Genomic DNA, 58539 nt, shown 5'->3' on the forward strand with positions numbered 1-58539 from the left:
ATTTGGGCTCGCCTTGACCTCTCAGTGGCTCTTGTCATAGTTGGTCACTTTCCTTCTCTTTGAAACACTTTGTTCACTTGGATGGGGGCCCTCACTCTTTGCAATCTTCTTTCCCACTGTGGGCTCTGCTCTTCCCTCCATGGCCACATCTCCCTGACCTCTCTTGACCGCTGAAGGGTGTCAGGCCCAGGCTCAGACTCCTTTCCCCTTCCTTTCCCTTCCCTCCCCTCCCCTGCTCTCCCCTCCCCTTCCCTCCCCTCCCCTGACCTCCACTCCCCCTCCCTCCCCTCCCCTGCCCTCCACTCCCTTGCCTCCCAGTCTTCTTCCTGGATGGCAAGCCACTGTTACCCCAGGCCCTCCAGTCTAATTTCTAGTCACAGCCAGAGGGAGTGCAGCCATTACATTTTATACCATTTCCTCGCTGTCCTGTGATCACCTAAAGTTACTAAACCTCTATTAAAAAGTGGCCAGTTGTGTGTAGTAGCGAAATCTCAGAACTTGATTTAGAATGAAATAGTCTTGGGTGGGGCGTGGTGGTACACACCTGTAGTCCCAGCTGCTCGTGAGGCTGAGGCTGCAGGGATTGCTTGAGTTTGAGGCTGCAGGGACCTGAGATGGCACCACTGCACTCCAGCCTGGGCAACAGAGCAAGACCCTATCTCAAAAAAAGAATGAAGTATTTCCCACTTCTGGCCACTGCAGCCCCCACAGATAAGGAGTGGGGAAAGTCACCTCTCCCTGGCCCCACTCCCAGGCTTGAGAAGACCCTGCCTTTGGGGTACAGGGAGGAAGGGAGGGCAGTGGGTGCAGAGAATGTGTGCTGGATTGGCAGTGGTGTAAGATGGCATCTCACTCCCTAGATGGCCGCTGTCTAAAGCTGGCTCCTGCCCTCCGAGGGGTTTGATGGGCTCCTGGAGTCTCCCTTATGCACTGTCCCCTCGACTGGAACTCCTGGGAAATGGGCAGGGGCTGGCTTTCTTTCAAGTGGTATGCACTAGCCCACTCTGTTGCATACCCTGTGCCAGAGAATACAAGCCTGCTGGGCCAGACCCCTTTTTCCATTCCCACTGGCCAGTGCCCACCACAGTTCACCACCTTTCTAGAGGCCTCACCTACCAATACCCACTGGGCCACCATGACTGTAGTGAGCCCACCTCAGCTCTCTGGGGGGCTTCCTTGAGGCGCTTCTCACCAGATTTGGGGTTAGAAGGCAGCTCCCCAGTTCCACCCCCTGCAGACTCAGTGCTACAGCAGCTCTTTCCAAATCTAATCACTGCAAACTGCCCCTTTCAAATCCACCCTTGATTGCTTTATACTCTTGAGATGGATGAGGGGCTTCAACAGTGGCAATGTGGGTTTCTGCTTTCTTTAAAATTTTGCATTTTGTCCAGGAGCAAGCAATTCACCATGGCATTTCATGTCTATTCCACTCTGGAGCCTCAGTCGAATGTTCTTTCATGCTGTTTATCATGCTTAGGACAAACCCAGAATTCCTTCCTACCAGGCCCCACGTGATCTGACTCTTGAGTCCCCTATGGAGACATATATAAATATATATATGTATATATATATAAATATATATGTATATATATAAATATGTATATATATAAATATATATGTATATATATAAATGTATATATATGTGTGTATATATAAGTATATATGTATATATACGTACATATATATGTATATATATACACATGTATATATTTATATATATACATATTTATATATATACATATATATTTATATATACATGTGTATATATATACATATATATTTATATTTATATATATACATATATATTTATATATACATATATGTACGTATATATACATATATATGTGTATATATATACAGGTATATATACATGCATATATATACATGTATATATACATACATATATATGCATGTATATATACATACATGTATATATATATATATATATATATATATTTTTTTTTTTTTTTTTGAGGCAGAGTTTCACTCTCGTTGCCCAGTCTGGAGTGCAATGGTGTGATCTTGGCTCACTGCAACCTCCACCTCCCAGGTTCAAGTGATTCTCCTGCCTCAGCCTCCCAAGTATCTGGGATTACAGGCATGTGCCACCATACCTGGCTTATTTTTGTATTTTTAGTAGAGACAGGGTTTCTCCGTGTTAGTCAGGCTGATCTCAAAACTCCTGACCTCAGGTGATCTGGCCGCCTTGGCCTCCCAAAGTGCTGGGATTACAGGCATTGGCCACTGTACTCAGCCTATTTATTTACATTTTTGAGACAGAGTCTCACTCTGTCACCCAGGCTGGAGTGCAGTGGCACAATCTCGGCTCCCTGCAACCTCTGCCTCCCAGTTTCAAACAATTGTCCTGCGTCAGCCTTCCAAGTAGCTGGGATTACAGGTGCCTGCCACCATGTCTGCATACATTTTTTGTATTTTTAGTAGAGATGGGGTTTCACCATATTAGCCAGGTTGGTTTCAAACTCCTCACCTCAGGTGATCCCCCACCCACCCTTCCTGGCCTGCCAAAGTGTAGGGATTACAGGTGTGAGCCACCGTGCCCAGCCTAACCTCAGTGCTTTGGGAGGCTAAGGCAGAAGGATCCTTTAAGGATAGGAGTATAAGATCAGCCTGGGAAACATAGCGAGACTCTGTCTCTTGGAAAAAAAACAAAACTAAACTAAAACTAAAATAGGCCAAGTGCAGTGGCTCACACCTGTAATCTCAGCACTTCAGGAGGCCAAGGGGGGTAGATCACCTGAGGCCAGGAGTTCGAGACCAGCCTGGCCAACATGATGAAACCCCTCTCTACTAAAAAATACAAAAATGACCCGTGTGTGGTGGCACACACCTGTAATCCCAGCTACTTGGGAGGGTGAGGTACAAGAATCACTTGAACCCGGGAGGTGGAGTTTGCAGTGAATTGAGATCACACTACTGCACTCCAGCCTGGGTGACAGCAAGACTCAAACACACACACACACACACACACACACACACACAAGCCTAAAAGAAAAAGAAAATTGTAATCAGAGACTCCAGTGTGAAAGAGCCCATTGGAAATGTTTTTATAGGGCAGTTCTACCAGCCTTTCAAGGAACAGATGGTCGTTATCTCATCCCAGTTGTTTTTATGACCACCGCCCCCTCCACCAAACGAGATTAGGACACTATCAGAAACGGAAAGTCTGTACAGAGCATTGTATTATGGACACAGATGTTAAGCATAAAGTAATATAATAGAACATAGGAAAATACCCCACCTAGGGGTAGGAAAATAACTTTTTTTTTTTTTTTGAGTACCAATAAGTCTTTATTTATTCATTGTTTTTTTCCCAGGGAAAGGAGAAGGGAAGGGAAGAGTCAGCATGTGTTAATAAATGATTAGAAAATTGGAAAGGAAATACCCAGTACAGCAAAATCAACCATCAAATAAACACACCCCAGTGATGGGGTCATCAAAGCCCAAAGGGGCTCAATCTCCTGCAATTTAGGAATGAGGGAAACGGATCAGGAAAAGAACAGACAGGTACAGGCTTTCCTATCCTCCCTCCCATACCTTCAAGATTTTACACAAAGCTTTGGTTTCTAGCAGTAAACATGGAGTTACATTTGTTCGTCTCCTATTAAACAATCTTGTGGCCACTTTGACGTAAGTTTTTAGCACCTGCATAAAAGTTCCTGCGTGACGTGGATATCCATTCATATTCCCTTTCTTGGCCTCCTGACCCCACTTTCTACATGGAAGGCCCCCAATTGCATCTCTCTACTTTAGGATTAAAAATTAAGTAGGTTTGATCCATCTAAAATACAGCAGTGTCTTTTTTTTTTTTTTTTTTTGAGACGGAGTCTTGCTCTGTCACCCAGGCTGGAGTGCAGTGGCGCGATCTCAACTTACTGCAACCTCTACCTCCCAATTTCAAGTGATTCCTCTGCCTCCGCCTCCCGAGTAGCTGGGATTACAGGCACACACCACCATGCCCGGCTAATTTTTTGTATTTTAGTAGAGATGAGGTTTCACTGTGTTGGCCAGGATGGTCTTGAACTCCTGACCTCGTGATCCACCTATCTCGGCCGCCCAAAGTCCCGGGATTACAGATGTGAGGCACCACGCCTGGCCTACGGCAGTGTCTTAAGTGTTTGTCATGAATACATCAAGAAATGTTTGGCTGGACATGGTGGCTCACCAAAACAAATGTACTGGTCTTGATTCAGGAGGCTGGAACAAGGAATGGAGGGTTTCTAGCTTCTTTCAGATTTTTGCATACATTGTTTAAAAGTTGTGGAGACACGCCAAGCATTAAATGCGTATGAGTGTGGGTGTGTAGGTTTTCTTTTGGGGATGAACAGAAAAGAAGGCACGGTGGAAGAAACATTTTTAGGACAGAAGATCTGGTCTGATAGGTAAAGAGGAATATAAAAGAAAGGATGGTTCGAGATCCCCACTTTAAGAAGAGGCCCCCCCCAAACTAATGTTTCAGATCTTTTTGCCTGGCAGAACCTTCTGTCAAAGATGCTTTGGCTATTTTTCTCTCAATACAAAAGGAAGTTTGTAAACAAAACCCCAAAGAACATTGAGAAAGACCAATACATTATTTACACAAACTAGGCCACCTAGCAATCACCAAATTAGTGAAGCCCTACAAAGCCCAGACAAATACAATAACTAGAGGGGGGCGGTATTTAGGGGAGACAAGAGCCCAGGATCAGACACACACCACCCAATGTGTTCTATTGCATTTGTCCCGTTTCAACACGGTGAGGTAGGTTTGCGGTGATCTCACGGCATGGAAACAAAACCCCCTTTTCTCCTTTAGCTACTGTGACACTACTAATCACTACTGCAGCAGGGCAGGACACGGGCCCCAGGCACCACAAAGCCCTGCTCGTGTGTCTTCCTGGAACCCAAGAATTTGGACAGCTGAAGGATTTTAGACCTTTCTTCATGCAGCCGTCCCTTGACAGCACAGGATTCAGTACGGGGTACAGGTCTTACCAACCCCGGTTTTATGAACATACACACCCTGTTGTGCACGGTAGGTCTCGTCTAATCTGGTGAAGAATGGATCTGGGATGTAAAGCACGTCCTGTGCCCTCGGATCAGACAACGCTCACCTAATCTTGGCTTCGTCTCTGGGCCTTTCACCTGGCCCAGCCTCTCCTAGCCTCTCTGCACCACCATTTCCCGTTTAGAGTAATTTCCAATCTTCCAGTAGGAGGCAATCAAGTCATGGGGCAACCCAGTTAAAACCTAGTCTCCCATAAAACATTTTCAAGGCAGAGGGGGTTTCAAGAGGACACGATGGCAGAAAAGCCAGCTCTCATCGGCAAAAATGAGGTAGTTCAACAGGCTGTGCACTCCAAACAGTTGCTCTCCACGGTGGCAAAAACAACAAAAAGTATTCCCGCTGTGCAGACCTGGAGCTGCTGCCGACTTATCCCTGAGATTGCTCATGTACCTGAGAATACAGTACAGGAAATGAGGGCCTTAGATTAAAATATACAAAAATACCAAACCAGAATATTTATATTAAGATAAAAAAGTCAAAATGCACAAGATACGTCATTCGCGCACAGCTAGTGCCGTTGGCATCCTGGAGAAAGTGGGACCCAAGGTGCAGTATCCAAGGGAGCAAATAAATAAAATCGCATTGACCCAGAATGGGGCGGAGTGAGTGTAGGCGCAGCGGGTCTGCAGCTATTCCCCCAAACAGCCTTTTTGCCATCATCAGTACCCATTGCTTGGAACAGTTGCCAACACCCTATCCCAAAAGTGGGTACGAGGATATAAGCTGTGGAAAAAAACCCTGCCTTATTCCTGAGAGATTCCCTTCCACAGAATGTAGTGGCTTGGCTCTGTGAATCTGGTCTTATACTTAATCATTTCACTCTGGCATGGGAATTACTGTTATTATACATCCTTTTTTTTTTTTTTTTTTTTTTTTTTTTGAGACGGAGTTTTGCTCTTGTTACCCAGGCTGGAGTGCAATGGCGCGATCTCGGCTCACCGCAACCTCCGCCTCCTGGGTTCAGGCAATTCTCCTGCCTCAGCCTCCTGAGTAGCTGGGACTACAGGCACGCGCCACCATGCCCAGCTAATTTTTTGTATTTTTAGTAGAGACGGGGTTTCACCATGTTGACCAGGTTGGTCTCGATCTCTCGACCTCGTGATCCACCCGCCTCGGCCTCCCAAAGTGCTGGGATTACAGGCTTGAGCCACCGCGCCCGGCTTATACATCCTTCTTTAAAAGGAAAACAACTTTCCTAACCAGGCCACTTTCAAAAGTCGGAAATTCTGGGGATGGAGCCTCAGATAAAGTGTGCGGGTTGTAGGGTGATTCCCTCCTCAAATGCAAGAGAACTCTCACTTGCATTTGCACAGAGCATGGATGGAGTTCCTTTGACTCACCCTTTCCCCCAACCTAGAGGGAAGAAAGGGTTGCGAACCCCAGCCTGAGATATATGGCAGTGCCAACTAGCCCCGATGCACCCTATTCCCACTTTCTCCACTCTGCCTGCTCCTCGAAACTTCCTGATAGCAAAAGAATAGCCCCCACCCACTGGGGCTCAATTCTAGGCCTCCGGGAGCAGGGCAGGGCTGTGGATTTCTTCTTCCTCCCAGAAGTATGTTGGCTTTCCCTGTGTGCTAGGGGCCTGCTGGGCCTTCAGTGAACATGAGGCTACCATATGGCTGATGCTCTGGCAGAAGTGGCACTTCCTGGGCTGGGGTGGCAGCTGCATTCCTTGGCACGATGGTCTAGACCCCCACAGTTGCAGCACCTGTCTCCTTTCGATCTAGGCTTCTGCATGTTCTTCCCCTTTGGCCGCCTCTCACTCCCAATACAGGACACCCCACCAGGTCCAGTGACACGGATGGATTCCAGACCCTTGGCTGACTTCTTTTTTTTTTTTTTTTTTGAGACGGAGTCTCGCTCTTGTTACTCAGGCTGGAGTGCAATGGCGCGATCTCGGCTCACCGCAACCTCCGCCTCCTGGGTTCAGGCAATTCTCCTGCCTCAGCCTCCTGAGTAGCTGGGATTACAGGCACGAGCCACCATGCCCAGCTAATTTTTTGTATTTTTAGTAGAGATGGGGTTTCACCATGTTGACCAGGATGGTCTCGATCTCTCGACCTCGTGATCCACCCGCCTCGGCCTCCCAAAGTGCTGGGATTACAGGCGGCTGACTTCTTAAAGGTGAACTCCACTGCCTCACCCTCCTTCAAGCTCCGGAAGCCCTCCATGTGCAGCTTACTCTGGTGCACAAAGACGTCCACTGGGGGGTCAAGCGTGACCCCAGCGCGGGCAGTCATGGACAGGAAGCTGAATCCCATGCACACGTTGAACCACTTACAGATGCCTGCACCGTGCAGCAGCTGAGGCTCGTCCGCCGCCGGGGCCGCATCCTCCGGCACCTCCTCGGGCGCCTCGCCTGGGCGCAGCCACCTGCAAACTGTTGGTTGGACACGGAGCCCATGGTAGTCGGCTGAGCCCATGGCCCCGGGCCCCTGGTCGGGCGGCTGCCGGCCCCAGAGAAGTCCGAAGGCCAAAAATAACTTCTTAAGACTCTCCAAATACAAAGCTCTATTCAAAACATTCATGAATTTAACTCCATCAAAATTAAAGATTTTTTGACTAGCCTTAAAAAAAATTAAGGATTTCTGGTCGGGTACAGTGGCTCATGCCTGTAATCCCAGCACTTTGGGAGGCCAAGGCGGGAGGATCACTTGAGGCCAGGAGTTCAAGAGCAGCATGGCCAACATGGTGAAATCCCATCTCTACTACGAAAGTTAGCCAGTTGTGGTGGCACATGCTTGTAATTCTAGCTACTCAGGAGGCTGCAGCAGGAGAATTGCTTGAACCCAGGAGGCAGAAGTTTCAGTGAGCCAAGATTGCACCACTGTACTCCAGCCAGGGTGAAAAAATAAGGATTTCTGTTGCATAAGAGCCCTCAGAGACAATGTTGACAGGTGACTGAAATAACTCCTTCGGCCAGGCACGGTGGCTCAAGCCTGTAATCCCAACACTTTGGGAGGCCAAGGTGGGTGGATCATTTCAGGTCAGGAGTTCCAGACCAGCCTGGCCAACATGGCAAAACCCCATTTCTACTAAAAATACAAAAAATTAGCTGAGCATGGGTCATGTGTCTGTAATCCCAGCTACTCTGGGGGTTGAGGCAGTAGAATCACTGGAACCTGGGAGGTAGAGGTTGCAGTGAGCTGCGATCGCACCACTGCACTCCAGCCCAGGAAGCAGAGCAAGATTCCATCTTAAACAAACAAACAAACAAAAAATTACGAGATATCATTCTATGGCCACAGGGTTAGTCAAAATTCATAAGCTGAATAATGCCAACATTTGGTGAGAATGTGGGCAGACAGAAATTCTTGGTCCTCTGTAGGCACATCAACTGGCACAGCCCTTCTCTCAAGCAATCTGAAGTTGGGTGTATGTTTATACCAAGACTTTACACTCTCAGTCCTTGTTAAGTAGGCCAGAGAGATTCTCATGCAGGTGGACAAAGAGGCGTGTGCAGGGGTGTTGTGTCCCTTGTGAGAAGAGGAGTTGGGAGCTACTTTGGCATCCATCATCAGAAGGATGGATTAAGTAAAGGGTACATAGGAAACTACAGACACTATGCAACAGTCAGGATCGACAAGGCTTTTAAAACACAGCTTTTTTTTTTTTTTTTTTTTTTTAGACGGAGTTTCGCTCGTTACCCAGGCTGGAGTACAATGGCGCAATCTCGGCTCACGGCAACCTCCGCCTCCTGGGTTCAGGCAATTCTCCTGCCTCAGCCTCCGGAGTAGCTGGGATTACAGGCACGCGCCACCATGCCCAGCTAATGTTTTGTATTTTTAGTAGAGACAGGGTTTCACCATGTTGACCAGGATGGTCTCGATCTCTTGACCTCGTGATCCCCACCCACCTCGGCCTCCCAAAGTGCTGGGATTACAGGCTTAAGCCACCGCGCCCGGCCTAAAACACAGCTTTTAAAAACACAGTGTTGATCGGGTGCAGTGGCTCACACCTGTAATAGCAGCACTGTGGGAGGCCGACATGGGTAAATAGGTCAGGAGTTCAAATTAGCCTGGCCAACATGGCGAAACCTGGTCTCTACTAAAAAATATACAAAAATTAGCCAAGCATGGTGACACATGCCTGCAGTCCCAGCTACTTGGGAGGCTGAGGCAGGAGAATTGCTTGAGCCCGGGAGGCAGGGTTGCAGTGAGCTGAGATTGCCCCACTGCACTCCAGCCTGGGCAAAGAGCCAGACTCTGTTTCAAAAGCAAAACAAAACAAAAAACCACAGTGCTAGCAGGGGAGGGTGGCGTGTGCTCATAATCCAGATACTCGGGAGGCTGGAACGGGAGGATCTCTTGACCTCAGGAGTTTGAGGCCAGCATGGGCAATATGAGACCTTGTCTCTCAAAACAAAACACATGGTGCTTCATGCCTGTAATTTCAGCATTTTTTTGAGACAAAGTATTGCTGTGTCGCCCAGGGTGGAGTGCAGTGGCACGATCTCAGCTCACTGCAACTTCTGCCTCCCGGGTTCAAGCAATTCTCCTGCCTCAGCCTCCTGAGGAGCTGGGATTACAGGTGAGCGCTACTACGCCCAGCTGATTTTTGTATTTTTAATAGATACAGGGTTTCCTCACATTGGCCAGGCTGGTTTTGAACTCCTCACCTTAAGTGATCCACCTGCCTCGGCCTCCCAAAGTGCTAGGAGTACAGGCATGGAGCCACCGTGCTCAGCCCAGACTAGACATTTCAATTTCTGAGGCTGTTCTTAGTGATCGAAGGACTTTTTATCACCTAAGATGACTTGAGGAGTCATAATGCCTGCTCATGTTTTATCCAGGCCTGGGAACAGCTTGGCCCAAGGGGGAGTGGGTGGGTGGAGAAGGATGCAGCTGTCTCTGCCCGAATGCTGGGTCCTCTTTGCTCAGGGTGTCAGTGCCACGTTTGTTTGTGTTCACAGGGGAAAAACACGGTCCAAATACACATTCAATAGTTAACAGTAGTTCTACTGCACATATTTAAATTTTTGACAACATACATATATAACTTGTATTATCTGAAGAATCAATAAAGATATGTTTTCTATCTGTACATGTATTTATTATTTTATTTTATTTTATTTTATTTTATTTTTTGAGACAGAGTCTCCTTCTGTTGCCCAGGCTGGAGTGCAGTGTTGCAGTTTCAGCTCACTGCAACCTCCACCTCCTGGGTTCAAGCACTTCTCCCACCTCGGCTTCCCGAGTAGCTGAGACTACAGGCACACACCATCATGCCTGGCTAATTTTTTGTATTTTTAGTAGAGACAGGGTTTCCCCATGTTGCTCAGGCTGGTCTCAAACTCCTAGGCTCAAGCCATCGTCCTGGCTTGGACTCCCAAAGTGCTGGGATTACAGGCGTGAGCCACTATGCCAGGCTCCCATTGCAGGTTTTAAGTAGAATCTTTAAAAATGGCTCAGGCTGCTGGGTTGGAAATTGACCATGAAGAAGCAGAAAGTCTATGTAGGAGACAACTGATGTTAAGAATGGTCCAAATGGGTGGTGGTGGGAGTTCAGATTCTGAATACACTTTGAAATCAGGAACAACTGCTGGATAGGACATCGCATGTCTGAGAAAGAGAAGAGCCTAGGTTTTTGGCTGGAGAAACAAGGATAGCATAATCACTAGGCCTAGATGGAGGGAGCTGTGGGGAGGGTCAGGGGGTCAGTTTCAGATTTGTTAAATGTGAATTGCCTGTTAGACACCTAGTGGAGTGAGCCATTGGAGTTTGCGGGGCAGGACTCACCTATGTTTGAGGGAGAGTACTGAACTACAGATAAAAGTGGGGTTCATTGGCTGATCGATTTTTTTAAAACATGAGCCTGTCATACCTGTAATCCCAGCACTTTGGGAGTCTGAAGTGAGAAAATCTCTCAAGTCTAGGGATTTGAGACCAGCCTGGGCAACTTGGCAAAACCTCATCTCTACAAAAAAAAATACAAAAAATTAGCCAGGCATGGTGGTGCATGCCTTTAGTTCCAGCTACTTGGGAGGCTGAGGTAGGAGGAGCTCAGGAGGTCGAGACTGCAGTGAGCCACGATCATGCCACTGCACTCCAGTCTAGGCAACAGAGTGAGACCCTGTCTCAAAAAACAGAACCCCAAGACTCAAAACACAGAAACATGAGCCTGGTGAGTCCAGTAGGAGAGTAGAGGTGGACAAAGAAGAGAGAACGTACAGCTGTCCCTCTCCTGGAAGGGGAGGAGGAACTGGCAGAGGAGCTGGGGAGGAGCTGACCAGTGACCTTAGCTTAGTGGGAGGGAAGGCACCAGTGATCTTGGCAGGTGCGGGCTCACAGGGTGGTGGAGGTGACAGCCTGCCTGGAGTGGGTTCAAGAAAGAAAGGCAAGGGGGAGATTAACGTCTAGTGAAAACTCTTTCAGGAGATTTTGCTGCAAAGGCAACAGAGAAACGAGGCAGTATTGAAGAAGGGGAAGTGGGTCAAGAGAGAAGCAACAGTACCTTTATGCTGATGGAAATGATCCCAGAGAGAGACGGGGAGGACAGCTGGAGGCATGTCACTGAGCCGGCAATCAGCAAGTGAATGAACGTGTGCCAAGTGTGATAAATGAAGCAGAGTAGGGGGTGGGGCCTTTTAGGGACTTAGGAAATCTGGGCAGGGAGGGTTTCTTTGGCAAGTGTCATTTTACAGAACCCTGGAGGTCCTGAGAGAGTGAGCCATGTGGATTCTGGGGAGAGAGCCTTTCAGGAAGAAGAGACAGCCAGTGCAAAGGCCCTGAGGTGGGACTGGCTGATGTACTGAAGAGACAGTGTGGTTGGATCAGAGCAAGAAGGGGTCGTAGTGGCACTTGCAGGTAGACATGTGTGAAATGTGCCAGACCTAGTGGGCCAGTAAGGACTTTGACTTTTAGCCAGTGAGAGCCAGGACCCATGAGCAGGTTGTGAACACAGATGTGATGGACTCTGTTCTTTTTTGTGATGGATTCTGGTTTTTTTTTTTTTTTTTTTTTTTTTTTTTTTTTTAGTTAAGGTCTTGCTCTGTCACCCAAGCTGAAGTGCAGTCATGAAAATATCAACCTGAGAAATCCAGACCTGCCCTCTGCCAAGGAAGAAAGTGGCCCAGGGTTCTAGACTGTCCAGGAGATCAGCTGGGTTGAGGTCTGGAGGGGGCTCCATTTCTGAAAGTGGAGCTGCCTACCCCTGTGACTTCCGCTGGGCTCCAGGGGTGGGAGAAGGATGGCAGCCCCCAGAAAGAACAGAGTTTGCATATTTTGGATGGCAAAAGAGCTTCACCTGTAGGAGCAGCACTATGTAGGATATTTACACTGGACGTGCTCACTGTGAGGTGCTACTGGGATGGAGCCTGAGAGCAGAAGACGGGCCACAGGGCCACTGGTAGGTCTGAGAAAAATTCTGCCTCTAGGGCAACTTCCAGGATAACCTGCCGCACTGGGGGTGCATCATTGATGAATTAATAACAGCAATGTGGCCAGATGCGGTGGCTCATGTCTGTAATCCCAGCACTTTCAGAGGCCAAGGTGGGTGGATCACCTGAGGTCAGGAGTTCAAGATGAGCCTGGCCAACATAGTGAAAACACTTCTCTACAAAAATTCAAAAAATTAGTCAAGTATGGTGGCACACACTTGTAATCCCAATTATTCAGGAGGCTGAGGTGGGAGAATTGCTTGAACCCCAGGAGGCAGAGATTGCAGTGAGCCTAGATTGCATCACCGCACTCCAGCCTGGGAGACAGAGCGAGATTCCATCTCCAAAAAATGATGATAATAATAGCAACACTAACATAACAGTTCCCGTGAGTCATGAGGATGTTTTGTTTGTATCTGCATAGTGATTTAATCCTTACTACTACCCTGGGTGTAGATATGACTATAACCAGGCCCCCACTTCCCATGAGAAAACAGGCACTGAGAGGGCACAGGACACGTGGAGGAGCCGGGATTTACACCCAAGCGCTTCCTCTGCGCTCTTAGCCACTACGCTCTGCTGCCTCAAAAGAATGGTCAGTTAGTGTTAGTAATAATAACATTAACCAGTTTCATTGTTTGGGGTTTCATGTAGTCCTTGCACAAACCTGACCTAGGGCCATGATTCCAGTTTTGCAGAGTGGTGAATCCGTCACAGAGCTAGTGAGAGGCCACACCAGGCCTCCAGTCCAGCTGGTCCATCTCTCGGGCCTCAGCTCAGCACCATGTCCTCGTACTGCAGGCCTCAGTAGTCAGTACCAGGCGTCCATGGGGACTTAAGATTCCAAGGCTTTTGAGCACTGCTTAGAAGTTTGGGGTAAGATCTTTTAATCCTTTTAAAATTTTATTTTATTTTTGGGATGGAGTCTCACTGTTTTGTCCAGGCTGGAGTGCAGTGGTACAGTCTCAGCTCATTGCAACCTCCACCTCCTGGGTTTAAGTGATTCTTGTGCCTTAGCCTCCCGAGTAGCTGGGATTACAGACACCTGCTACTAATGGCAGCTAGTTTTTTTGTATTTTTAGTAGAGACGGTGTTTCCATGTTGGCCAGGCTGGTCTTGAACTCCTGACCTCAGGTGATCCCCTGCCTCAGCCTCCCAAAGTGCTGGGATTACAGGCATGAGCCACCACGCCTGGCCTCGGGTGAGATTTAAATGTTATAACTCCTTCTGGAACCTCATGGCCTATGAAGATGCCCTGTCTCCTGGACACAACATTCAACTTCCTGACTGGGGCTGGGAGTGCAAGGATTTGTTTATTTTTTCTTGAAACAGAGTCTTACTCTTTTGCCGTGGCTGGAGTGCAATGGCACGATCTGGGCTTGCTGCAGCGTCTGCCTCCCGGGTTCAAGCGATTCTCGTGCCTCAGCCTTCCAAGTAGCTGAGGTGACTGGCCTGAGCCACTGGGCATGGCTAATTTGTTTTGCATTTATGGCAAAGAGGGTATTTCGCCATTTTGGCCAGGCTGGTCTTGAACTCCTGGCCTCAGGTGATCCACCAGCCTCAACCTCCCAAAGTGCTGAGATTACAGCCCTCAGACACCGCCCCCCGCCCCCCGGGAGTGCAAGGATTTATTTATTTATTTATTTATTATTATTTTTTTTGACGGAGTTTCACTGTTGTTACCCAGGCTGGAGTGCAATGGCGCGATCTCAGCTCATCGCAACCTCTGCCTCCTGGGTTCAGGTAATTCTCCTGCCTCAATCTCCTGAGTAGCTGGGATTACAGGCACGAGCCACCATACCCAGCTAATGTTTTACATTTTTAGTAGAGACAGGGTTTCACCATGTTGACGAGGTTGGTCTCGATCTCTTGACCTTGTGATCCACCTGCCTTGGCCTCCTAAAGTGCTGGGATTACAGGCTTGAGCCACCGCGCCCGGCTTGAGTGCAAGGATTTAAATAAAATCTTGTGAAAGTCCAGTTTGGCTCCTTCGGGGCCTCAGCTGGGCCTGCGGGGGCAGTGCAGGAGACAGGCTGATGGAGAGGGCCTGCCTCAGGCACTGCCTGGACATCTTCACGGGTGTGAGGACTGCGAGATGGCCAAGTCCTGAGGTCCCCTGTACAGACAGATGGGGAAACACAGGTGAAGTGGGGCCAGGGACTTACATCAGGTCACATGGGGAGCCAGTGGCTGAGGCAGGAGCAGAGGCAGGACCTGGCCCGGGGTCTCTGCGCTGAACCATTCCTGGGCATCCTGCTGAATTTGCCCCCAGAAAGAAATGGGCCTCACATATCCCACTGCCGCCTCCTAGCATGCTTTTGTCCAGACCCCTTGAGACTGGCTGAGGACTGGTTGCCATAGAGATGGCCTGTTGGGCAGTTCCACAGTGGGGGTGGGGGATGGGGCAGGATGGGGAGGACACCGATATGCTAAATACCTACCAACAGTTGGTTAGGGCCCCGTTGGCGCGACCAGGGCAGGACACACGGCTTCAGGCTCCGGGGAGCAGCTCTAGGCTGCTCAAGCTGCTGTCGACGATCTCTCGGGACAAGCAGGTGAGGGAGGCCCAGTGGGGGCATTTCCAGGTGAGCCGCCTTGGGTCAGGGAGGCCTGGGCTGGGGAGGCTCTTGAGAAGCCATGATACCTGAGCTGAGGTCCAGGTGAAAGTCAGGGGGCAGGAGCAGGACAGGGACCACAGGGAGCCCTAAAGGCCTTGGGGGAAGCTGAGGGATGACGCCCAGGGGTGACTCCCAGGGATGATAGGGCAGTTTAGGGAACGCTGCGGGAGAAGGGTTTCAAGAAAGACGAAGACCACCTTGGTTTCCGCCTTGGCTGTAGCAGGTCCAGGGCCCAATGGGACATTTGGGAGTGCAGTCCAGGGCCCAGAGGCGGCCTAGTGCAAAGGTGACGAATCTGGGCTCCACCGCTTTCCAGCTGTGTGACCTCAGTTACTCAGCCTCTCTGAGGCTCAGCTTTCTCCTCCGCATGAGAGGGGTGATCTCCTCCGCATGATGGGGCCTCCTAGGGTCCTTGGGAAGGTAATGTGTGTTCATGCATGAAAGTCCTGAGCACATAGTAGGTGCTCAGCAGATGGCGGCTGTTGCTATTTTAATATGCAGAATGGAGGTGTTCAGTCGAGTTTATTTGTTTTGTTTTGTTTTGTTTTGTTTGAAATGGAGTTTTGCCCTTGTTGCTCAGGCTGGAGTGCAATGATGCAATCTTGGCTCACTGCAGCCTCTGCCTCCCAGGGTTCAAGCGATTCTCCTGCCTCAGCCTCCCAAGTAGCTGGGATTACAGGCACAGGCCACCACATCTGGCTATTTTTTTTTTTCTTTTTTTTTTTTGTATTTTTAGTAGAGACGGGGTTTCACCATGTTGGCCAGGCTGCTCTCAAACTCCTGGCCTCAGATGATCTGCCCACCTCGGCCTTTCAAAGTGCTGGGATTACAGGCATGAGCACCGCGCCCGGCTGTGTTGCATGGGTTTTAATGGTAACGAGGGCCCAGAGGGGCCCAGTCGGGCCCAGCCAGGTGCACAAGAGGAGGGCACCCAGGCAAGGTGCAACACAGTCCAGGAGGCTGCTTCGAGCTGGCCTCCCCCACTGTCTGTGCCCAGGGCCGCCTGGGGAGTGGTGACGGTGTGCCAAATCAGGACCTGCAGCAGAGGTCTCAGAGCTCAAGGCAGACAGCAAAGAAGGAGCGCAAGCCCAGGGGTCAGAGCAAGAAAGGACAGGGCTCTGAAGAGGCTGAGTAAGGAGCAGTGGGATGGGTCAGGTGGGTGCTGGGGGTCAGGCCCCTCTGGGGGCTGGTGCGGAACCTGACCCCCACCCTCTCCTTCTTCAGTCTCTTCACCCCTCCTGCTCGGAAGCCCTCCTTCCCCTTCCAGTGGGCCTGGGAGAGCATTGCCACAGACGTCCGGGCTGTGCTTCAGCCAAGCTCCCCAGCCTCTAGCCACCAAGCCCTGCCCCTGACCTCTTCACTTTCCCAGCGCCAGTTCAGGCGCAAGTCCACGGGCAGCCTCCCAGAGACCCTTGGCTGCTGCCAGAAGACAGAGACACAAAACCTAAAGGTGAGACAGCGGCTGAGAGCCTGGGGTGGTGTCTCCATCCTTCCTGACAAAGGAGGGCAAGGACCAGAGCCCCGCTGTGAGTGTGGCCTCCAGCTGCCTGGGAGGAGGCCAGGATCAGGATCGGTGTCCGAAGAGCATGTCCAGCTGCCAGGCCCAGGTGCTGAGAAGGCCGAGAGGGGTCTGAGTTCTGCGGAGCTGCTCCAGTGCCCCAGGAAGGGGCCGATCTCAGAGGAGGAGCAATTCTCAGCAGCCACAGAAGAGGCTGAGGAGGGGGAGCACAGGGCTACCCGCAGAAGGAGGGCTGGTTCTCAGAAAAAGGGGCAGTTTTCTGGAGAGGAGGCCTCAGATGAGGGGGAACAGGGCCAGAGCCAGGAGAGCATCCCCAACTTCAACAACCTCCAAAGGCCACGGAGGAGGAAGACAAGGGCCAAGGAGCTACAGGAGCCGTGGGACCTGGAGAAGCTACACAGGCAGCTGCAAAGAGACCTGGATTGTGGTGAGCATGTGGCTCAGAGCCTGGGTTCCCCAAAGCAACACCACTGGGAGAGCACTCAGGGAGGCAGGAGCTCAGGCAGGCTAGGCTGTGCTCTGGGGGGATTGCCTGGCGGGCTGGGAGAGAGAGGGCAGTCCCTGACTTGATCTCACTGTGGACAGGTCCCCAAAAGCAGCCCTGGATGGCTTTGAGAGATGCCTTCCAGGCATCCAAACGGAGTGGAAAGGCCTATGCCTTGGGAGGCGATGAAACCTTCCTATCTGCCAACCTGCCTAACCGCACCTTCCGCAAACGACAGGAAGCCACCAGGTAAGAGAGTAGAGAAGGGAGTGGGAGGCAAGGGTGAGAAGTAGAGATGGAACCATTTCTCCAAGAGATGCTGAGGCATTTGAACTCTCATTCATTTCTTTGTTTATTTATTCACCAAACTTTTGGATCCTCCATCCATTCATCCACCCATCCATCCATCCATCACCCATCCACATATCCGTCCATCCATCACCCATCCATCCAAACATCCATCCATCCAAACATCCATCCATCTATCCATCCACCCACCCACCCATCCACCCACCCATTTATCCATCCATCCATCCATCCACCCACCCATCCACCCCGCCATTTGTCCATCCATCCATCCATCTAAACATCATCCATCCAAACATCCATCCATCCAAACATCATCCATCCAAACATCCACCCATCCATCCATCCATCCACCCACCCATCCACCCACCCATTTATCCATCCATCCATCCACCCACCCATCCACCCACCCACCCATTTATCCATCCACCCACCCACCTATCCATCCATTCATCCATCCATCCATCCATCCATCCATCCATCCAACTACTGATAACATCCACTCAACCATTTATCCATCTCTCTGAATACCTGGCCAATTATTTATTGACACAGCCATTTTTATTACCCATCTTTTCTTCTATCCATCCATTAATCTATTAACTAAGTGATTAATGCAACATTTATTACCTACTCATGGGCCCTTAGGATATAACTATTACAAGACTTGGGGCTAGCTGGGCATGGTAACATGTGCTTGTAGTCCCAGCTACTCATGAGGCTGAGGTAGGAGGATCTCTTGAGCTCAGGAGATTGAGACTGCAGTGAGCTATGATCCTGCCACTGCACTCAGCATGGGCAACAGAGTGAGACACTGCCTCTAAAAAAGAAGTTAAGGGGACAGGCACATTGGCTCATACCTATAATCCCAGCACTTTGGGAGGCTGAGGTGTGCGGACTGCCTGAGTTCAGGAGTTCGAGACCAGCCTGGGCAACTAAAAATATAAAAAATTAGCCAGATGTGGTGATGTGTGCCTATCGTCTGATCTACTCAGGAGGCTGAGGCAGAAGAATTGCTTGAACCCGGGAGGTGGAGGTTGCAGTGAACCGAGATCGCACCACGGCACTCCATCCAGCCTTGGTGACAGAGCAAGCCTCTGTCTCAACCAACCAACCAACCAACACAGCCTGGTCAGCATAAAGAGACCGCTGTCTCTAAAAAAGGAAAGAAGATTAACCTGGCTTGGTGGAAAGCGCCTGTAGGCCCAGCTTCTCTAGAGGCTGAGTCAGGAGGATCTAGAGGCTGAGCCAGAAGTTTGAGGCTGCAGTGAGTCATGATCATACCACTGCATTCCACTCTGTGCAACAGAGAGAGACTCTGTTTCTAAAGCAAAGGAGACAGTGGGAGCTGAAGGGGAGACTATTGGCAACACCGGGATGAGGGACCATGAGGCCCTCAACTGGGAGGCCCTGTGGATGGAGGGAGGAGATCCATTTAGGAGACATTTAGAGACCGGTTCAGTATGCCTTGGTGACTGGTGACAGGTGGCATGTGAGAGCAGGGGAGAGTTCATTCACTCTGTTGCCAGGCTGGAGTGCAGTGGCTCACTGCAACCTCCGCCTCCCAGATTCAAACAGTTCTCCTGCCTCAGCCTCCTCAGTAGATGGGACTACAGGCACACGCCACCATGCCGGGCTAATTTTTGTATTTTTAGTAGCGATGGGGTTTTACCATGTTGGCCAGGATAGTCTTGATCTCTTGGCCTCGTGATCTGCCCTCCTCAGCCTCCCAAACTGCTAGGATTACAGGTGTTAGCCACCGTGCCCAGCTCATTGAGCATTCTTATAACACTCCACATTTTTTTTTTTTTTTTTTTTTTTTTGGAAACAGAGTCTCTCTGTGTCGCCCAGGCTGAAGTGCAGTGGTGTGATCTCGGCTCACTGCAACCTCTGACTTCCAGGTTCAAGCGATTCTCCTGCTTCGGCCTCCCAAGTAGTTGGGACTACAGGCTCCTGCCACCATGCCTGGATAAGTTTTGAATTTTTAGTAGAGGCAGGATTTCACTATGTTGGCCAGGCAGGTCTTGAACTCCTGACCTCATGATCTGCCTGCCTTGGTCTCCCAAAGTACTGGGATTACAGGCATGAGGCACCATGCCTGGCCATAATTCCTTTTTTTAAAAAATTATTTTATTTAATTGCTAAATAAAAATTGTATTCATGAACAACATGAGGTTTAGAAATATGTATATATTATGGAATATCTAAATCAAACTAATTAATATATGCATTACCTCACTTTTTGAGACGGAATCTTGCTCTGTCCCCAGGCTGGAGTACAGTGGTGCGATCTCGGCTCACTGCAACCTCTGCCTCCTGGGTTCAAACAATTCTTTCTCAGCCTCCCGAGTAGCTGGGATTACAGGCACACGCCACCAGACCCAGCTAATTTTTGTATTTTTAGTAGAGATGGGGTTTCACCATGTTGGCTAGGCTGGTCTCAAACTCCAGACCTTGAGATCCTCCCGCCTCAGCCTCCCAAAGTGCTGGGATTACAGGTGTGAGCCACTGTGTCCAGCCTTACTCTTTGTGTGTGTGTGTGTGTGTGTGTGTGTGTGTGTGTGTGTGTGTGTGGTGAGGACACTTAAAATCTACTCTTTTAGTGATTTTCAAGTATACAATACATTGTTTTTAACTACAGGCACCAGATCATACAATAGATCTCTCGAATTTATTTCTCCTCTCTAACTGAAATGTTTTATCCTTTGACCAACCTCTCCCTTCTTCTCCCCACAAACCCATTGAGACCCTGATAACCACCCTTCAACTCTCTGCTTCTGTGAGTTTGACTTTTTATTTATTTATTTAGAGACAGAGTCTTGCTGTGTTGCTCAGGCTGGAGTGCAGTGGCGCAATCACGGCTCGCTTCAGCCTTGACCTCCAGGGCTCAAGTAATCCTCCCACCTCAGCCTCCTGAGTATCTGGGACTACACACATATGAGCCACCATGCCTGGCTAATTTTTAAAGTTTTTGTAGAGATGGGGTCCCATTATGCTGAGTTTTACTTTTTTTAGATTTGACACATGAGCTTATATGGCATTTGTCTTCCTGTGCCTGGCTTATTTCCCGTAACATAGTGTCCTCCAGGTTTATTCATGTGGTTGCAAATTGTCTTCTTTTTAAGGCTGAAGAATGCCATTGTTTATATACACCACCTTTTCTTTATCCATTCATCTGTTGAGGGGAACTTAGGTTGATTTCAGATCTTTGCTACTGTGAATATTTCTGGAATGAACATAGGATTACAGCTACCTCTTCAACGCTGATTTCATTTCCTTTGAATATGTACCCAGAAGAGAGTTGAGAGATCACATGGTAGTTCTATTTGTAATTTTTTGAGGAACCTTGATTTTACCACATGATTGATGATTAGTGATGAAAATGACTGTCTTTTTTGAGAAATGTCTATTTGGAGTCCTCTTTTTTTTTTTGGTCTAGAGTCAGGATCTTATTCTGTCTCCCAGGCTGGAGTGCAGTGGCATGATCATGGCTCACTCTAGCCTTGGATTCCTGGGTACAAGCAACCCTCCTGCCTCAGCCTCCTGAGTAGCTGGAATTACAGGTGCACACCACCACTTCCAGCTGATTTATTTTTTTAACTTTTTATTTATAGAGATCCGGTCTTGCTATGTTGCCCAGGCTGGTCTCCAACCCCTGGCTTCAAGCAATCCTGTTGCCTCTGCCTCCCAAGGTGCTGAGATTACAGGTGTGAGCCACCATGCCCTGCCTCTTTGCCTATTTATTTTATTTTTTTATTTTTTTGAGTTGGAGCCTTACTTCATCACCCAGGCTGGAGTGCAGCAGCGTAATCTTGGCTCACTGCAACCTCCGCCTCCCAGGTTCAAGCAATTCTCATGCCTCGGCCTCCCGAGTAGCTGGGATTACAGACATACACCACCGTGTCCAGCTATTTTTTTGTATTTTTTAGTAGAGACGGGGTTTCACCATGTTGGCCAGGCTAGTCTTGAACTCCAAACGTCAAATGATCCACCTGCCTCAGGCTCCCAAAGTGCTGGGATTACAGTCATGAGCCACCATGCCCAGCCTTTGCCCATTTTTTAATTGAGTTATTTGCTTTCTTGTTACTGAGTTATTTGAGTTCACATGTTTTGGAATATTAACTCCTTTTCTGATGTATGGCTTACAAATATTTTCTCCTGTTCTGTATGTCATCTCTGTTGACTGTTGCTGTTGCTGTGCAGAAGGTTTTTGGTTTGATGCAACCTCATTTGTCCATTTTTGCTTTTGTTGCCTGTGCTTTCTGGGTCATATCCAAAAAACTAAAGCCCAGACCAGTGTCACTAAGCCTCTTTTTCTTTTTTTTTTTTCGTGGCAGAGTCTCAATCTGTCGCCCAGGCTGGAGTGCAGTGGCTCGATCTTGGCTCACAGCAGCCTTGACCTCCTGGGCTCAGGTGATTCTCCCACCTTACCCTCCTGAGTAGCTAGGACTACAGATGTGGGCCACCACACTTGGCTAATTTTTTGTATGTTTAGTTCAGAAGAGGTTTCATCATGTTGTTCAAGGTGGTCTGAAACTCTGGGCTCAAGCGATCCACCTGCCTCCACCTCCCAAAGTGCTGGGATTACAGGTGTGAGCCACTATGCCTGGCCTTTTTTTTTTTTTTTTTTTTTTTTTTTGGTTCAAGATTGCTTTGGCTGTTTGAGGCCTTTTGTGGTTCTATATTAAAATTGTTTTTTCTATTTCTGAGAAAAATGTCATTGGAATTTTAATAGGATTGCACTGAATCTGTAAATTGCTTTGGATAAAATGGACATTTTAATAATATTAATTCTTCCAAAGTACCCTTCTTTTTTTTTTTTTTTTTTTTTTTTTTTTTTTTTGAGACGGAGTTTCGCTCTTGTTACCCAGGCTGGAGTGCAATGGCGCGATCTCGGCTCACCGCAACCTCCGCCTCCTGGGTTCAGGCAATTCTCCGGCCTCAGCCTCCTGAGTAGCTGGGATTACAGGCACGCGCCACCATGCCCAGCTAATTTTTTGTATTTTTAGTAGAGACGGGGTTTCACCATGTTGACCAGGTTGGTCTCGATGTCTCGACCTTGTGATCCACCTGCCTCGGCCTCCCAAAGTGCTGGGATTACAGGCTTGAGCCACCGTTTTTTTTTTGAGATAGAATTTTGCTCTTGTCGTTCAGGCTGGAGTGCAATGGCATGGTCTCAGCTCACCACAACCTCTGCTTCCTAGGTTCAAACAATTCTCCTGCCTCAGCCTCCCAAGTAGCTGGGATTATAGGCCTGTGCCACCATGCCTGCCAATTTTTGCATTTTTAGTAGAAACTAGGTTTCACCATGTTGACCCGCTGGTCTTGAACTCCTGACCTCAGGTGGTCCACATGCTTCCGCCTCCCAAAGTGCTGGGATTACAGGCATGAGCCACTATGCCTGGCCTGGAAGCAGGAGAGTTCTGCAAAGAGTAGGGAAAGGCCCTGACCTGGGCCTGAGGGCTCAGCCTCTGTAGCAGCCTTGGTCATGGACTTCCATGACAAACTCTATTCCCAGAACACTGGCTCTGGACTCTGCAATCCCTTTCCACAGGCTCCCATACTGCCCTGATATTCAGCCCCTGGCCCTCCGTGAGGCTTCTGCTTCCCATAAACGTCTCATCCCCTTCCCTTCCCTCTCTCACCCAAGGAGCCTGCTGCAGGCCTGGGAGCGGCAGCGGCAGGAGGAGCGGCAGCGGGCCGAGCTGCGGCGGGCCCGCACACAGCACGTACAGCGGCAGGTGGCCCGCTGCCTGGCAGCCTACGCACCCAGAGGGAGCCGGGGGCCCGGTACGGCCCAGCGCAAGCTGGAGGAGCTGAGGTAGAGAGCCCGGGCTTTGGGGGGCCTGGTGGGGAGAGGGCAGGTAGGCCATGCCAGGTCTCAGTCTACAGGACCGAGGAGCACGAGCCCTCGCCTTCCCAGGGGCTGGCCAGGCCACTTCGCCGTGTTTACAGATGAGGATACTGAGGCATGGGGAGAAGGGGCCCATCGAAGGCCACCAGTTAATATAATGACAATCTCTGCTGCTGTTGAATGCTGGAGGTTAAAATATTCTACATCTACGATCATACCTTCAAATCTTCATTTCCTGATTTCCAATGCCAGACGTACTTGCTATAAAATGTCACAAAAATATTGACTGGAGAAGGTGAACAGCCCCGTGACCCCACTCTGGGAGATAACCATTGTTCACAGTTGGCTGAAGAGTCATGTTTTATTCTCTTCCTATATTGTGACCATTTTCCTAAGAAGCAAATTTGTGGGCAAACCTTTTTTGGACTCCTAACAGGCCCGTGAAGCAGGCAGCCCTGCTGGTGGGCCAGGTCAGATTCTTCCCTTGGTTGCACGAAAGAGTTTGAGAGCAAGTCCAAAGGAAGGACAGGAAAAGAAGGTTATTGCAAAGCAAAGGCTACCGTGACCAACATGGTGAAAGCCCATCTCTATGAAAAATACAAAAATTAGCTGGGCACGGTGGTACATACCTGTAATCCCAGCTACTCGGTAGGCTGAGACAGGAGAATCACTTGAACCCAGGTGGAGGTTACAGTGAGCCAAGATTGCGCCACTACACTCCAGCCTGGGCAACAGAGCAAAAACTTCATCTCAAAAAAAAAAAAAAAAAAAGAAAAAAGGGAAAAAAGTTCATAGGAGGCTGAGATGGGCAGATTACATGAGGTCAGGCATTCAAGACCAGCCTGACCATAATGGAGAAACCCCGTCTCTATTAAAAATACAAAAAAAAAAGGCCAGGCGTGGTGGCTCAAGCCTGTAATCCCAGCACTTTGGGAGGCCGAGGCGGGTGGATCACGAGGTCAAGAGATCGAGACCATCCTGATCAACATGGTGAAACCCTGTCTCTACTAAAAATACAAAACATTAGCTGGGCATGGTGGCGCGTGCCTGTAATCCCAGCTACTCAGGAGGCTGAGGAAGGAGAATTGCCTGAACCCAGGAGGCGGAGGTTGCGGTGAGCCGAGATCACGCCATTGCACTCCAGCCTGGGTAACAAGAGCGAAACTCTATCTCAAGAAAAAAAAAAAAAAAAAACCACCAGGTGTGGTGGCGCATGCGTGTAATCCCAGCTACTTGAGAGGCTAAGGCAGGAGAATTGCTTGAACCCAGGAGCAGAAGTTGCGGTGAGTGTCATTGCACTCTAGCCTGGGCAACAAGAGCGAAACTCCGTCTCAAAACAAACAAAACAAAAAACAAAAAAAACGAAGCCCACCCTGAGGACTGCTCAGAAGGAAAGACAGCAGCTTGTGCCTTAAAAGGAATTCCTTTCATGGGAGTTGTACATACATATTCACAAAATACTGGTGAGGTCAGGTATGCAGAGGCGGACCTGTGACTGCACATGCGCTCAGCATCTGCATGCCCTACGCACATCACATGTATCATTAGCATATAAAATCTCCACCTAGGGGTGTGTTTTTACTATTAAAATGAGGGAAATGTTGCTATAAGCTAAACCTTGAGCCTAACTGTGTATGCAGGACACCGAGAAGTCCTTAGCTCCCTCAAAGGCAGGACTTTGTAGCTAATAGCTTCCAGGGCTTTTGCTGATTGACTGGAGATTGGGGAAGCTACATTATGAATAAGGGGATTTTGTTTTCTTTCCTGGGCTGTTCTAGGTATCAGGGAACTTGTAGCCATCTGGTATCCCCCAGGACTGCTATCCTGAAAAAGAGTTAGGTACTCAGCCGGGTAGAGTGTTTCATGCCTGTAATGTAATCCCAGCACCTGGGGAAACCAAGGCTGGTGGATTACCTGAGGCCAGGAGAGACCAGCCTGGCCAACATGGCGAAACTCCACCTCTACTAAAAAAAAAAATACAAAAATTAAACATTAGCCAGGTGTGGTGGCTGTAGTCCCAGCTACTTGGGAGGCTGAGGCAGGAGAATCACTGAACCTGGGAGGCGGAGGTTGCAGTGGGCTGAGATCATGCCATTGCACTCCAGCCTGAGTGACAGAGCAAGACTCTGTCTCAAAATAAATAAATAAAAATAAAGAGTTAGGTGCTGATGCATGAGAGCACAAGTGATGCACAGCTACTGTGAAAGGAGCCCCGGGGCTTCACACAAGGGGACAAGTCAGTATGGCCTGCTCACCTGCATATCTCCACCTGCATAACCCCGCCGGTGAGGAAACTGAGGTTCAGAGAGCTTAAATAATTTGCCAAAGGTCACGGGTGGGTAGCAGAACTGAGTTCCAGCTGCCTTGCCTGCCTGAGTGCTCAAATTCTCCCTTTAGATGAAAGATACCAGGACCTTCCCACAAGAGCTCAACCTAGTGAAACAGGTAACACGAATAAATGTGACCAAAACTAGTGCCATTGATTTGAGCACCTCCTGGGTGCAGTGAGCACAGGGCATCTTTTTCTGCACCGTCTCCTCTGGTCCATGGCAAGTGGGGTGAGGATCCACAGAGGTTTCAGCGGGGTTCTGATCATCTATTCTTTGAGGCTCAATCTTAGTTGCCCCAATTTAACAGATTTGGAAAGAGCGGCTCTGAGAGGTCTGGTGTGTTTTTAAGGGACTGCTTGGGCCACTCCCTTCTTCTTCCCAATCTCGCTCTGTCGCCCGGCTGGAGTGCAGTGGTGTGATCTCAGTTCACTGAAACCTTTGTCTCCCAGGCTCAAGCAATTCTCCTGCCTCAGCCTCCCAGGTGTGGTGTGCACCACCACACCTGGCTAATTTTTTGTATTTTTGGTAGAGCCAGGGTTTCACCATATTGCCCAGGCTGTCTCGAACTCCTGACCTCAAGTGATCCACCTGCCTCAGCCCCACAAGTTTCTGGGATTACAGGCGTGAGCCACTGCACCCAGCCAAATGTTTTGTTTTGATAGCAAGGCAGAAAGTGGCAGGTGCGGCAAAATAGTGATTCAACCTCACTCCTTTCACTTTCTACTTGAGACTGTTAAGGCATAAGTAGATGTCTCTCACGTGGTCTCTCAGCCCTTACAGCCTGTGAACTTCACTGTCTGACTAGAATAGGAGACTCTCTCCTGCCTAGGAAGGACAGGCACAAAAGAGGTTGTCCTGTGGCAGGGAGGATGTGTCTTCTTTCCATTCTGAGATGATGGACGGGGCTGACACCCACAGGCACCATTTCCCTTTCTGCTCAGGACTCCTCTCATTTTTAACAGATACAGCATAAAGTGGCTGGGTGCAATGGCCTGTAATCCCAGCACTTTGAGAGGCCAAGGCAGGCGGATCACCTCAGGTCAAGACCAGCCTGACCAACATGGAGAAACCCTGTCTCTACTAAAAATATAAAATTAGCCAGGCATGGTGGCACATGCCTGTAATCCTACCTACTCGGAAGGCTGAGGCAGGAGAATTGCTTGAACCTGGGTGGCGGAGGTTGCGGTGAGCCGAGATCGTGCCATTGCACTCCAGCCTGGGCAACAAGAGCAAAACTCTGTCTCAAAAAAAAAAAAAAAGAAAGAAAGAAAAAGAAAAAGAAGGGCCGGGTGCGGTGGCTCACGCCTCTAATCCTAGCACTTTGGGAGGCCGAGGTGGGTGAATCACCTGAGGTCAGGAGTTTAAGACCAGCCTGGCCGTCATGGTGAAAACCCATCTTAAAAAAAAAAAAAAGGAAAAGAAAAAAAAAAGAAAAAGAAATAGCATAAAGTATCCAGTGCACATGATGTCACAAAAAGATAGAGACTGCCAGCTCATTTTCCACATCCCCTTGTAACTGCTGTGAATTCCTTCCTAAATGGTGAAAACCCTTTTCACGGCAACTTATGTTCCTGGCCAAGGGTTTTCAAGTCCGTCTTTTTCTCAAGGGAGGATGCTTCCTTCCTGCCACAGGGCCAAGGGCGCATGACCCAGCAAGGTGGCGTTTTTCCACGGGGCCCAGCATACTTCCTGAGGTCCCAGCACAGGTCCTGAGGTCTTGTCCGCTTCTCCCCTCCCCTCCAGTCCACGAGTGCTGCCTCCACACCTCAAGGTCTCTCTTATGTGCTTCACAGAAGGATGTCTGGTCCCATTTTGGGTGTGGCCCGAAGGCCCCTCTTGCTGACAGGGTACTCTTTTCAGGAGGGAGAGTGACACTCAAGTTTGTCAAGCAGACACATTCTGACAAGTGCACAAACTGGGTTTTGGGTTTTTTTTGAGACAGGGTCTCTCTCTGTTGCCCAGGCTGGAGTGCAGTGGCACAATCTCAGCTCACCGTAGCCTAGACCTCCCAGGCTCAAGGGATCCTTCCACCTCAGCCTCCCAGCTAGCCGGGACTACAGGTGCATACCACCACGCTCAGCTAATTTTTGCATTTTTTTGTAGAAACAGGATTTCACCATGTTGTCTAGCCTGGTCTCAATCTCTTGGGCTCAAGGATCCGCCCTCTTTGGCCTTCCAAATTGCTCAGATTACAGGTGCTAGCCACCGCACCTGGCCAAACTGGGTTTTTGTAAATGAAAACTGTGCTTCTCCAGTGGAACCCTGATCTCTCCGGGATGCGTTTTTTTTTTTTTTTTTTTTTTTTTTTAGACGGAGTTTCGCCCTTGTTACCCAGGCTGGAGTGCAATGGCGCGATCTCGGCTCTCCGCAACCTCCGCCTCCTGGGTTCAGGCAATTCTCCTGCCTCAGCCTCCGGAGTAGCTGGGATTACAGGCACGCGCCACCATGCTCAGCTAATTTTTTGCACCATTAGTAGAGACGGGGTTTCACCATGTTGACCAGGATGGTCTCGATCTCTTGACCTCGTGATCCACCCGCCTCGGCCTCCCAAAGTGCTGGGATTACAGGCTTGAGCCACCGCGCCCCGCCCCGGGATGTGTTTTTTAAATTTGAAACACTATTTTTTTTTTTTTTTTTTTTTAGTTTCTCTGTCCCATTTTCCAAGCTGTCTGCTTATATGAACCACAGAGAATGCTGGAAAGCTTGTCCGATCCCTGCTACAGCACAGTGAAATAAACTAAGCCCAAAGCCCAGAGAGAGGCCTTGTCCAAAGTCACACAACTAACAACCACAGCTTCCCCTCAAGGGGAAGAGGACGGGGAAAGGGAAGCTATGGAAGCAGGTGTCTAGAAGCTCAGAAGCCAGCACTGGCTCCTTTCCCACGGGGATGGCACAGGAGGATGGGAAGGCCCTGGCTGCATTAGGGCTCAGTCTCACACTTCCCAGCTTCACAGCTTTGAACAAGTCCCTCAACCCTCCTGAGCCATCAGTAAATTGGTGAATAATGTCCACACTGGCTGACCTCACAAGGAATCCAGGGCCAGAATGGGCATGAAATCGCTTTGTAAAGGTGAGGGTGAGGACATGAATATTAAGTCCTTAGTAAAGATGAGCAGGCTCAAGTGTGGGGATGAACAGTTGTGTCCATGGTTAGCTGCCCAAAAGCCTGTCTCCCCTGCAGGCGTCAGGAGCGACAGCGCTTTGCCGAGTACCAGGCAGAGCTGCAGGGCATCCAGCACAGGGTGCAGGCCCGGCCCTTCCTGTTCCAGCAGGCCATGCAGGTGAGGCTGGCACCTGAGCAAGCACACAGCTGCCCACTGCGAAGAGCTTGCTGAGTGGGTAGGGAAGCAGCATGGGCATAGGTCCTTGCAGATAGGATCCCGGGCTGGGGAATCCCTGGGACCCACTCAGTAACCAGAGCCCCAGCTTGCTCTCGGCAGCCCTGGTGTAGAGCGGGAAGCCCTCTTCTCTCTCCTCAGGCCAATGCCCGTCTCACTGTCACCCGGCGCTTCTCCCAGGTGCTGTCAGCACTGGGGCTAGATGAGGAGCAGCTGCTGGCTGAGGCAGGAAAGGGGGACACAGTGGGCACCCCCAGAAAATCCAGGTGAGTCCCCCGGCAGGTCAAGAACTGGCTCTGCCACGCTGCTGCGGGATGGGGCACCCACACCAGCACTCTGGGCTCTGGAGGGCCTCCCCTAAGCCCCGTCCTCCATGTCACCCAAGGAAGTCTAGGCCAGGGTTGTCACTCCTCCTTCTCAATGAGGAAATTAAGGACCTGACGGGTGGGGCCTTGCTTAGGACACAGGAACCAACAAGCAGCAGAGTCAGTCTGGGAATTTGCAACCATCTGAGCTGCCGCACACCAAGCCCTCATTAGGGGCTGGCACCACCACACTGGTTACTCCTTGGATATCTCTCTTATGCCTTAGAATAACCTGGTACAGAGCAGGGACCATGAAGCCCACTTGACAATCAGGAAAGTGAGACTTGAGAAGGGAGAGTCACTTGCCCAGGATCACACAGCAAGCCAGGATAGGAGCAGGGTTTGAAGCCACATTGTCAGTGGTTTCCTTGGGCATGGGGGTGGCAGCTGAAGAGCCAGGGGCCTCTATCTGTGTCTTGAAGGAGCCACAGGCCAATGGGGGTGAGAATGGAGCACTCTCTTCCAAGCCCTCCAAGGAAAGAACCCACCGGCAGCCAGCCTGACAGGCACCACACCCCCAGCCTGGACCCGGAGTGCAGTCCCTGAGATAAAAATTAAAGGCTTTTTGGCAAACACAGCGTGGAATTTCTGGTGCTGGTGGTGGTGGAGGCTCCAGGTTGGAAGTGAGAGGTGGCAGGTGGGTGGGCAGCCGGCTTAGCTCTGTCCCCACATCCCCTCCTCTCCAGGAGCTCTGGCTCTTTTGGTTCCCCCTACCCAGCACACACAGCCCCTTCTCTCCTCCTGAGGAGTGGGGACATCTCAAAGAGCAAGAACTGTGACTTCCCCACCCCATCCTCAACGTATATGCTGGGTCCTAGAAATCCAAGCGTGAATAAGGTGGAACGACTCCCGCCTCTGAGGACGCCCAGTCAGTGGGAGAGGGGGTGGACCCTCAGAGGGGTGCCTACAACATACCCTAACACAGGCTGACTTGTGCCACACAGGGAGCCACACACTGAGCAACCATTGGGTGGGGGGAGGGGTTTCAGGAAGGAATGTGTGCATGGGGCTTTTTAAGTTCCAGTAGTTTTAAGTTAGGGATCCTCTCCTCAAGAAAAAAATCATACACGCAGAGGTGCCATATTTTGCATTCAATTTCAGGGGTTCCACGGACACACTGACGCCCATGTGGAGCTCCTTAACAGTTCACAGGTTTAAAAAATCCAATCCAGGGCCAGGCAGAGTGGCACACACCTGTAATCTCAGCACTTTCGGAGGCCAAGGCGGGTGGATTGCTTGAGCTCAGGACCAGCCTGGACAACATAGCGAGATCCCCGCCCCCGTATCTACCAAAAAATACACAAATTAGAGGGGCGTGGTAGCGTGCGCTTGTAGTCCCAGCTACTGGGAAGGCTGAGGTGGGAGGATCACTTGAGCCCGGGAGGTCGAGGCCGCCGTGCACTGTGATTGCGCCACTGCACTCCAGCCTGAGGAACAGAGTGAGGTCCTGTCTTAAGAGAAAAACGACCAAGGGGACGTGGGAAGGCAGCGTTCCGAGGATACTGGTTATAGGGAGTCGGAGGCTGGGCTATGTAATTGGGGATCACGGGAAAACAACACCCGTTGGAGCCACGACCCCAGGAGTCTAGGAAGCGAGCGCCCATTGAAGGACGGAGGTGTCCACGGAAAGGCCAAGAGGTAGTGAACACCCGGTTGCCGGGGAAGTACAAGCGCAGGGAAGTCAAGGAGGAACTTCCAGCCTCGAAGACACTGGCTTAAGGTGTCCGAACACATTTGATGGCGTTCAGTAAAGTTATTTGCTGTTTGTGAGGTGGGTGGAGCAGGTCTAAATCCTTCCGGTTTTGGGATCCCATCTCCGGGATTCATTCCGCGTCCCTTGAGGAGCGCATGCGCAACGGGACCACCGGCTCGGAGAACACACAGGACCGGAGACCGCGCGAATGCGCACTGGAGCCCTGATCCCCAGCCTTCCCATGAGCCTCCGGGGCAGGCTCCAAGGCAAGCGGCGGAAGCAGCCGCTCTTAGTTTCCCGCAACACGACAGCGGCTGCCGAGCGACCCGGAAGTGTTCCCATTTTGCGTTGTCTGGGCTCGGCGGCGGCCGGGCTCGGGGTGGACGTGCCACTATGGGGTCGTCCAAGAAGCACCGCGGGGAGAAAGAGGCGGCCGGGACGACGGCGGCGGCCGGCACCGGGGGCGCCACCGAGCAGCCGCCGCGGCACCGGGAGCACAAAAAACACAAGCACCGGAGTAGCGGCAGTGGCGGTAGCGGCGGCGAACGACGGAAGCGGAGCCGGGAACGTGGAGGCGAGCGCGGGAGCGGGCGGCGCGGGGCCGAAGCTGAGGCCCGGAGCAGCACGCACGGGCGGGAGCGCAGCCAGGCAGAGCCCTCAGAGCGGCGCGTGAAACGGGAGAAGCGCGATGACGGCTATGAGGCCGGTGAGGAGGCGGGGCCTGCGCAGGGGGCGGGGCGGGCAGGGGTCCCGGAGCGGGCGGGTCTGGGTGTGCGCGCAGTGTCTGCGAAGCTCTCCAGGCCGGGAAACCCCCACCTGTCTACGTCAACTCTTATTAAATAGTCTTTCTACGGCATCTCTCGAGCCCAAGAGTTAGAGGCTGCAGTGAGCTGCGATCGCGCCAGAAGCACTCCAGTCTGGTCAAGAAAGCGAGACTCTGTCTCAAAAAAAAGTATTTTCTATGGTTGTTTAGGATTAGAGATTGACTTTCTCCACCTAGTTCCTTGAGGACAGAGGGCTTCTGTCTTCCTCAGTTGTCTGGTACAATTACAGATCCTCAAAAAATGTGTTGAATGAATGAATGACGTAGTATCAGCGTATGCAGAGGCAAGAGAAACCTGGTATTGGACGAATCGTGTAGGGCTCATGGTAGCGAAGTGAGGGAGTAAGATAGAGATAGTTAGGGATGTGAACACAAAGGACCGTGTACTGTAGCCTCCGTTAAGAAATATAGATTATATTGAGGGTGGTAGGGAGCCATGGATGTGAGTTGAGGAGTGAGTTGCTCAGATCCATATTTTGTAAACATCACTGGATTGAGAACTTAGTCAAAGGTAGTCAGGATTGGAGACTAGGAAATCAGGATGGCTGTAGACCACGTGAGGGCTGGTGGTAGCCTGCACCAAGGCAGCAGCAGTGGGATGGAGAGAAGTGGACAGGTTGGAGAGGTGTTCTGGAGGAGGAATGAACAGAACTCAGTACTTGTATGAGGCTGGGAGGGAAAAGGCATTGAGAATGACTCCTTGAATTTTGGCTTGAGCAGCCAGATAGGTTGTGGGTGTCATCTCTACTGAAACTGAGGAGTAGAGAAGAGAAGCAGATTTGGAGGGAGATGGCTAATTCACTTTTGGGGTTGTCACGGTTGATGTGCGTGTGAAAAGCCAGAGTTTGGACTGTATAAAGCCATTGGGAGTCAGTATCTGGGTGGCCAGTGAAGCTTGTAGGGCTGATGGCTCACAGGGTTGTGGGGTGTGCCTTATGCTGTGCTGAGGCACAGGATCCAAGGAATAAAGAGACGGGACGCAGAAGTACAGGGAAAACGCAGCTGGGCTCGAGGGGCATGCCCCTATGAGCGGAGTCAGGTGAGGCCCCGAATGTCCAGAAGCGTGAGTATTTATTGTGTATAGGTTAGGGGGCAGGGCAGTGAGTGAAGTCATCTTTAAGGGTAGTGAAAGGGTTGTGAGCAATAAAACAAGGGGTCCACCCCCATTAGGTCACCTAGGCTGGGAGGTGGACAGTGCGCAGCAAGGAGTCCATTCCCATTAGGTCGTCCAGGCAAGGGCCGTGTGCAGTAAGGGGTCCACTCCCATTAGGTCACTGAGGCATGGAGGTGGGCCATGTGCAGTGAAGAGGGTGCCGTGTGCAATACCTCTATCTATAGGCAAGCTACTAAGAAGATTTATAGGAGGATGCTTTAAGTCACATAGCAGTGACAGAGCTGCCAGGGTCTATGCCACCTGCTGGCAGCTTTCAATGAATTATATAGAGGAATGCTTTTTGAGCAGCACAGTAATAAGAGCTGATAAAGTTCACCGTCATTAAGGTGTGATTGCCGGTCTAAGGGCAGCCTTCCACAAGAACTGGAGCAAGGTCCTACAACTCCTTTATCAGGAGGAGTGGCTCTCGCCCCAAGCCTGCCATACAGCGGGTATCTTTATAATACTGAATGCTGCCGCCTAGGCCATGGATGCTTGTCCTGGTATAACTCTTTTTCCCCTTAAACCATACTGTGCAGTGTCTGTTCTAGGCATTCCTCCGATTATAAGCTGCTTATTCCTTAATTCATGCTCTGTACTGTATATACTCTAGGCATTCCTCTGATTATAAACTTAGATATAGTTATGTATGTATGTATATGGAAATAACTGAGTGGTAAGATATTCTTTAGGCACTCATTCTGTGAACTAATGTGTGATCATGTAGAGAGGATTGTATAAAGGGAAGTAACTGAGTAGTAACACTATAAACAGATACTCTCTAAGCCCTAATTCTATAAACTAATATACGACTATATAAAAGGAAATAACTGAGTAGTAATACTATAAACTGAGATATTCTCTAGGTCTTAATTGTGCCAGGATTCTGCTTAGCTTTTCTTCCTCGGTACCTATATGGGGGGTTACCCACGAGGCTCCCAAAATAATGTGTCATGAAAAGCCAGGGTCAGGAATAGCACCTGAGAAATGCCCTTATTTTAGTAGTAGGCAGAGAAAGATGTTACCAAAAAAAGGAGATAGGAACCAAAAAGGCAGGAAAACCTTTGTGTCATGGGATCTTTAGAAAGAGGCTATTGTTAGAAGGAGGGAGTGATCAACCGTCCCACACACTACGGGACATCAAGCAAAACCAGACCTGAAAAGAGCCCATTAGATTTAGAAATAAGGAGGCTGGTGACTTTGGAGAGCACCTGGAGAGATTGGGATCCAGGGCCCAGGTGGAGAGAGGAGCCTTTGAGATAAAGGAAAAGGTAAGATGCAGGATAGGAATGCAGGAAAGGAAGAGCTCATGGTGGCAGCTGGTTGAAGGAGTTCATCTGAGGGTGTTCAGTAAGTGATTTGCTGTTTGTGAGGTGAGTGGAGCAGGCCTGTAGTGCTTATTTATCTGTGTCCTCAGCGTCCAGCACAGAACAGGCACCAATAAGTGTTTCTTGACTCCCTGAGTCCCACAAAGGACAAGGTCATGCAGCTGCCATATTTCCTGTCCTGTTGGGAGAAACATACACAGAAATGACTTGATTGTGAATTCGGGGGAGAGCAGTTAATTCTGATCAGTCATTGAACAGGACTTCATGAAAAAGGTGGTGTTTGATTTTTGCATTTGGATAGGATTTTGCCAATGAGAACAAGACCAGAGAGGACAGTTTAGGTTGAAGACACAGAATATATAAAAATGGAGAGGTCCAGGGGCAGTGGCTCACACCTGGTACAATCCAAACACTTTGGGTGGCCCAGGTGGAGGATCAGTTTAGTCCAGGAGTTTGAGACCAGGCTGGTCAACATAGTGAGACCCCATCTCTAAAAACAAAACAAACAAAATTAGCCAATTTTGGTAGCAGGCACCTGTAGTTTCAGCTACTCAGGAGGCTGAAGCAGGAGGATTGCTTGAGCCTGGGAGGTCAAAGCTGCACTGAGCCAAGATCATGCCACTGCACTCCAGCTTGGGCAACAAAGTGAGACCTTGTCTCTTTCAAAAAAAGAAAAAAAGAAAAAAAGGAGAGGGCAGAGTGGGGGCTGCAGTAGTTTGGATCTCTTGGGTTAGGAAAGGAAGATGTGAGAAGAGGCAGGAGTCTGAGGCTAGACTTGGGCAGAGGAGCTGCTGGGGAGCTTGGGTGGAAGAAGCTGCTGTTTTCTGGTGTTTCAGCAGGCCCAGGTGCTGGTGAGGGGCCCTCATCTTTGATCCTGCAGCTGGAGCCAACGATGCTGGCTTCTTGGCCCTATGTTCAGCTCCTGAACCATGCTTCTTCTTATTCCAGCTGCCAGCTCCAAAACTAGCTCAGGCGATGCCTCCTCACTCAGCATCGAGGAGACCAAGTGAGTACTGTCTTCCTTGTTTCTACTTTGTGTTTCTAAGAGAGGTGGCTCTGGGGCCAGCACCGGGGTGGCTTTGTCACACGAAAATATGCTAATTGGAGTTGGAAAGGTCCTATAAATCATCTTAGCCAAGGTTTGAGTTATAGAAGAAAAAACTAAAACTCAGAGGAAGGTGGCATTCGCTGGTTAGATGCAGGCCAGGCTGGCGCCCATGTTTCCTGCTTTGGAAGCCAGGGCCCTTCCCAGTGTCCCAGGCTGTGGGTCAGACCATGTGTTTGGGATCCATGGGACCACTCACTCCCACCCTGTTTGGCCTCCTGTCTGTCTAGAAATGCACATGATGCCCTGTGTCTTTGATAGCCCCTAACCCTTGTGTCTCTTATTCTCAGTAAACTCCGGGCAAAGTTGGGGCTGAAACCCTTGGAGGTCAATGCCGTCAAGAAGGGTGAGTATAGGGCTGAGGTTGGGGTTTGGGTGGGGAAAGAGGCCATCTGAAGGAAGGAGGGGTTAGAGGCAGATTCAGCACCATTTAGTGGTCTTACTCATGCATATTTGCCGGGAGGTATGAGGGCCTTCCTTGCTGTTATAATGGGGATCTGGGGCTCTGCTTGGTCTCCGAGTTGGAGCCGTGGCCATTGCATACTCACTGTGGCTGTGTGGTGTTGTTAGATGGACTGAGAGACGTGCACACTTGCTGCAGACTGGGCTGGGGAGAGGTGGGTTTGTTGTTTTTCTTCAAAGCACAATTTGAGGGGCTTTGGAAGGCACAGAGGGTCCTGTCGTGCTGCGTGGGTTGGCCAGGAGTGTGGGGGTGAAGTGGGAGCAGGGAGGTAAAGGATTCTTCCTTCCTGTCCTGACCCCTTCTGGCCCCCTGAGCTGGAAGGGGGCAGGGTGAGTGGCTCCCTCCTCTCCCCACCAGCCATGGGCGGGCATAGCCTCACGTCTGGGCCCCCATTCCAGAGGCGGGCACCAAGGAGGAGCCCGTGACAGCTGATGTCATCAACCCTATGGCCTTGCGACAGCGAGAGGAGCTGCGGGAGAAGCTGGCGGCTGCCAAGGAAAAGCGCCTGCTGAACCAAAAGCTGGGGTGAGGGGTCCTGGCCAGAGCAGGAAAGGGAAGGGCTAGGGAGGCCACCATCCTTGGCTGCCTCTTGGGTGGGGAGCAGGAGCCGGGCTCCTCAAGCATCACTGTCTCCCCTCCTCAGGAAGATAAAGACCCTAGGAGAGGATGACCCCTGGCTGGACGACACTGCAGCCTGGATCGAGAGGAGCCGGCAGCTGCAGAAGGAGAAGGACCTGGCAGAGAAGAGGGTGAGCGCCGGACAGCATGGGGTGGTTGCCTGGTGCCTCTGGTGGCCTGACTGGGCACTGAGGCAGGAGCCGACCCCGGAGCGGTGAGACGAGGCCTGGAGAGGGAAAAGGCCACGGCCGCTAGCGTCCGCTTTGGGTTCTCCGCAGCTTGCCTGCAAGGCCGGCCCTTTTTACACTCCCGCTTGGTAGAGCCCTGCGTGTTTTCTGGTGATGCTGAGCGGCCTGAGGTCCTAGGTCACCCCTCCCTGTTTCATAGGCCAAGCTACTGGAGGAGATGGACCAAGAGTTTGGTGTCAGCACTCTGGTGGAGGAGGAGTTTGGGCAGAGGCGGCAGGTGAGGCTGCAACGACCGGGACACAGGGGCACAGGGGCACTGGCAGCCTTGCTACAGGGATCCCAGTGTTGGGTGGGTGGAGGGAGGTTCCTAACTCACCGTTTCTTCCCTTAGGACCTGTACAGTGCCCGGGACCTGCAGGGCCTCACCGTGGAGCATGCCATTGCTTCCTTCAGAGAAGGGGAGACCATGATCCTCACCCTCAAGGACAAAGGTGACATGAGCTGGGCGACTGGCGGGGGGGCACAGCCTCTGCTGAGTTGCGGGCAAGTGTGAACGGCCACTGCCCTGTGCTGCCCCCAGGCGTGCTGCAGGAGGAGGAAGATGTGCTGGTGAACGTGAACCTGGTGGATAAGGAGCGGGCAGAGAAAAACGTGGAGCTGCGGAAGAAGAAGCCCGACTACCTGCCCTATGTGGAGGATGAGAGCGTGGATGACCTGGCACAGGCACGCGGCAGGCAGGCTGGGCGGTGGGGGATGGGGCGGAGAATGTCGGGAGTCGGGGCTCTGAGGAGGTGGTGGCTCAGTGGCTTTTCAGGGGCCAGCCTGGGTTCCAACCTGTACCTCTTGCCTTGCAGCAAAAACCTCGCTCTATCCTGTCTAAGTACGACGAAGAGCTTGAGGGGGAGCGGCCGCACTCCTTCCGCCTGGAGCAGGGCGGCACAGCTGATGGCCTGCGGGAGCGGGAGCTGGAGGAGATCCGGGCCAAGCTGCGGCTGCAGGCTCAGTCCCTGAGCACGGTGGGGCCCCGGCTGGCCTCCGAGTACCTCACGCCTGAGGAGATGGTGAGCCCTCTCGCGCCTCGTACTCGGTATCACAATTCTCCCTCCCTCTCCGCTCGAGCACTGCCCGTAGGCACTCAGGAGAGAGGGCGAGTGTTCATGTTCACAGAGTGCTTGGCCTTGTGGGCGAGCAGTAAATGGCATCCGGGGGAGTACCGGGTGGGGACGGATCAGGGCTGCCACATGGTTCTCAGTCTGTGTTCAGGCTCTGCCATGTTGCCAGCCCGTGCCCTGGCTGAGCCATTTAACTGTGAGCCTGGGGCACCCCATCTGGAGTGGCAGTGACAAGAGTCGCCTCCTGAGGTTGCTGTGAGGATGAGTGACAGCATGGGTGAGGGGTGACTGGAAAGATGTGTGTGGCTCTTGCCTGTGGAGTGACTGTGTAACATGAGGTAGACGGCCAATGCAGGGGGTAAGGTCTTGCTAAGTGGGTAAGAGCAGGACTTGAGCCAGACTGCCCCACCTCCCTCACTTAGGAGTGGGCAACCTTGGCAAAGTCCTTAACCTCTCTGTGCCCCAGTTTCCCCATCTCACGAGTGGATTGGAGATAGTAAGCACCCCACGTGTTGCTCATGTGTGGGAATCGCTCAGCAGACTGGCTAGCACAGAGGAACACCAAAGAGGTTCGCCCTTGAGGGCCGTGGTGGCCCGCCTCTCCCCCGCCCCTGCTCTATGTCTCTCCTCTCTTCCTCTCAGGTGACCTTTAAAAAGACCAAGCGGAGGGTGAAGAAAATCCGAAAGAAGGAGAAGGAGGTAGTAGTGCGGGCGGATGACTTGCTGCCTCTCGGGGACCAGACTCAGGATGGGGACTTTGGTTCCAGGTGGGCTTAGACACGATGGTAGGAGGAGAGGGCTGGGCTGGGGTGGCCTGGGGGCTGGCGCTCACCAGAGAGGCCTTCTTCCCTCAGACTGCGGGGCCGGGGTCGCCGCCGAGTGTCCGAGGTGGAGGAGGAGAAGGAGCCCGTGCCTCAGCCCCTGCCATCAGACGACACCCGGGTGGAGAACATGGAAATCAGTGATGAGGGTGAGGGCCCGGCACGGGGTGGAAGGGGGGCAGGGACAGGGTTGGGGAAGATGGTCTGAGCAGGCATCCCCTGTGTATCTCCCAGAGGAGTATGGAGCTCCGCCGCCACCGGGGTCCCCACAGGTACTGGAGGAGGACGAGGCAGAGCTGGAGCTGCAGAAGCAGCTGGAGAAGGGCCGTCGGCTACGACAGCTGCAGCAGCTGCGAGACAGTGGTGAGAAGGTGAGGCTGGGTGCGGGCAGGCCTGGGGCTCCCGGTGCATTGGCACTCACCTGTCCTCACGAGCACATGCCCCTGTGTCGTGGCAGGCAGCCACATTCCCATCTGAAGCCTCTTTTCTGTTTGTTTTTTGGGTGGGTTTTTTTTTTTTTTTTTTTTTTTTGAGACAGTTTCACTCTGTCACCCCAGCTGAAGTGCAGTGGTACGATCTCTGCTCACTGCAACCTCCGCCTCCTGGGTTCAAGCGATTCTCATGCCTCAGTCTCCCAAGTAGCTGAGATTACAGGCACCCACCACCGAATCTGGCTAATTTTTGTATTTTTAGTAGTGACGGGGTTTCACCAGGCTGGTCTTGAACTCCTGACCTCAGGTGATCTGTCCACCTCAGCCTCCCAAAGTGCTGGGATTACAGGTGTGAGCCACTGTGCCCGACCCTGTTTTCTGTTCATGTTTTGTGCAGGTTTTGAGACGTCTGCAGTGTTTTCACCACCAGATGCCTGCTTTAGTGGGGGATCCTTTCCTCTCCTTTCTCTTCCTGTGTGTGTTTGGTTTTTTTTATTTTTTTATTTTTTTATTTTTTTTTATTTTTTGGAGACAGAGTGTCGCTCTTGTTACCCAGGCTGGAGTGCAATGGCACGATCTCGGCTCACCGCAACCTCCGCCTCCTGGGTTCAAGCAATTCTCCTGCCTCAGCCTCCTGAGTAGCTGGGATTACAGGCACGCGCCACCATGCCCAGCTAATTTTTCGTATTTTTAGTAGAGACGGGGTTTCACCACGTTGACCAGGATGGTCTCGATCTCTCGACCTCGTGATCCACCCGCCTCGGCCTCCCAAAGTGCTGGGATTACAGGCTTGAGCCACTGCGCCCGGCGTTTTTTTTTTTTTTGAGACGGAGTTTCGCTCTTGTTACCCAGGCTGGAGTGCAATGGTGCGATCTCGGCTCACCGCAACCTCCGCCTCCTGGGCTCAGGCAATTCTCCTGCCTCAGCCTCCTGAGTAGCTGGGATTACAGGCACGCGCCACCACGCCCAGCTAGTTTTTTGTATTTTTAGTAGAGATGGGGTTTCACCATGTTGACCAGGATGGTCTCGATCTCTCGACCTCGTGATCCACCCGCCTCGGTCTCCCAAAGTGCTGGGATTACAGGCTTGAGCCACCGCGCCCGGCGTGTGTTTGTTGAATGCGTACTGTGAATAGTGCATTATTCTTGGTCTGGGAGGGTCATTGGTGAACAGGACAGCCATAGGGCCCTGGGTTCATGGAGCTGGCTTTCTAGAGTGTGTGGGGGAGAGGGGTGGCAGCAGGTGGACAGGCTGGCATTTAGGCCATAGACCAACCAGGAGGTATCTCAGAGTGAGAGGGTGGCATGAGCTGAGATGGAGAGGCCGGGGCCAGTGCAGGGGGAGCCTGGAGCCCATGGCCGTCACTGCCTCACTGGCACAGTGTGCTGGGCCCTGCTCTCGGGTTCTGTGTTTGTTCCTATGAGGAAGGTTCTGTCACCTCCATCGTTGCTGAGGCCACATTTTTAGCCCTGCCCCACACTTTTTACCTAGGAAAAAGCCAAGAAAGGGTATCCAGGAGAGGGAGTGAGGGAGGGAGGCTTCTGATACGACTGGGAGGTAAACTGGAGACTGTTCAAGCGGATTCAGGCCTGGGAGGATGAGAGTTGAGAAGGTGAAAGTTGCGCCTGGGATGGAGGGCAGGCTTGGTGTTGAAGGGCTGCAGAGGACAGATTTGAGGTTTAAGGGTGTGTGGTCTCTGTCAGGCCCCTTGTGTGCTCTGCTATTGTAGGAAAAACAGCCAAGACAATCTGTGAGTGGGGCGTGGCTGGTTTCCAGTGACACTTTATTTCTAGGTAGTGGGACGTAGTTTGCCTGGCCTGTCTGTAAAAAAGAACAGAGAAGGCCGGGCGAGGTAGCTCGCGCCTATAATCCCAGCACTTTGGGAGGTTGAGGTGGACGGATCACGAGGTCAAGAGATCGAGACCATCCTGGCCAACATGGTGAAACCCCATCTCTACTAAAAATACAAAAATTAGCTGGGCATTGTGGCACACGCCTGTAGTCCCAGCTACTCGGGAGGATGAGACAGGAGAATTGCTTGAACCTGGGAGGCGGATGTTGCAGTGAGCTGAGATCATGCCACTGTACTCCAGCCTGGTGCCTGGCGATGGAGCAAGACTCTGTCTCAAAAAAAAAAAAAAAAAAAAAAACAAAACCCAAAAAATATGAGAAATGGGGTGATAGACTGATAGGGCTGTGCGTTTTATGACTGAAATGAACATAAGGGTTATTAGTCCCGAGGTTCATAGCCTGCTTGCACATTAGACACCTAGGAGGTTGTTTTTGTTGTTGTTTTAAGAAACAAGGTCTCACTCTGTTGCTCGGGCTGGAGTGCAGTGGTGCGGTCATAGCTCACTGCAGCCTTGAAATGCCAGGCTCAAGGGATCCTTCTGTCCCAGCCTTCCAAGTAGCTGAGACCACAGGCATGCACCACCACACCTGGCAAATTAAAAAAAATTTTTTAGCAACAAGGTCTCATGTTGTTGCCCAGGCTGTTCTCAAACTCCTGGGCTCAAACGATCCTCTCGCCTCTACCTCCCGAAGTGCTGTGGTTACAGGCATGAGCCACCTGGCCTGGCCTAGCCTAGAAAGTTTTTAAAATATATGAGCCACACCCCACACACCATACCAGCAGAAAAGTGAGTGTATCACGGTGAACACCTGTGTCTTCTAGAGTCAGTAATTATAAACATTGTTAAACTTCTTTTCTTTTTTTTCCTGAACCACTGCAAGTTGCAGATATGGTGACACTGTACCCTTAACTACTTCGGCGGGCATTTCACGAAATAAGGGACTTCTGCATAGCCATGCTGCCCCAACGAGTCCATTAATGCTGTAAAACAGCAGCTCGCATGCCCCCATTTTCCAGTGAGCTCCCAAAATGTCTTTTTAATTTTTTGTTTTAACCAGTATCCAATCAAGTTTCATACCCACAAAGGAGTCTTTTTCTGACTAATGGAGATTCTGGAGTATGTGGGAGAAACAAATTAATGATGAAAGAAGAAAAGGAGATTTTTGCAGGCATTGGTGGGGCCTAGAGTACAAGTGGAGGGTGGCCTTGAGCGAAGCCAGGTCATGTCATTTATTTCAGGAGGGAAGGTGGGGAGGTTACAGCAGCTACAACCAAGGTGACCTTGGTTGGGGGATGTCAGAGCAGCCCATGTCCGATTGTTCCGGCGTTTTCCAGTGACGAGGTGGCAGGGGTGGCAGTTCAAGGAGACGTGAGATGCTATTTTGGAGGGTGGAGGGCAGGTACACCATGGAAGAGGAACAGACCTGCTGGGCAGTGCGGGCTGCCTGGCCGCTCCCGATGGCCTTGGACGTGATGGGTTTTCTGTCCAGCTGCTCCATGCGATCAGCTGAAGAGGAGGATGGTGGGATTAATGGGGAGCTGAGGAGGAGGATGGTGGGATTAATGGGGAGCTGAGGAGGAGGATGGTGGGATTAATGGGGAGCTGAGGAGGAGGATGGTGGGATTGAGGATTGGGTTTTCTAGGGAGGAGAGGCAGGACAGTTAAGGTTTTCATAAAGGGGAGGTTCTGTTGATGTACCCCAACTCTAAACTGGGTAATGGGGGACATAACAGAGTGATGGGTGTGAGGACTGGCCTGGAGTCATGATGTTGTTGAAGAATTACTGGATTGTGGTTAATACAGTCAGTGAACTAGAAAGAAAGGATGTAGAGGACAGAGAGGATCCTTGGAATTGAGGGTTTTTTTTTGTTTTAGTTTTGAGACAGCGTCTCACTCTCTCCCAGGCTAGGGTGCAGTGGTGCTATCTCGGCTCACTGTAATCTCCATTTCCCAGGTTCAAGTGATTCCTGCCTTAGCCTCCTGAGTAGCTGGGACTACAGGCGCATGCGACCATGCCCAGCTAATTTTTCTGTATTTTTAGTAGAGATGGGGTTTCATCATGTGGGCCAGGCTGGTCTCGAACTCCTGACCTCAGGTGATCTGCCCCACCCTCGGTCTTCCAAAGTGCTGGGATTACTGGTGTGAGCTTCCTTGTGGCCTGGGTCCCAACCCTGATGACCTCATTTAAACTTAATTACCTCCTTAAAGGTGCTCTGTCCAAATACAGTCATTGGGGAGTTAGGGCTTCTCTGTATGAATTTGGGGGGTACACAGTTCCTGGAGAGGACAATATTGTAAAGATGTCGTCTTGTCTAATTCATTTCTAGGTTAAATGCAATCCCAGTAAAAATCCCAATGGGGGACTTTTTTGGAACCTGGCAAACTGATTCTGAAATTGGATAAAGTAGGGTAATTGTGGCAGTGTGGGATTGTGGAAGGACAGACTAATAGGGCAGAGAGACCAGACGGGCCCCAAGACAGAATCGCATCCCAGTGGAAGAGATGCTCGTCAGTGCGGCAAGTGGGCTTGGGACTGTCAGTTATCTATTTGTGGAAAAAATGAAATTGGGTTTGTACCTCACACCTTGCAGATAGATTAAGAACTTCAAAGTAAAAACCTAACATTTCAGAACCAAATTAAGGAAATTACATTTATGATTTTTTGGTAGAAAAGATTTTTTAAGTTGTAAGCATAGCCAAGGCAGAAGAATTGCTTGAGGCTAGGAGTTTGAGACCAGCCTGGGCAACATAGCAAGACCCCTACCCCCACCCCCATCTCTAAAAAATTTTTTTTAATTAACTGGGCATGGTGGCATGTGTCCGAAGCCTCAGCTATGCTGGAGGCTAAGGCAGGAGGATTGCTCAGCTATTGTTGCACCACTGCACTCCAGCCTGGGTGATAGAACAAGATCCTGTCTCAGAAAACAAACAAACCAAGAAACCCACACGTTCCGTGGGTGGGTTTCTTCAGGAAACCGTGAAGAAAAAAATGAACATGTTGGCCGGGTGTAGTGGCTCACGCCTATAATCACAGCACTTTGGGAGGCCAAGGCAGGCAGATCACAAGGTCAAGAGTTTGAGACCAGACTGGCCAATATGGTGAAACCCCGTCTCTACTAAAAATACAAAAATTAGCTGGTGTGGTGGCACACACCTATAATTCCAGCTGCTTGGGCAGGCTGAGGCAGGAGAATCGCTTGAACCTGGGAGGCAGAGGCTGCAGTGAACCGAGATCGTGCCACTGCTCTCCAGCCTCGGTGACAGAGCAAGACTCTTGTCTGGGGAAAAAAAAAAAAGAAACACACACACACACACAAAAACACACAAAAAAAACCACACATGTAATTACATAGAAATTGAGAAGGTAAGTTTTTGTTTGTTTTTTACAAAAGATATCATGAAGCATAGAAAAAGGCAGACCAGAAGGGAAGATATTTGCCCACAAATACAACCAAGAATGGGTTGGTGTCAAGAGTATACAAACAGACAGAGCAGATCAACAACACGGAAAACTAGGTAAAAGATGTAGGTAAGACAGGCGGTTCACAGAACAGAAAGCCTGACTGACTGGGAAAGTACCCGGCAAGCCCAGCTTCAGGAGGGGTCACAGAAAGGTGAGCCAAAACAGTGAGGCAGCTGGCGCCCCCAAACAATTCCACAGAAAGGTCCAAGCCTGACAGTAGCAAGTAGGAATAAGGACGTGGAGCAGCCAGAATCCTCAGCCACGCTGCTCACCGCCATGGCCATGAGGTTAATCAGACAAGAGAGGGAACGTGTGTGTGCCTGGGCCACCCCCACCTTTCACTCCCGAGTGTGCCCCACGTGCACCAGGAGACAGTGTCAGTGGCCTGCAGTCGCAGTACTTGTTCCAACAGAAAAAAAATAGTCCATCCTCAGTGGCCAGATCAGGGAGCACCCAGCTATGGGTTGTGATTCCATACTGTAAACTGATGAGCTACAGCCACTTGCATCAGGGGTACTCTCAGAGGCAGAGATTTTTTTTACAAAAGAAATCATAGAATCTGAGTCATACAGTATGGTTCAGGTTATGTAACACTTAATATACAACACAATTAACTATTCTGGGGCAGGTCCTTATGTGGTAGAGCCATGAAGACAAGCCAGTGAGTCATGACCACGGATGGAGGGAACACTCAGGACTGTTAGTGATGTTGCTCCAGCCCCAGGCAGAGGGATGTGTATATGTTTAGTTACTGTTTTAAAAAGCATATTAGCTGGGCTTGGTGGCTCAGGCCTGTAATCCCAGCACTTTGGCAAGCTGAGGCGGGCAGATCACTTGAAGTCAGGGGTTCGAGACCAGCATGGGCAACATGATGAAATCCTCCCTCTACTAAAAATACAAAAACTAGCTGGGCATTGTGGCTTGCACCTGTAGTCCCAGCTACTCAGGAGACTGAGGCAGGAGAATCCCTTCAACCCAGGAAGCAGAGGTTGCAGTGAGCCGAGATCACACCATTGTGCTCCAGCATGGGTGACAGTGAGACTATCTCAAAAAGTAAATATATGGGTCAACAAAACAAAATCTCATAGAAAAAAAGAAAAAAAAGAGAAAATAAATAAATAGCATATGATGAGTTCGATATGCCCCCTTTTATGTTTATGATGAAGTTATTAAAAAATAAATGTTCCTGGATGTCCTGGAATTTTTTTTTTTTTTTTTTTGAGACAGGGTCTTGCTCTGTTGCCCAGGCTGCAGTGCAGTGGCAAGATCACAGCCTACCACAGCCCGACCTCCAGGCTTAAGTGATCCTCCCACCCCAGCCTCCCAAGTAGCTGAGACTGCAGGCGTACACCACCATGCCTGGTTGATGTTTACAGTTTTTGTAGAGATGGGGTTTCACCTTACTGCCCAGGCTGGTCTTGAACTTCTGGGCTCAAGTGATCCTCCAGCCTTGGCTTCCTAAAGTGCTGGGATTACAGATGTGAGCCATCGCAGCTGGCCCCTGGAATAATTTTTTTTTTTTTTTTTTTTTGAGACAGGGTTTCACTCTGTTGCCCACACTCTGAGTGCAGTGCTGTGATCTTGGCTCACTGCAGTCTTGATCTCCCAGATTCAAGCAGTCCTCCCACCTCAGCCTCCCAAGTAGCTGGGACTATAGGCTAATTTATATATTTTTTGTAGAGATGGCATTTGGGCATGTTGCCCAGGCTGGTCTCAAACTCTCGAACTCAGATAATCTGCCCGCCTCAGATTTTTTTAAATGGAAGAGGGTGCAGAAGTGGACATGGCAACTCGAGCCTTCACTGAGGAGTTTGCTGTCAGGGCTTCAGGGTTGAGGGAGGAGTTTTTTAAAGAGGGGAGCTAGTGGGCAATTGTGTGTGTGGCCGGGCATCTACAACAGGAGGGAAAGCAGAGGGTACTAGTGCCCATGGGGGGGTCCTGGATTTAGTGCTGGTGGCACGAGTGGGTTCTCTTAGCATGTCATGACACCTGCTTTCTTGGTGAAGTGGGAAGCAAGAAGCCGGGCCGTGGGAAGTCTAAAGAGTGGGCCTCTCACCGCCCTGTGGGTTCTAGAAGTGCTGTCTACAGAGTCTTGAAACTGGAGTTTGTTGGGGGAGGGGCGGGTGGCAGGAGGGACCCTGGAGGAAGGTGCTTGAGGCTGAGGTAGTGTGCCATGGGCTTTGCAGCAGGGTTGGCACAGGCCTGGTCAGGAAGGCCCTGTAGGATGTTGGGTGTTCATTCAAAGGGTAGCCAAACCCATTGGCGGGCTGGGAGCAGAAGAGTGACCCCGGTGAAATAGGTGTAGAGTGGAGTTAAGAGGCAAAGATCAGCCAGGGCCCACATGGGCTGTGGGTGTGGCCTGTCTTGCTGCTGCCAGGGAGGACCCTTGGGTTCCTGGGTCCCAATGGCATCACCCCAGAAACTGCTGGGTTTGCCCACAGCTACTCCCTCCCCCAGGTGGTGGAGATCGTGAAGAAGCTGGAGTCTCGCCAGCGGGGCTGGGAGGAGGATGAGGATCCTGAGCGAAAGGGGGCCATTGTGTTCAACGCCACGTCTGAGTTCTGCCGCACCTTGGGGGAGATCCCCACCTACGGGCTGGCCGGCAACCGTGAGGAGCAGGAGGAGCTCATGGTGCGTCTGGGGCAGCCCTACCCTGGGCTTCCCTTGGCTGGGTAGGCTGGCTGGGGGCTAGGGGCTGGGGCTGACCCTGGTCTTTTGTGCCCCAGGACTTTGAACAGGACGAGGAGCGCTCGGCCAACGGCGGCTCTGAATCTGATGGGGAGGAGAACATTGGCTGGAGCACGGTGAACCTGGACGAGGAGAAGCAGCAGCAGGATGTGAGGGCCGCGCTGTCACCACGGGGGTGGGGCGGGTGGGGTGTGCAGGGGCGGGAGGGTCGAGCTGGAGATGAGTGCCCGGGCAAGTTGCTCGGTGTCCTCAGCCTCCTCATCCAGAGTGCGCTCTGCATTCCTCCCAGGGTGATCTGAGTATTACATGAGGAAATTGAATGAAGTTAAATGTGGCTGGTGCCTGGTGGGGGGTGACTGGTGGGTGGGGGTGAGAAGAGGCAGTGTGCCTTGCTAACCACCGCTGCCACGTGCCCCCCAGTTCTCTGCTTCCTCTACCACCATCCTGGACGAGGAGCCGATCGTGAATAGGGGGCTGGCAGCTGCCCTGCTCCTGTGTCAGAACAAAGGTAGGGAGCTCAGGGCAGCTGTGGCTTGGGTGGGCTTGGGTGCTTCGGCAGGAAAAGGGCTTGTGGGGGCTTCGGTGCAGCAGGTGCAGGCAGGGCTGCCTCCATCCTCTCTGCTGCCTCTTTCAGTCCCTATGCTAGAGCCAGCTGCCTGGCCCAGGGCCGTTCCTTCCCCTCCCCCTGGCATCTGTCTCTGCCTTCGGAGGCTCCACATGTGCTCCAGGAAGGAGAGGGGAGTTGACATTGTTACAGCTGTAGCACAGAGAAGCCCTGATGTTAGGACCCCAGCTCTGCCATTTCCTTGGCCAGTGGCCCTTGGCAAGGGGCTCATTTCTGCACCTTTGCTTTAGAATAGGCCTGATGGCTTTCCAGAGGCAAGGAGAGGGAGGTGCCCCCCACAGGGCCCACTCCACCTTCTCAGGAGGCCCTGGAGCGGCGCCTCTCACAGGGTTGGGCAGCCTGGAGTTTCACAACCCCTCCATCCCTAGGGCTGCTGGAGACCACAGTGCAGAAGGTGGCCCGGGTGAAGGCCCCCAACAAGTCTCTGCCCTCGGCCGTGTACTGCATCGAGGATAAGATGTGAGTGTGCAGGGCTGGGGGTCCTGTGCCAGCTTGGGGCTGCAGGAACATGGCAGGCAGCTGCTTCTCACACTGAGGCCACCTTTATCTCGGGCCAGGGCCATCGATGACAAGTACAGCCGGCGGGAGGAGTACCGAGGCTTCACGCAGGACTTCAAGGAGAAAGACGGCTACAAACCTGATGTTAAAATTGAGTACGTGGATGAGACAGGCCGGAAACTCACACCGAAGGAGGTGAGCAGGGCCCTGTGCGGGCAGAGCCCTGGCCTGCGAAAGGGAGGCCGAGCCTGGGACTGTGCAGTACCCCAGGGGCCTGGTGAAGTGCCACGGATCGGGAGGGGGCGCTCAGGGTTGGGAAGAGCTGTGCCTCAGTTTCTGTCTCTAGTGAGCACAGCAGTCCCTTGGCAGGCCTGGCAGGAGGATCAGACAGGCACTCGGGACCTCTGTCCTCCTGTCTCTCACCCGAATGAGCCCTTCACCGGCTTTCCTGGCCTGCAGGGCCATTCCATCGTCCTGGCCCTTCCAGTGCCCTCGTAGGCTGCCCGACCCTCCTGCCCCCCAACTCAGCTGCCCCCATGCTCTCCCGGGTTTGTCTCCCTCCAGCCCCAGCCTCCAGCCTTAGCCCCTACGAAGCAGGTCTCACTCCAGGTTCCCTGTGCCCTGCACCCATGGCAGCACATCTGCTAGCCAAGCTGGTCTCCCGGCCTCTGCTGGGGCCCTGGAGGGTACCAGAGTCTGTGCCCTTTTCCCATCCCCTTCCCACTGCCTCCTAGGCCTGGCACTGGGTGAGGTGAGTCAACACCTGACCCCACCTGCCCTATTACACACCTTGTGGGCACAGGTGGCTCTGGCCCCAGCCAGGGCCCTGCAGCTCCCCTCATGCCCTGTGTCCCCAGGCCTTCCGGCAGCTGTCCCACCGTTTCCACGGCAAGGGCTCAGGCAAGATGAAGACGGAGCGGCGGATGAAGAAGCTGGACGAGGAGGCGGTCAGTGCCCTTGGGGACGTGGGGGACCCTGCACCTGCCAGGGCAGGGGTGGCTGGTGTGGGGGGCCTGCTCCAGCCCTTGCTGAGTGTCCATGACCCTGCAGCTCCTGAAGAAGATGAGCTCCAGCGACACGCCCTTGGGCACCGTGGCTTTGCTCCAGGAGAAACAGAAGGCCCAGAAGACCCCCTACATTGTGCTCAGCGGCAGCGGCAAGAGCATGAACGCGTGAGTGGCTCGAGGCTGGTGGGGTGGTACAGGGTGGCCTGGCCTGCGCCTGCCTTAGTAGCCTCACGTCCCTGTTCTCTCTGCAGGAACACCATCACTAAGTGACGGCGCCCTCCATCCCCCGCCCCGCCTCAACCTTGGTATTAAATAAAGCTCCCTCCTTAGTTTTTCCTCCCTGGTCGTGGTACAGATTCCAGGGTTAGATCCTTGGTCGGGTGTGGCCCAGAGTCTGGCTCCCACTAGGTGAGACCCGGCCATCAGATTACACAAATAACTAAATGACGGGAGAGAGCCCCGGTCCTCTACGGCTTCTTCTCCCCTGGCCGTCAGTCACACCTCTGCAGGGCCGGCTCTCTGATGGAAAGTGGAGGCAGTTTGAGAAACTCGTCACCCTGCTCTCTCCTGGCCTCCAGGGCTGATAAGTCACTGTCCTGTCAGAGAACCCAGGGCAGCCCCAGACTGCCCAGCCAGGTGTGTGGGGATTGGGCTTTGTGCAGGGCACAGGTGCCATCTTCTGTCCTGGCTCTCCTGTGTCGCCATGGTCTGTGTCTAGAGGAGTGAAACTCCCAAGGTTGGGCTGGGATTTTTTGGTGTGCAGAGTATGGGGAGGGCTGAGCCCAGTGCCTCCTGGACCTGACCTGAGCTCTGTGATAGAGCTAGACCGAGTTGCTGGCGGACATGTGAGCCTCAAATCCATAGAAAGACAAACAGCTACCTTGGGTGCCCAGGACACTGGTGCCCAGCCACATGTACACCCACATATTTCCCAGGTGGCACCCACGTTTTAAGATTTAAAAAAGGAAACCAAAAAATAAATAGAATAAAACTGAACTTACAATCAGCCGGGCATGGTGGCTCACACCTGTAATCACAGCACTTTGGGAAGCTGAGGCAGGAGGATCGCTTGAGCCTAGGAATTTGAGACCAATCTGAGTAGCATGGCAAAACCCCATCTCTACCAAAAATGCAAAGATTAGCCAGGCATGGTGGTGAGTCCCTGTGGTCGCAGCTACTTGGAGGCTGAGGTGGGAGGATCGCTGGAGCCCAGGAGGCACAGGCTGCATTGAGCCCTGATCAAGCCACTGCTCTCCAGCCTGGGTGACAGACAGACCCTGTCTAAAAAAAAATTTTTTTTAAATAATCTTTGGGTAAGAAAAGTGTAGACAAGGTGCAAAACCCAGTAGCCTGAAAATGCACAGTTGGCACTGATGCCCTTGCTTCTGCATGGCAGAAGGTGCAGGGCTGAGTTCGGGGTACCCTTCCTTGAGCTCTTTATCCTCTGTAGTTTGATGTCTGATTCTGATTCTGTTTTCACCTTGGCTGTGTCCTTGGCTTCCTCAGGAAGGGTGACCTGGGGTGTCTAGGCTGGGTCTAGGACTTGGGCAGTCACAGTCTGTTTCTCTCAAAAGCCTAGGAGGTGGCTGGGTGCGGTGGTTCATGCCTATAATCCCAGCACTTTGGGAGGCCGAGGTGGGTGGAACACCTGAGGTCTGGAGTTCTAGACCAGCCTGGCCAACATGGTAAAACCCCATCTCTACTAAAAGTACAAAAAAAAGTTAACATGGCATGGTGGTGTGCACCTTATAATCCTAGCTACTCAGGAACCTGAAGCAGGAGAATTGTTTGAGCCCAGGAGGCTGAGGTTACAGTGAGCTGAGATCGTGCCATTTTACTCGGGCAACAGAGGAGTACCCTGTTTCAAAAAAGGTAAAAGAAGCCTAGGAGGTGCTCCTAGAGTTGGGACCAGTCAGTCAGGGGTCCCTGGCATGGAGCTCCGGCCCCGGCTGAGTGACCAAGCTCACGCCTTGACATCTGCAGGAAATGGCCCATTAGGAGGCTGTTGAACTGCTGTCACAGCTGAAAATGACCAAGGCCTGGACTAAAGCCAAGGTGGAGCCAGGGTAGAACAGACCAGCTTTGCCCCAAGGCCTGTTAACTTTCCAGCCCTAGTAACTAGGCAGACTGCGTGATGAACCGGGTGCCTCCTCATTCATGCCGCTGCATCTCTGGCTCTTGGTCTCAGCCCAGAGAGTTGTTCTGTGCCCTGGCATACTCTACCCCACTCCCCAGGCTGTGTCCTGCCTGTGTGCTGGGGGCTGGGGACTGCCAAATCCCTGGAGGCCTGAGCCCCTGGGGCGGACGAACCCAAGGAGGCTTCCCAGCTCTGCTGTTTGGTAGCCAGACAACACCTGGTGCTTCCCTACCCTCAGGTACCTGAGGGGCAGTGAGCCCTCAGCCAGGGCGTCAGGAGCCAGGTGGGTGGCACTCAGGGAGGAGAGGGTGCTTATGTTTGGCCTCTGCATTTCCCTTTACTGCTGCCTGACCTGGGGTAGGTCACCAAGTCTCCATCTCACCTATAAAATGGGGGTTGTGATCCCGCTTCTAGGGCTACCCTACTGCAGAGCTGAGGCCTGATCCTTCCACAACAAACAAAATGTACCCAGCATCAGCGAGCGCTGCCTAAGAACCCAGAGGAACAAAGCTGGACTGGCTGCCTGGAGCCATGGGGCTTGGGTCTCAAGGGCAAGCAGCCACTGCAAGAGTGCAGCTAGGTGTGAAGGATGGGAGCCGGCCCAGCCCCTGCCCTCCCAGGGCCTGTCTCCTCAGGATGTGCCTTCTGGGTGTGGCAATACCAACCCCAGCCCAGAGCCCAGTGGTCCAGTGCTGCATGGCCTTGGCTCTGAGCAAGGCCAGGTCAGGGTCCTCCCCTTGCCCTCAGGTCCTGCTCCTGTGCCCACGCCCTGCCTAGGTCTTCCAGGCTCCTCCAAGCCCCAGCCTGTGGCCCCAAACCTGCCCCACCCAGCTCCAGGCAGGGCCCTGCCTCTTTCTCCACAATTCAGAGATGCTCTGGAGGGCCCAGGCAGGCCCTGCCAGCACAGCCTCCCTGTGGACTTGGGAAAAGGTGCCGTCTGGGCAGTGGATGCAGGCCTCAGGAGCATGGCCTGGTGGGCAGATTCACGTCTATTCATCCTAGAGTGTGGTCCCTGGCGCCCCTCAGTGCCAAACCCATGATTGCCCTGGGACGTTGGCTCCCTGCCCTGCCCTCCCCAGCAAGAAGGGCTCAGCCCAGGTGTACACTGGGCAGTGGCTGAAAGTGACAAGCAGGCTGAGGACCTGGCTCTACTTGTGTCAGGTCTCTGGGCTTCAGTGCCATGGGTGGGAGGGGCAGACTGGTCCCAGGAAAGTGGGGGTTCAGCAGTAATTCAGTGGGGAAGAGCAGGATTAATTGGCTACAGTTCTCAGAGATCCGCCAGCAGACAGGTGGATAGTGGAGAGCAGGGTAGGGCCGGGGACCCTGGCAATAGCAAAAAGATTTTCCGAAACTAATACTGTTTAGAACCCATAGGAAGAGTTGCTGGAACAATACAGAGTTTCCCCTTGAACTATTTGACAATCAGTGGATGAAGGGATTGCACACCACCCCAACTAAGTGTGTGTTTCCTACAAACAAGGGCATTCTCTCACATAACCTAAGCCACCCAGGACGTTGAGAAAAGGGCCATCCATGCATCACTTCCACCTCATGTTAGACTCCAACTGTCCTAAGGTCTTTTTTTCTTGTATCATGACCTTGTTTGTTTGTTTATTTATTTATTTATTTATTTATAGGCAGAGTTTCGCTCTCGTTACCCAGGCTGGAGTGCAATGGCGCGATCTCGGCTCACCGCAACCTCCGCCTCCTGGGTTCAGGCAATTCTCCTGCCTCAGCCTCCTGAGTAGCTGGGATTACAGGCACGCGCCACCATGCCCAGCTCATTTTTTGTATTTTTAGTAGAGACGGGGTTTCACCATGTTGACCAGGATGGTCTCGATCTCTCGACCTCGTGATCCACCCGCCTCGGCCTCCCAAAGTGCTGGGATTACAGGCTTGAGCCACCGCGCCCGGCCTGACCTTATTTATTTACAAGCACTGGATGAGTCTCTGGCCTCCCCCAGGACAGAGCAACCCTACGCAGCCCCAGCCCAGTTAAATCCTGCAGTTGGGAGCTAGGGGGCTGGAGGGAGGAATGAAGGGAGATACAGGATTAGGGGCACATACCCCATTAAATGGTCACATGCAGGCCAGATCCTGTGAGCCTGCAGAGCCACAGCTGTCACCACCCCCACACCGGGATGCGGAAGGGAGGGAGCCAAGGCAGGCCCAGGGGTGTCCACGTGCCGTGCCCTGGAATGTGGAAGGGACAGGAATGGCTCTCAGGGAGTGTAAAATGGGAAGGACGAGGCTTGAACTGTCTTCTTGTGGGACCCAGTTTTCGGGACAACACCTGGTCCACTTTTCCATGAACACGGCAGCCTTGAGGAAGCGGCTGGCCAGCAGAGGCCCTGCCTACCCCAGGCCCGAGCACAGCCCGGCTCCTTCCCACTGTCCCCAGAAAGGACGGCGGCTGCTGGCTCCCAGCTCCCTTTGGGGAATCGCTTTCCCCACTGGGAAGGGGCCAAGCACAGCCTGTGAGTCCTCGTGGGGCTTAGGAGAAGCTCTGGACAGGGTGGCTGACCCTCAGGCAGGCCCAAAAGAGGGCCCAGCCCAAACACAGCAGGGCCAGCAAGATGACAGACACCAGGCTGCATAGAGGCCTCCATGTTGCCCTGCATACTTCCTTGGGCCAAAGCAGGCAGCAGATATGTCACTTCCACAGACATCTGCACCCATCGATGACACTTTCCTGCCATGAGGGTGGCACTCAAACTCTGTCCACGAAAGTATTCCTGCAGTGCCCACCGATGGCTCTGACACCTACCGGAGGTTCTGGATCCCACACTGATGATTTCTGTGCAGTAGGGCTGAGGGTAGGTAACCCTCTGGGAAGTCATTTTGCAGATGAGACAGGTGTGAGGACTTCAGACGTATTTCTCCCTGCGTTCCGGATTGAAGCAGCTTTGTTGCAGGCACCAAGTTGACTACAAGCTGATGCGTCCTGACTTCTACCTTGATGAGCAGTGGGCACTCTTACTCCCCAGGCTGGTCAGGGTGAGTAGAGGGCTGGGTGTCCCTCATAGAAAGGGGTATGCCTGGGGTGGGGCAGGTTTACTGGCTTCACTCAGTGGTGCAAATGGGGTCAGCTCCTCTGGGCCCAGCCCCACCCCATCCTGCCCCACTAAATCATTGCCGGGGGCAGCCTCTCAATCTGCGGCCACCACTAGTGGGTCACTAGCCTAGTAATGTCCTTTTTATTTATTTATTTTAAGACAAGGTCTTCCTGTGTTGCCCAGGCTGGAGTGCAGTGGTACAATCATGGCTAGCTGCAGCCTTGACCTCCTTGCTCAAGTGATCCTTCCACGTCAATCTCCTGAGTAGCTGGGACTACAGGTGCATGCTATCATGCCTGGCTAACTTTTTTGCAAAGATAGGGTCTTATTATGTTGCCCAGGCTGGTCTCAAATTCCTGGGCTCAAGCAGTTCTCCTGCCTCAGCTTCCCTAAGTGCTGGGATTGCAGTATAAGCCACACCCAGCCAATAATCTGTTCTAGCAAAAGGATTCCGTTCAGGCAATTACATCCACTGTCGTTCTGGCCGTGAGCCACCACACCCAACCAGAACTATTTACAATGATTTAAAAATACAGTATTTTGACCTCACATCCATAGTAGGATACCTACTAAGAGGTTTTTTTTTTTTTTTTTAAATCTTAAAAAAATTAACATTATAAAATCTTAAACGTATTTAATAGTCTTATGGTTAGTAATAATGATAATGATATTGGCCGGGCATGGTGGCTCATGCATGTAATCGCAGCACTTTGGGAGACCGAGGTGGGAGGACTGCTTGAGGCTAGGAGTTCAAGACCAGTTTGGGCAACAGTGTGAGATCCCCATCTCTACAAAAATTTAAAACATCAGCCAGGCATGGTGGCATGCACCTGCCGTCCCAGCTACTCAGGAGGTGGAGGCAGGAGGAGTTGAAGAGTGCAGTGTCTAGGATCACACCCTCGCACTCCAGGCTGGACGACAGAGCAAGACCCCGTCTCAGAAACAATACAAAAAACAAAACTGAAGCTGCGTGATAGGTACAACGGGATTCATTATTTCCATTCCTTCTACTTTTGAGTATGTTTGAAAATTTCCATTTCAGAACTTTTTTTAAAAAGAGAGAGCAAGAACATGTTGGCTTAGCAACAGAAAAGTATACATATGTTCAGCCAGAGACATGAACGAGAATGTTCTTAACAGTGCTATTTATAACAGCCCCAAACTGGAAACAACCCAAATGTCCATTAACAGAAGAATGAATAAATAGCCAGGCATGGTTCTTTGTGCCTGTAATCCCAGCTACTTGGGAAGCTAAGGAAGGAGAATCCCTTGAGGCCAGGAGTTCAAGGTTAGCCTGGGCAACATAGAGAGACCCATCTCTAAAAATAATTTTAAAATTCAGCTGGTTGTGGTGGCTCATGCCTGTAGCTCTAGTCCCAGTGACCTGGGAGGCTGAGGCAAAGGATTGCTTGAGCCTGGGAATTTGAGGCTACAGTGAACTATCCGCACTCCAGCCTGGGTGACAGAGTGAGAACCTGTCTCTAAAAAAGAAAAAAAAAAATCAATAAAGGGTAAACATTCATATAACCAAATGAGTAACATGGATGAACCTCACAGACATGAAATTGTACATTCTATCTGCTTCCATTTAATACAAAAACTGGCAAAGTGATTTTATTCTGTTAGAAGCAGGATAGAAGGCTGGGTGGGGTCACTCATGCCTGTAATTCCACACTTTTGGAGGCCAAGGTGGGAGGATTACTTGAAGCCAGTAGTTCAAGAGCGGTCTGGGCAACAAAACAAGACCCTGTCTCTACAAAAAAAAATTTTTAATTAACTGGGCATCGTGGTGATGTGTGTGCCAATACTCCTAGCTACTCAGGAGACTGAGGCAAAAGGGTTGCTTGAGCCCAAGGGGTTGAGGCTGCAGTGAGCTCTGATCACACCACTGCACTCTAGTCTGGGTAAAGGGAGAGACCCCACCTCTCTCTCTCTCTTTTTTTATTTTTATTTTTTTGAGGCGGAGTTTCACTCTTGTTACCCAGGCTGGAGTGCAATGGTGCAATCTCGGCTCACCGCAACCTCTGCCTCCTGGGTTCAAGCAATTCTCCTGCCTCAGCCTCCTGAGTAGCTGGGATTACAGGCATACGCCACCATGCCCAGCTAATTTTTTGTATTTTTAGTAGAGACGGGCTTTCACCATGTTGACCAGGATGGTCTCGATCTCTTGACCTTGTGATCCACCTGCCTCGGCCTCCCAAAGTGCTGGGATTACAGGCTTGAGCCACCGTGCCTGGCCCCTCTTTTTTTTTTTTTTTTTTAATTCACCTGGGTGCAGATGAGCTGAGGCCGAAAAGGGTGTCAGACTATTTATTTATTTATTTTTTGAGACAGAGTTTTGCTCTTGTTGCCCAGGCTGGAGTGCAATGGCTCGATCTTGGCTCACTGCAACCTCTGCCTCCTGGGTTCAAGTGATTCTCTCACCTCAGCCTCCTGAGTAGCTGGGATTACAGGCATGCACCACCATGCCCAGCTAATTTTGTATTTTTTAGTAGAGATGGGGTTTCTCGAACCCCTGACCTTTGGTGATTCACCTGCCTCGGCCTCCCAAAATGCTGGGATTACAGGCATGAGCCACAGCACCTAACCTGAGACTCCATCTCTTAAAAAAAAAAAAAAAAAGTAATGGGCCGGGCGCTGTGGCTCACGCCTGTAATCCCAGCACTTTGGGAGGCGGAGGCGGGTGGATCACGAGGTTGAGAGACCGAGACCATCCTGGTCAACATGGTGAAACCCCGTCTCTACTAAAAAAATACAAAAAATTAGCTGAGCATGGTGGCGCGTGCCTGTAATCCCAGCTACTCAGGAGGCTGAGGCAGGAGAATTGCTTGAACCCAGGAGGCGGAGGTTGCGGTGAGCCGAGATTGCGCCATTGCACTCCAGCCTGGGTAACAAGAGCAAAACTCAAGTCTCAAAAAAAAAAAAAAAAAAAAAAAGTAATGATAGTGATTCAGGGTAGCAGAGAGTGCAGAGCTTCATGGGACTTTCGGGGGCATGTTTTGTCTCTTGATCTGGGTGCTAGATAAGGGAGTGATCACTTTATGAGAATATATTGAGCTGTATAATTAGTATTTGTGTACTTTCTTGTACACATAGTAGTATTCAAGAAAAAATTGATGTTGAGTTCATGTTACAATATATCAAGCATTGGCAGGGCACAGTGACTCACCTGTAATAACAGCACTTTGGGAGGCCGATGCAGGCAGATCACCTGAGGTCAGGAGTTTGAGACCAACCTGGCCAATATGGTGAAATTTCATCTATACTAAAAGTACAAGTATTAGCTGGGCGTGGTGGCGCACGCCTGTAGTTCCAGCTACTCAGGAAGCTGAGGCCCGAAAATCGCTTGAACCTGGGAGGTGGAGGTTGCAGTGAGCCGAGATCACACCACTGCTCTCCAGCCTGGGTGACTGAGCAAGACTGTGTCGTTAAACAAAAAAAAAAGAAAAAAAAATCAAGCATTATTTAAAATAATAATATAAAAAATGGCCAGCATGAGGATGAAAGTTCATAAACTCTTCCTATGGTGCCTCACATACGGCATAAGGAACTAGCTCTCTGGTTTTGCCTTCTTTCTCTCTTCTCTAAGGTTCTGTCATTTCCCAGGCCTGTAACTTGCTGTCTTCCCACTACGGTGCCTTCTAATAAAGAGCTATCAATTTTCTAAAGCTAAACACAGTGTAAATGTTTGCTGTGGTTATTTTTTGACATATCAAAAAAGGCACCAAGCCTAGATATTTTTTAAGCTTTAAAAATTTATTGGCCAGCACCATGGCTCATACCTTTAATCCGAGCACTTTGGGAGGCCAAGGTGGGTGGATCACCTGAGGTCAGAAGTTTGAGACCAGCCTGGCCAACATGCTGAAACCCTGTCTCTACTAAAAATACAAAAATTAGCTGGGCATGGTGGCACATGCCTGTAATCCCAGTTACTCAGGAGGCTGAGGCAGGAGAATCACTTGGGCTTGGGAAGCAGAGGCTACAGTGAGCCAAGATCATGCCACTGCACTACAGCCTGGGAGACAGAGTGAGACTGTCTAAAAAAAATCTAAAGGCTTTATATTTAGATAATAGATCATTCAAATGCTATTTAAACGACTCCAGAGAAAAAGATGGTTAGCTCTCTTACCATATTTTATGATATTAATAAAATATTGGGCTGGGTGGGGTGGTGCACCCTTGTAATCCCAGCACTTTGGGAGGCCAAGGTGGGCAGA

General features: G+C 51.3%; 2 protein-coding genes and 1 pseudogene across 3 annotated transcripts; 2 read left to right on the forward strand and 1 right to left on the reverse strand.

Moving 5' to 3' along the window:
- Positions 1-6569: 6569 nt before the first annotated feature.
- Positions 6570-7472, reverse strand: LOC120364695 (protein lin-28 homolog A-like; annotated as a pseudogene).
- A 7189-nt stretch (positions 7473-14661) lies between these two features.
- TSGA10IP (testis specific 10 interacting protein) lies at positions 14662-29833 on the forward strand. Of its 2 annotated transcripts, none has more exons than XM_074400301.1 (8): positions 14662-15001; positions 16062-16195; positions 16289-17010; positions 17169-17316; positions 23024-23194; positions 28739-28838; positions 28998-29161; positions 29683-29833. In XM_074400301.1, exons 1-8 carry the CDS (start codon positions 14810-14812, stop codon positions 29804-29806), a joined length of 1755 nt encoding a protein of 584 aa, XP_074256402.1. In that variant the 5' UTR covers positions 14662-14809; the 3' UTR covers positions 29807-29833. The 2 variants fall into 2 exon arrangements, with proteins under 2 accessions (XP_074256402.1, XP_003937770.3); XM_003937721.3 differs by having other exon boundaries at positions 29037-29161.
- A 1406-nt stretch (positions 29834-31239) lies between these two features.
- SART1 (spliceosome associated factor 1, recruiter of U4/U6.U5 tri-snRNP) lies at positions 31240-50135 on the forward strand. The gene is made up of 20 exons (XM_003937720.4): positions 31240-31659; positions 35206-35263; positions 35653-35708; positions 36224-36350; positions 36469-36574; positions 36831-36908; positions 37023-37122; positions 37212-37354; positions 37486-37692; positions 38386-38510; positions 38598-38713; positions 38799-38935; positions 46769-46942; positions 47038-47148; positions 47420-47507; positions 47993-48083; positions 48182-48317; positions 48980-49069; positions 49173-49294; positions 49381-50135. The coding sequence occupies exons 1-20, from the start codon at positions 31347-31349 to the stop codon at positions 49397-49399; spliced, it is 2397 nt and encodes a 798-aa protein (XP_003937769.3). The 5' UTR covers positions 31240-31346; the 3' UTR covers positions 49400-50135.
- The last annotated feature ends 8404 nt before the right edge of the window (positions 50136-58539 follow it).

The sequence above is a fragment of the Saimiri boliviensis genome, chromosome 6 (assembly GCF_048565385.1).
Source record: "Saimiri boliviensis isolate mSaiBol1 chromosome 6, mSaiBol1.pri, whole genome shotgun sequence".
Taxonomy (NCBI): domain Eukaryota; kingdom Metazoa; phylum Chordata; class Mammalia; order Primates; family Cebidae; genus Saimiri; species Saimiri boliviensis.

Bases quoted from the DNA above. Each gene is read 5' to 3' on its own strand.
- TSGA10IP (XM_074400301.1), top strand. From the start codon at position 14,810: ATGGCCTGTTGGGCAGTTCCACAGTGGGGGTGGGGGATGGGGCAGGAT. The intron at 16,196-16,288 runs GTAAGGAGCAGT...CTCCTTCTTCAG, and splicing joins CAGGGCTCTGAAGAGGCTGA to TCTCTTCACCCCTCCTGCTC. The intron at 17,011-17,168 runs GTGAGCATGTGG...CACTGTGGACAG, and splicing joins GCAAAGAGACCTGGATTGTG to GTCCCCAAAAGCAGCCCTGG.
- SART1 (XM_003937720.4), top strand. From the start codon at position 31,347: ATGGGGTCGTCCAAGAAGCACCGCGGGGAGAAAGAGGCGGCCGGGACG. The intron at 36,575-36,830 runs GTGAGCGCCGGA...CCTGTTTCATAG, and splicing joins AGGACCTGGCAGAGAAGAGG to GCCAAGCTACTGGAGGAGAT. The intron at 46,943-47,037 runs GTGCGTCTGGGG...TTTGTGCCCCAG, and splicing joins AGGAGCAGGAGGAGCTCATG to GACTTTGAACAGGACGAGGA.